The 72089-nt window shown below is 46.8% G+C and overlaps 1 protein-coding gene across 42 annotated transcripts; it reads right to left on the reverse strand.

The window, feature by feature from the left end:
• Positions 1–23706: 23706 nt before the first annotated feature.
• LOC123044777 (uncharacterized) lies at positions 23707–32910 on the reverse strand. Of its 42 annotated transcripts, XR_006420374.1 has the most exons (16): positions 32239–32907; positions 31827–32128; positions 31671–31718; positions 31291–31373; positions 30962–31038; positions 30254–30333; positions 30094–30146; positions 29926–30005; positions 29621–29775; positions 28371–28549; positions 26896–26955; positions 26523–26720; positions 26060–26145; positions 25878–25908; positions 25721–25785; positions 23707–24084 (listed from the first exon to the last, which is right to left on the reverse strand). XR_006420374.1 is itself a non-coding variant. In XM_044467662.1 (10 exons), exons 3-9 carry the CDS (start codon positions 31706–31708, stop codon positions 26927–26929), a joined length of 639 nt encoding a protein of 212 aa, XP_044323597.1. In that variant the 5' UTR covers positions 31709–31718; positions 31827–32128; positions 32239–32907; the 3' UTR covers positions 26398–26720; positions 26896–26926. The 42 variants fall into 42 exon arrangements, 2 of the variants coding, with proteins under 2 accessions (XP_044323597.1, XP_044323598.1); XR_006420373.1 differs by having other exon boundaries at positions 25878–26145; positions 32239–32908; XR_006420372.1 differs by having other exon boundaries at positions 25721–26145; positions 32239–32909.
• Positions 32911–72089: the final 39179 nt, after the last annotated feature.

Consider the following 72089-nt stretch of genomic DNA (forward strand, 5'->3'; position numbering starts at 1 on the left):
AAATTTTCTCCCGCTCATGAAACAAGGTCTGAGAGGGGCGACGGGCGCGCGCTAGAGGTCTGGACTCCGAACGGACAACGGAGAGAACCCGGGGAACCCGAACGGATGCAAGTTTTAACAAACATGCAGATGAAATGCAGATGATGACATGGCAAAATGCAACACGCAAGCAAATGAGATGGCAACAACGACGAATGACTGGAAGACACCTGGCGCATCGGATCCGGGGTGTTACAGACCCATCCCACTTAGCACTCTTCTTCTTTCTTCTGTTCATATAGACGTCGTGGACAGAGCGTGTGTGTCGATGCCGCCGATGTCCACGCGTCGGCCATCCAACCCTCCTTGACACCTACAAGGCCTTCCCCGCGCCCCTCTGTGTAACCCTAGCACCCACTCACTCCCTCTCCCTCACTCGTTCTTTCCGTCTATATCTCGCCCGACACCGCCGTCGTCGTGTGCTGCTCGATCCCACGGCCACCGTCGTCCCTGTGCCCCGCCAAGGTGTCCAGCAGCTCTAGCGTAGACGTCTTCGTCTTCATTGCCCCTGGATCAAAGCTGGGGAGCCTCCTCAATGTCCCCCGCGCCTTCTTCTTCATCCACGACCAACGCATGCCCCGCCCGATTCGGCTGCTCCTCTCCATGCCCAACCACGTTGGCCTGCTCATCTGGACCATAGTGAGCCCCTCTACCGATTCCCTCACTTTCCCCTTTCGATCTGTGTCGTTTACCGTTGCTCCCATACTCATCCGTGGTCGCCATGGCTACAGCTCTGTCCGGTCGCGTACGCGTCCAGCGCCCTGCCTTGCCTATGGCCACAGCATGGCCACGAGCGCCGGTCCCCGGCAGCGCCCAGGCGCTTCCCCGCAGCCGCCCGCAGTCCTGTCGCTACTGCCGCTGCTCACTACTTCTGCTGCTCATGCCACACTGCTCTTTGCCTGCTGCTCTGCTACTTCTCTTGCTGCTCTCTACTGCTACTACTCTATGCTGCCACCTACTGCTGCTTGCTGCTCATGCCCGTGCTACTTACGACTGCTGCTGCTCCTAGTGGTTTGCTGATGTTCCTTAGCCGCCGCTACTGCCACCATTGCTGCGCTGCTTCTGCCACTGCTAACTTCAACCGCTGCTCCTAAGTTGTTGTTGCTCCTGGCCTCCACCCGTGTGAGCCCTCTTGGCCATGGCTACCATGCGCCCATGCATGTGCGTGCCCAGCCATGGGCACCGTTGTATATCTGGCCAGCCTGTTTAGATTAGGATAAGGATTAGTTTAATGCTAATTAGCAGAATGGCCTAATGACAGTGGGACCCAACAGCTAAATAAACCTTTAATCTAACTCTAGCCAATGACGTGCGGGACCCGCCTACACTATTCACCATTTGACCAGTCAAATGTTGACTTGGTCAACTCAGGCAATGGCCACCTGTCGGCCTCACACAACCACTGGCTGGGTACACTTCTAGGTGTATGTAGCCTTTTAGCCATTAATTTTTCGAATTAATAATAATCTAGAAATTTTAGAAAATTGTTTAGAACTTTGAAAATTAATATAAATTAAACCGTAACTCGGATGAAAAAGTTTTATATATGATAGTTGCCTAAAAAAAATTCTAACGAATCTGAACACGCGGTCTGTTCATCTGTCACATGCCCCCATGCTGAACATGGAACCGCCCCCTCTCTTTCGTCTATCCAAAAAATACCAAATGTCGGGAAAACCTCTCCGGATGTTTTCCCTTTCTGTCTGCAACATGTAGCATGGTGATATGTCACCCCTAGCATGATGTATTGCTAAGTGTTTCATTGTGATGCTTTGTTTGCTTTATATTTATTGTTTCTTCCCCCTCTTCTGTCCGGTAGACCCCGAGACCGATGCCGCCCCTATGATCGACCACGTCACCGACGGCCATTCCTTTGCCACAGAGTTTCCAGGCAAGTAAACCCCCATTGATCATTCCGATATCGTCCATTCCCTTTGTCGTGGAAAGGTCACGACAGATGTCCTAGCAAAAGGACTTAGTCGTGGAGCCATTGCAACTAGGTAGCTTAAAGGGGTTAAACGAGACAAAGGACATGGGAGTTTATACTGGTTCGGCCCCTTGCGGTGAAGGTAAAGGCCTAATCCAGTTTGAGGTGGTATTGCTTATGTCTCGATTACCAGGGAGCGAATCCGCTTGACCTAGCTTTCGATCTGTTGTTTCTTGTCCTGAACCGCCGTCGGGTCGTCCTTACACAGGTTGACACCCAGCGGCTCACGGAGTCCCGGCCGGCTCATAGATAACCTGTCCGGCTTGGTGACTATGTTTATATGCCTTACAATACAAGTCTTTACATATATGGCGGTTTACCCCTACGGGCCTTAAGTCGCCTTTGGGCCTTGGGCCCTTAACTAAACCGCCATCTTCGATATCCTCGTGGGCTTCATATGATGAATCGCCATAGGTATAACCCGGCCCCTCCTGGGCAGGTCATAGCTAATAGTTATATCCCCAACACTAGGCCCCAGATTGATTTGAACTGGTTCATATCAATCTTCGATACTTAGAAAAAAATCTTCCCTTCTTCATTTGTGCGATAATTCATGACCCGCCATGACGTCATCTTCTGGATTTGTGACAACCCACCATGACGTCACCTACCATTTATTCATACAATATCCAACATAGCTCAACGGATCTTTATCTTAATACCCGCCCCGAGAATCAAGGCACCCGAGCAGATGGATAACCATGTTTTTTGGCCTCCTTGTTTTTTGCGCACACTTATTAGCCTTCTCCTTATAAATAGCCATGAACTGCCTCTTCTCATTTTCTCCTCTTTCCTTCGTCTTCCTCCTCTCATGACTCTCCTATCACTTGAGCTCCGCCACCGCCACGAAGCACACCGTCATCCTCGTCCTTGGCCGCTGCATCAACCAGAACGGACCAGAGAAACTCCGGCACTCCACCGTAGTCTGATCTGCACCTATAAGTGCTCCTCCTCCAACGCTCCAGGTCGCATTAGGGTTTCGACTGTTCTTCGTGTTCTTCATAGTTCTTCCACCGTAGCACCCTTTGATCTAAAGACGGCATAGAACTTGTGCGGTAGTAGTTTTGCCTTTGCCTTCAATGCCAGCGGACCCTTTTTCCTTGAAAAGAGATCTCATTAGAGCTTATGAACTTCCCTGTACTGGTTTTAGGTCTTGATTTATTTTCTTTTTTCTGAACTGCCGCTGATCCGAAATAATAATGGTAATATGTGAAACCTGTTTGTACGGTACTTAGCAAAAAACTGCATCTTGATAGATCCACCTAGTCATGACGGCTCATATCACCGGCTGTAGTTAATTTCAATGCTCAACAGATTTCCCTTTTGATAGACATCAAACTGCTCATGGCAGCTTATATAACCCGCTGTAACTAGCCATATACCATTAGGCCCCTTTTTAAGCCGCCATTCTGAATATGTGCTGTAATACTTTCCTTTCGGCTTTAAATTTGAACCGACAAATTTGTTCTTTTCCTTTCTAGATTTCTTTCTTCACAATGCCGCCCAAAACAACCACTTCCTGTAACTGGGTTCCTTCCATCGTCACGGAAAACACACTTCAAGACTTTGTGAAAACCGGTTATTTGCCGAAGAAATCTGTCATGTCTTATCATGCCCCCAAGCCAGAAGAAGAGAAACCTCAACCAAAGAAAGGCGAAGTCATTGTCTTCACTGGTCATATGAACCAGGGCTTCTGTGACGCCCCGAGACCGGTGCTCCAGTTACCTTCCATTTATCTTAGTTGTTCCCGTGTGTTTATTATGTTTGTTGCATTATCATAATTGTTTTGCATATTTCATTCCTTTATGTTTATGCCATGATCATGTTGAGTGCCTTGCCATATTTTCTCTTCTTGCATCATGATCATCATTGGTTATGTTGCATTGCCATGCCCATCTCGTTGTCACTGCATTATGTTGTTGCCATGTTCATCTTGTGCATTGCCCCTTATATATGTTGTGTGTTGCTCTAGTTGATGTGTGTGCATCACCCCTTGCCATCTCCCTCTCTCTCAATCTATAGCCATGCACCATCATCTCCTCCTTCCTTCTTCTTTCTTTCATTTTGGCAAGTGAACTTTTCCCCTCCTCCATAAATGTTCATTCTTTCCCTATTAATCTTAAACCATGCATACACCCTCTCTGCCAATTTTCAGCTCTTTTGAACTTGATTTGGTTGGAATCAAAATTGCCTCAAGTTTGAATTTAATTCAAACTTGTGATAATTTTCATTCTTTAAAAATTCCCAAACCAATTATTTCAAATAGTGCATAATTCCAGCATCTTAGGGATATTCTTATACCTCTCATACCCCTCTCCTATCTCCTTGGCATTGTCCTTATTATCTCTATTCATTTTAATATAGACATAGTAGTAATATTGGGGGAGAGAGATAGCCCACCTTCCACTTCTTACCTGTTCATTTCAGCCCAACTCCAGCCCGTTTTTTCCTTCAGGTCTCCCTTGTACAGCAGAGCATCGACGGTCGAGGGGAGCCCTCCATGCTCCATAAAAGCCCCAGCCAATCCTCTCCACCCTTGCCCTAACCCTCTTGTTTCCCTCACCGCCGCCGCTGCCAAGTCAAGCCACGCCCATCCACCACAGCTGTCGCTCGCGCCATGGCCGAGGGGAGCTCGGGCTCTTCTCCGGCTTGATCCTCGCCGTAGTCGTCTCCTTCTTCCACGGGGACGTCGTGGACGCCTCCATCTTCTTCCACAACCACGCACCCGACCACAAGGATTCTTCTTCCTCTATGTCAACCTCTTCTTCCCCTGCGTCCTCTGCATCGCCATGGGACGCCAAGATGCCGACGCCCTCTTCCTCTTCTTCTTCCTCGGGTGAGAGCATCTCCGCCTAAATTTGCTGTCGCCGATCTTCCCCGAGCCCGTTCGATGACCCCGAGCACCTCTACGTGAGCATCCGAAGCTTCCCAATCCCTCTTGCATGTTGATTCCTTCCTCTGCACATCGGCCTAGCCGTGGCAGGACCGTGACTGTCGTGCCTCACCCTGGTCGATCTCGACTCAGGCTGATGCTCTGTTCCGCTGCACCCGCACCTTGCCGCACCTGACGCCACTGCACACACCACCCGCAACGCGCGCGCCTGGCCGAGCGATTGCTCAAGGCCGTGGCCGAACGCCTCGGCCAGCAAGGCCAACCCTTGTTTGGTTCATCTTGTTTCGGTTTTTCGCTGATCTTTTCATCACCGAGCCGCCCTCATAGCACAACCACCCATCCAGCCTGCTACTCACCACACGCAAGCCCCACGCCCCCTCCGTGCAATGTCTTTGTTCTAGCCAACAACCATGGTCGTGATCTCTGAACTCTTGCACACGGCCGCCCCTTGCTGCACCTACAAATGCACTGCACGTACACCCTCGCTTCCACACACACTTGCGAGCATCGCCGCGCGGCCCCATGTTAGAGTAGCGAACGGAGGGGAAGGGGGAATCGATCTATATTGCTCTCCGAAGTAGTAGCTGATATAGTCGATTACAAGGAGCAGCACTCTCGAATGGAAGAACAGGGGATGCTAGGGTCCGGAAAGGGGAAAAGTGGAGCCGCTGCCTTCGTGATCCTCTGGATGATCGTCTCCTCCGGGTCGCTCGCTTCTTGTAGTGTACGAGTTGGGCCTTAGCGCGTCCAGTCTGACCTGCTGGTGCGTTGGTTGGGTCGCTTGTGGCATGTGGGCCGCGTGGCAGCGTGCTAGCTGGTGGAGTCGCTGCCCTGCGGGTCCTGCTTGTCAGGGTCGTTGACACCCCCCTCTCCTTGAGACGAGGCTTGACCCCAAGCCTCAGCGTGAGGGAAACAGGCCATCAGACTCTCTTTGTCTTCCCAGGTGGTGCCCAAGGTTGCAGAGTTGGACCACTGTATCTTTACTTGTTCGCGTACGCCATCTTTCTGCTTGCGCCACCTGGTTTGCAGGACTACCATGGGTACAACAAGATCGTCAGTACAATGCGGCAACTGAGGTTCGACTGACATACCAGTACCGAGTGCACGACGGAGGAGTGAGACGTGAAACACAGGATGCACCATGGCGTGAGGAGGAAGTTGAAGTTTGTAGGCCACGTCATTGATCTTGGCGATGATTGGGAAGGGCCCATAGAACTTGTACTGAAGCTTGTGGTTTGCCCTCGGAGCCACTGATGATTGGACGTATGGTTGGAGTTTGAGGAATACTTTGTCACCCACCTCGAAGATGTGAAATGAACGCTTCTTATCAGCTTGTTCCTTCATCACTTGCCTTGCTCGGTTAAGGTGCTGCTGCAGGAGATTCTGGACAGTGGCGCGTTCGTCTAACCATGATTGAAGGGCAGGCACTGAACAGGTGTTGTTAGCTGTGATGCCCCAGTGGCATGGCTCGTACCCAAACATGGCCTTGAAAGGGGTCATGCCAATGGCAGAGTGATGAGCATTGTTGTACCAGAACTGAGCAAGCGGTATCCAGAAACTCCATCTTCGTGGACACGCTTGTGTGAAGCAACAAAGAAACGTCTCGACACACTGATTGACTCGCTCCGTTTGACCATCGGTTTGTGGATGGTTCGCAGTGCTCAACTTGAGTTCTGTTCCTGCCCCTCTGAATAGGTCTTGCCAGAAATGACTTGTGAAGACTGGGTCTCGATCTGAAACTTGTTGGGGAATGTTGCAGAAAATAAAAAATTTCTACGCTTTCACCAAGATCAATCTATGAATTCATCTAGCAACGAGAGAAAGGAGTGCATCTACATACCCTTGTAGATCGCGAGCAGAAGCATTCAAGAGAACGGGGTTGAGGGAGTCGTACTCGTCGTGATCCAAATCACCGGAGATCCTAGCGCCAAACGGACGGCACCTCCGTGTTCAACACACGTACGGTCAGGTAGACGTCTCCTCCTTCTTGATCCAGCAAGGGGGAAGGAGAGGTTGACAGAGATCCAGCAGCACGACGGCGTGGTGGTGGATGCAGCAACGATCTCGGCAGGGCTTCGCCAAGCTTCTACGAGAGGGAGAGGTGTAACAAGGGGAGAGGGAGGCGCCAAGAGCATGGGTGCGGCTGCCCTCCCCCCCTCTTTATATAGTCCCCCTGGGGGGGCGCCGGCCCTAGGAGATGGAATCTCCAAGGGGGGGCGGCGGCCAAGGGGGTGGTTTGCCCCCCAAGGCAAGTGGAGGCGCCCCCACCCCTAGGGTTTCCAACCCTAGGCGCAGGGGGCGCCCAAGGGGGGCGCACCAGCCCACCAGGGGCTGGTTCCCCTCCCACTTCATCCCATGGGGCCCTCCGGGATAGGTGGCCCCACCTGGTGGACCCGGCACAATACCGGTGACCCCCGAAACTTTCCCGATGGCCGAAACTGCACTTCCCATATATAATTCTTCACATCCGGACCATTCCGGAACTCCTCGTGACGTCCGAGATCTCATCCGGGACTCCGAACAACTTTTGGGTTTACTGCATACTCATATCTCTACAACCCTAGCATCACCGAACCTTAAGTGTGTAGACCCTACGGGTTCGGGAGACATGCAGACATGACCGAGACGCCTCTCTGGTCAATAACCAACAGCGGGATCTGGATACCCATGTTGGCTCCCACATGCTCCTTGATGATCTCATCGGATGAACCACGATGTCGAGGATTCAATCAATCCCGTATACAATTCCCTTTGTCAATCGGTACGTTACTTGCCCGAGACTTGATCGTCGGTATCCCAATACCTCGTTCAATCTCGTTACCGGCAAGTCACTTTACTCGTACCGTAATGCATGATCCCGTGACCAAACACTTGGTCACATTGAGCTCATTATGATGATGCATTACCGAGTGGGCCCAGAGATACCTCTCCGTCATATGGAGTGACAAATCCCAGTCTCGATTCGTGCCAACCCAACAGACACTTTCGAAGATACCCGTAGTGCACCTTTATAGTCACCCAGTTACGTTGTGACGTTTGGCACACCCAAAGCACTCTTACAGTATCCGGGAGTTGCACAATCTCATGGTCTAAGGAAATGATACTTGACATTTGGAAAAGCTCTAGCTAAACGAACTACACAATCTTTGACCTATGCTTAGGATTGGGTCTTGTCCATCACATCATTCTCCTAATGATGTGATCCCGTTATCAATGACATCCAATGCCCATAGTCAGGAAACCATGACTATCTGTTGATCAACGAGCTAGTTAACTAGAGACTTACTAGGGACATGTTGTGGTCTATGTATTCACAGGTGTATTACGATTTCCGGATAACACAGTTATAGCATGAATAATAGACAATTATCATGAACAAAGAAATATAATAATAACCATTTTATTCTAGGGCATATTTCCAACAGTCTCCCACTTGCACTAGAGTCAATATTCTAGTTAGATTGTGATGAATCGAACACCCATAGCGTTCTAGTGTTGATCATGTTTTTCTCTAGGGAGAGGTTTAGTCAATGGATCTGCTACATTTAGGTCCGTATGTACTTTACAAATATCTATGTCTCCATCTTGAACATTTTTCACGTATGGAGTTGAAGCAACGCTTGATGTGCCTGGTCTTCTTGGGAAACCTGGGCTCCTTGGCAAGTGCAATAGCTCTAGTCTTGTCACAGAAGAGTGTGATCGGCCCCGACGCATTGGGTATGACTCCTAGGTCGGTGATGAACTCCTTCACCCAGATTGCTCGTTTTGACGTCCATTTGCCATATCTCATAATCATAGTATGCGGCAATTGCTAACATGATTCGGACGGACTTCAGCTTTGCTATGGGAGAGAATGTCTCATCGTAGTCAATCCCTTGAACTTGTCGATAACCCTTAGCGATAAGTCGAGCTTTATAGATGGTAACATTACCATCCGCGTTTGTCTTCTTCTTAAAGATCCATTTGTTTTCTATTGCCCGCCGATCATCGGGCAAGTCTGTCAAAGTCCATACTTCGTTTTCATACATGGATCCTATCTCGGGATTGCATGGCTTCAAGCCATTTGTTGGAATCTGGGCCCACCATCGCTTCTTCATAGTTCGAAGGTTCACCGTTGTCTAACCACATGATTTCCAGGATAGGGTTGCCATACCACTCTAGTGTGGAACGTGTCCTCGTGGACCTACGAAGTTCAGTAGTAACTTGATCCAAAGTACCTTGATCATCATCATTAACTTCCTCTTCAGTTGGTGCTGGCACCACAGGAACATCTTCCTGAGGTGCGTTACTCACCGGTTCAAGAGGTAGTACTTCATCAAGTCCCACCTTCCTCCCACTTACTTCTTTCGAGAGAAACTCTTTCTCCAGAAAGGACCCGTTCTTGGCAACAAAGATCTTGCCTTCGGATCTGAGGTAGAAGGTATACCCAATGGTTTCCTTAGGGTATCCTATGAAGACGCATTTTTCCGACTTGGGTTCGAGCTTTTCAGATTGAAGTTTCTTGACATAAGCATCGCATCCCCAAACTTTTAGAAACGACAGCTTAGGTTTCTTCCCAAACCATAATTCATACGGTGTCGTCTCAACGGATTTAGATGGTGCCCTATTTAAAGTGAATGTAGCTGTAAATCGGTAAATGATAGCGGTAAATCGGTAAGACACATCATAGATCGCACCATATCCAATAAAGTGCGATTACGATGTTCGAACACACCGTTACGCTGAGGTGTTCCAGGCGGCGTTAGTTGTAAAACGATTCCACATTTCCTTAAGTGCGTACCAAATTCGTGACTTAAATATTCTCCTCCACGATCTGATCGTAAGAACTTTATCTTTCGGTCACGTTGATTCTCTACCTCATTCTGAAATTCCTTGAACTTTTCAAAGGTCACAGACTTGTGTTTCATCAAGTAGACATACCCATATCTACTCAAGTCGTCAGTGAGAGTGAGAACTTAACAATATCCTCCGCGAGCCTCAACGCTCATTGGACCGCACACATCAGTATGTATGATTTCCAATAAGTTGGTTGCTCGCTCCATTGTTCCGGAGAACGGAGTCTTGGTCATTTTGCCCATGAGGCACGGTTCGCATGTGTAAAATTATTCATAATCGAGAGACTCTAAAAGTCCATCAGCATGGAGCTTCTTCATGCGCTTGACACTAATGTGACCAAGGCGGCAGTGCCACAAGTATGTGGGACTATCATTATCAACTTTACATCTTTTGGTATTCACACTATGAATATGTGTAACATCACGTTCGAGATTCATTAAGAATAAACCATTGACCATCTGGGCATGACCATAAAACATATCTCTCATATAAATAGAACAACCATTATTCTCGGATTTAAATGAGTAGCCATCTCGTATTAAATGAGATCCAGATACAATTTTCATGCTCAAAGCTGGCACTAAATAACAATTATTTAGGTTTAAAACTAATCCCGTAGGTAAATGTAGAGGTAGCGTGCCGACGGCGATCACATCGACCTTGGAACCATTCCCGACGCGCATCGTCACCTCGTCCTTTGACAGTCTCCGCTTATTCCGCAGCTCCTGCTTTGAGTTACAAATATGAGCAACCGCACCGGTATCAAATACCCAAGAGCTACTACGAGTACTGGTAAGGTACACATCAATTACATGTATATCACATATACCTTTGGTGTTGCTGGCCTTCTTGTTCGCTAAGTACTTGGGGCAGTTCCGCCTCCAGTGACCACTTCCCTTGCAATAAAAGCACTCAGTCTCAGGCTTGGGTCCATTCCTTGGCTTCTTCCCGGCAACTGGCTTACTGGGCGCGGCAACTCCCTTGCCGTCCTTCTTGAAGTTCTTCTTACCCTTGCCTTTCTTGAACTTAGTGGTTTTATTCACCATCAACACTTGATGTTCCTTTTTTATCTCTACCTCCGCTGATTTCAGCATTGAATATACCTCAGGAATGGTCTTTTCCATCCCCTGCATATTGAAGTTCATCACAAAGCTCTTGTACTTTGCTGGAAGCGACTGAAGGATTCTGTCAATGACCGCGTCATCCGGGAGATTAACTCCTAGCTGAGTCAAGCGTTTGTGCAACCCAGACATCTTGAGTATGTGCTCACTGACAGAACTATTTTCCTCCATCTTACAGCTGAAGAACTTGTCGGAGACTTCATATCTCTCGACCCGGGCATGAGCTTGGAAAACCATTTTCAGCTCTTCGAACATCTCATATGCTCCATGTTGCTCAAAACGCTTTTGGAGCCCCGGTTCTAAGCTGTAAAGCATGCCGCACTGAACGAGGGAGTAATCATCAGCACGAGACTGCCAAGCGTTCATAACGTCTTGGTTCTCTGGGATTGGTGCTTCACCTAGCGGTGCTTCTAGGACATAATCTTTCTTGGCAGCTATGAGGATGATCCTCAGGTTCCGGACCTAGTCAGTATAGTTGCTGTCATCATCTTTCAGCTTGGTTTTCTCTAGGAACGCGTTGAAGTTGAGGGTAACATGGGTCATTTGATCTACAAGACATATTGTAAAGATTTTAGACTAATTTCATGATAATTAAGTCCATTAATCAAATTATTCAATGAACTCCCACTCAGATTAGACATCCCTCTAGTCATCTAAGTGAAACATGATCCGAGTCAATTAGGCCGTGTCCGATCATCACGTGAGACAGGCTAGTCGACATCGATGAACATCTCCATGTTGATCGTATCTTCTATACGACTCATGCTCGACCTTTCGGTCCTCCGTGTTCTGAGGCCATGTCTGTACATGCTAGGCTCATCAAGTCAACCTAACTATGGCACCAGGCAGGCCGTGGATCTTGTACACTTGGTGCAGGTAGAGTTTGGCCACGGTTGCAACAGTGTACGGATGCGCGAGCGGCAGGAAGTATGCGAACTTACCCCGATCGAATCCGACTGGGCGCCGATCATGGAGTTCACCGCAGCGGACGTCTCTCAACACTCACCTTTCGGCGACATCTTGAGTTCGCTAAAATACCTCTCATTATCAGGAGAGACCTGGCCAGATTGTGGTCAGGACGGCTGGGATGCGGACAACGAAGAAATTCAAGGCCCACCCACCACCCACTTGGTAGCCGGTGTCGACGATTTAACTGACAGGCTAGACTACGACTCCGAGGACATCGACGGTATGGACGACGATGCCGGGGACGACCAAGAACCAGCGCCTAACGGGCGCAGGAAAGCCACCCCATCCCATAACGTATGCATGGTGGACACACCAAAAGGAAGCGACAATAAGGAAAAATGGGACGTGGCGAAGGACAACTCCCCCAACAGACAAACAAAGCGGCGACGCAAGCGCCGCCGAAGACCGACATCGACAAAAACGGTACCCATATGGACCTGGCCCTAGAGCAGGGCGAAGCAGTGGACGACACACACGTCAACAAGCAGCCAGGAGGACATGAACCGGACAAGCAACCCATCCCCGGCGAAGATGATCTCACATCACCAGAGCATATGAATCTCCATAACAGGCTCGTCGCCACTGCAAGAAGTTTGAAGAAGCAAAAGCGGAAGCTCAAAACAGTGGAAGACACACTCAGAATGAGATGGAGCAAAGTACTCAACACCGCAGATAAATATGGCACTAGTCACCAGACAAAGAGCTACCCGAAGCGCAAGCTGTTGCCCGAATTTGACAAGGAGGCCTTCGAGCCCCTGCAGTCATAAAAAAAAGGGGCCGCCTGGCCGGATAGATGACCAGATGACAGGCCAAGAGCAACACGGGGCGCCACACACAAGCCGGCACATGATCAGCATAAAGATCTTCAGAAAAAGGATAACCCGGCCAGGTCTATCTATGGGCCAAAAAAGAAGACTCCAGGAAGTAACACAACCAGCCGAGCATTTGAAGACAACGGCACACCCAAATACAGGGGCGCCGCACACCCACTATGTTTTACCGATGAGGTACTGGATCATGGATTTCCAGCGGAATTTAAACCCATAAACATAGAGGCATACGACGGAACAACAGACCCCGGAGTCTGGATTGAGGATTATATCCTACACATACACATGGCAAGAGGAGACGATCTCCATGCCATAAAATACCTTCCCCTCAAGCTCAAAGGGCCGGCACGGCATTGGCTTAAAAGCCTCCCAGAAAATACGATTGGGAGTTGGGAAGAGCTTGAGGATGCGTTTCGAGCAAATTTTCAAGGGACTTATGTCCGGCCTCCGGATGCAGATGATTTAAGTCACATAACTCAACAGCCCGGAGAATCAGCACGCAAATTCTGGAACAGGTTCCTCACTAAAAAGAACCAAATAGTCGACTGTCCGGACGCTGAAGCCTTAGCAGCCTTCAAACACAACGTCCGAGACGAATGGCTCGCCAGACACCTCGGCCAGGAAAAACCAAGAACAATGGCCGCACTAACAAGTCTCATGACCCGCTTTTGCGCAGGGGAAGACAGCTGGTTGGCTAGATGCAGCACCAGTGACCCGAGTACATCCGAAATCAGGGATGGAAATGGGAAATCACGACGCAAAAAAGATCAGCGCCGGAATAAGGAGAATGGCCCAAATAGTACAGCGGTCAACGCCGGATTCAAAAGCTCTCGACCGAACAACAAAAAACTGCCCTTAAAGGATAACAGTGACGAGCTATCCAACCTCAACAAGATCCTGGATAGACTGTGTCAAATACACGGTACCTCCGGGAAGCGTGCAAACCATACCCACAGAGATTGTTGGGTCTTCAAGCAGTCCGGCCGACTTAATGCCGAACACAAAGGGCTCGACACACCAAGCGAAAGTGACGAAACCCAAAAGCAGCGCTCCGGAAACCAAAAGACTTTCCCATTAGAAGTCAAAACAGTGAACTCACTTCACGTGATAACACGCAGCGCGGCCCCTGCTATACCAGGACACCGTCCGCAGACTGGGGATAGAACCCACCAAAATTCGCTATAGCAAGCACTTCCTTCAAAGGAGTGACGCCAGGCCTTTTCAGCCAATTTTACAGGCTCTGTACCACTAGAGGTCGTGTTCGTTCATCCGACAACCTCCGTCGCGAAAAGCTCACCCTCCATCGCCCCATTTAGCAGTAGATCTTAAGCACTACTGGGGCGTGCAGCTTTCGCCCGCTTTAATGCAATACCACATTACGCGTCTCTTACGCTTAAAAATGCCCCGTCCACGTGGCATATTCTTAAAACTCCAGGTGTCTCTCGACCACGAAGAATGTGCAGCTGCCTAGACAACCACACATTATTCCGACCTTGCAGGTCAAAGCCCCTAAAAACAGGTCATTTAGACCTCGGACATGGTTAGACGAGTCCGGCGTAACTTAACAAGGGGCTTCCCAGCCGCATACCCCTTCTTTTAGGGGGTCGCACGCATAAATGATGAAAGCTAATAAAGCTCAACTTTCTTCATCTTCCAAATTATACTTTATTTTGATACACTTTTTGCACGATATTTCTTAGAAACTAAGTCCTTCTCTTTTACAGATGAAGCACGTGCTACACCCGTCCAGGACACAGCACAACGGAGAAACAGGCGCAGACGTGCAGTAGGGACCCGTTGCAAGGATTCTTTTAAGATTAAGACCCTGCGTAAACCTTTCTCACTGTCTCTTGTTGATACACATCCCCCGGTTTCCTACCAGAGCCGAGGAGGAGGCTGGCGTTTTGGCATCAGTCGCGTCAGAAGTTCCCGCCTGTACCTGGACACTAGGGGCTTAGGGCTTTATTCTGCCCGATATCATAAAGACCGAACACCTCAGGGAGTGTTCGGCGTCTCGAGTTAGGCCTTATATGCATCAGCTCCGAATCATGTCTTTGGTCAAATGTTGGGTTTGCCCGGCTCCTGTGTTTTGCTGCCTTACGTTCCGTATCATCGGCTAACGCGGCACCAGGAGAACTACTGTGATTGTGCCCCGGTTCGGCCGGGAGAGCACCTCAGTACAAAAAGCCGAAAACTGACTGTCATGATATAGCGAGAGACTGGTCAACCACTCGATCGACCATTGGAATGTTTAGAATTCCTCCGCTTTGATGAAGGACCGCTTCCCGGTCAGGCACATACGCGCCCCAAGTTCGGAGAAGCGCGGTGCCATCAGGGGCTATATAGTAGCCCCACATTCGAGCTCCTATGGCTAAGTGAAAGTGATAAAGCATTATAGTCCGGTTGCCTAGTTTGCTATGCTATCACCTCCTTAAAAGGACCAAGACGTTGGATTAAGTGTGAAAAAGCATTTTTCTTTTTGCAAACACCCCCGCACCATGTGCGTGGGGGCTGAAGCCAAAGACTGCCATCTTTCAGATTATACATACATATACGGCTGCATAGGAGATAGTTCAATACTTGAACACACAAGTATAAAAAGTCATTGCATTATAAACATGATCTTAGAAATCATACATGTCATTCAAACATAATATCTTTCGAGCACTGCGACTCTATTATACGAGCGCCCTGCAGGACTTCCTCAATGTAATGCTCGGTGGGGAATCGGCTTTTGTCCGAACCCCGGGATGCAACAGCGGTGGCATCCATCTCCGCCCAGTATGTTTTACCACGGGCGAGAGCCATCCGCGCACCTTCTATGCATGTCGACCGCTTCATCGCCTTAATATGCGGCACTGCCCCAAGGAATTGCTGCAACAAGCCAAAATAACTCTTCGGCTTGGGCCTTTTCGGCCGCAGATGAGTTACCACATCCGTCATGGCCAGTCCGGACAATCTATTCAGCTCAGCCCACTCAACCAGCCGATCACTCAACGGAAGTGGACGCTCCGGACTATGGAATTGAGACCAGAAAAGCTCTTCCATTTCATGATCCTCCTGGCTTCGACAGTGCACGACTGCATCAGCCACACTCGCCGCCAAGTCCAGATAAGGATCCTCCGCACCGTACAATCGGCCTAGCTGAGCATACTTCAGATCCGTGAACTTCCTACGCAGCATAAAGGGCTTTCCAGCCACAATGTCTCCGACCTGATGCAGTTCCTCCTTCATAGCCCGCATCGCACTACGGGCATCCTTGGCCTCGGCATCGGCCTTCTTCAGGTCCTCTTGCTCCGCTCGGCGTTCTCCTTCAAGAACTTCCAGGCGGTCGGTAGCAACTCTTAATTTCATGGCCATTCCAGCCATCTCCTCCCTGCTTTGGCAGTGAGCAGCCTTCTCGGCTTCTAGCCCTTCTGCTGCCTTGAAGGCAGCCGCCTCGCTTTTTCTGGCTTACTCCTTGGCCCGAGCAAGTTCTGCTCGAAGGTCCTCCACAGCAGCAGCACCATCTGCATCTAAGCATACAATTTGTAAGGAATGGGCGTCAGCTCCCTTACTAACCAACCGCGGGGCAACCACATACCTTGTGACTCATCAAGTCGTCTATTGACCAGCGAGATGTCCGCATCTGCAGTGTCGAGTTGCTTCTTCAGCTCGGCAAATTCATCAGTCTGGCTGGCCACCGAACGTTCCGCCACCTGCATGGGAAAGGCGACAGTTAATAACCGAGATTACGATCCTAGGCACGCTGTCGTTATTCGACAGCATACCAAGTCTCGGGGGCTACTATCTATACAGGGCGCACTTCATGTGCAAAACTGTCAACAGGTATGTCATTTTTTGCGTACCTCAAATCCCGTCAGTAAACTTCCGACCGCCTCATACAACCCGGTTTCAGCGGACGAGATCCTCTCAATCACATCACCCATTAATGTGCGGTGATCTTCTGAGATGGACACCCTCTTAAGCAAATCCTGCAGCTCCACCGGCCGTACTCCAATGGGCGCCGAACTCTCCGGTCCCGCCGGATTCGAGGAGACCCTCCGCGACGACACCTCAGGGTCGTCCGCCCCGCACGACGGAGCGGCAGATGAAGGCGTTTCACTTTCCATCATCTCCGGACGAAGGTCTCCCAAAGATGAGTTGTGCTGAGATGGGCTGGGATCCGAACTACAAGGTAAAAACTTCGTTACCTTTAGACATTAAGCAGGGGTGTCTGATAATTATAAAATCCCCCTTTTCACTTACGGCTCGTTAGAGGGTTGATTCCTCCGAGGAGACAGTACGGCCGGGGCGCTTTCTGGTGCAGGACCTTCCGGTACAGATTTCTTTCCCCGTTTTGAGGCCTTGGCCTCCGGGTCTTCGGAAGTGTTCCTCTTCTCCCCCTGGAAGGAGGGACTCTCGGTTCCTCCCTTACTAAACGCCTCCTTGGCAGAGGTGACAGTTTCCCCGTGCCCCCCTTCGCCCTCATTCGAAGGTGCAACCTCCAACATTTTGATTAACACGGGATCCTGCGTGGTCTCAGGGAGGGGGGCCGGACACCATATCAGTTTTGCTTGCGCTATCCACTCCTGTCCAGGGATAGCTGGTTAAAAGGCAAGCTCACGATAAATAAATGGATGGTGTGTCCAGACACAGGGCTACTTACTTGAGTATCCGGGCGATTGCAGCTTAGGCCAACGTCCTCGGTCAATTTCGGATGCGTCTCTTGCGATCCGAAGAACAGTTTATACATCTCCATGGGAGTCAAACCCATGAAGTGTTGAAGAGCTCGCGGCCCCTCCGGATTAAATTCCCACAGGCGGAGGGGGCGACGTTTGCAGGGCAGTAGGCGCCGGATCAACATGACCTGCACCACTGCGACCAGATTGATCTCCCTTTCTTGGAGGCCTCGAATCCGGTCCTGCAGCAGGGGGACGTCTTTGGGCGGCCCCCATTCACGCCCCTTGTCGACCCATGACGTCAGCTGCTGTGGAGGGCCCGAGCGAAAGACGGGCGGCGGCTTCTGCCTGCTGCCCCGAGGAGCGGTGATATAAAACCACTCATGTTGCCACAAGCTGAGCTCCTCTTGGAAAGAGCCCTTGGGCTATGGAGCTTCGGCCCTCTTGCTTATAACCGCCCCGCCGCACTCTGCCTGACGCCCCTCAATCATCTTCGGCTCCACGTTGAAGGTTTTGAGCCATAAGCCGAAGTGAGGGGTAGTGCGGAGGAAGGCTTCACAGACGACAATGAATGATGAGATATGGAGGATGGACTCCGGAGCCAGGTCATGGAATTCTAGCCCCTAGTAAAACATGAGCCCCCTCATGAAGGGATCCGTTGGGAAGCCTAAACCCCGACGGAAGTGAGACGTGAACACGATGATCTCGCCAGGCTCGGGAGTTGGGATAACTTGCCCTCGGGCAGGCAGCCTATGCGAAATCTCGTAGGTTAAATACCTGGCATCTCTCAGCTTTAGCACGTCCTCCTCCGTGACGGAGGAGGGCATCCACCGGCCTCGTAGATCAGGACCGGACATTGTCGAGGATCGAAGGTACCTGAATTCGGAGCCCTGGGTGTTGGAACTCAGGGAGAAGGGCGGATTCGATAGAGGATTGAATAAAAAGAACGGGCCTTGGTCTCATTATAAAGAGGAAGAATAGCAAGAGCCATCCCCGTGACCGTTTGGAACCCGCCTTCGATGGAGGGGGCGTGGCAACGGGCGCGGTTGGGTTACCCACGTCCGTATTGATGGGAATCCCGGAATAAGGGGAACACGATCTCTGCTTCGACAGGCATGCCAAGGAAACCGCCTCGCTAAACGCGCTGAGGTGGAACAATAGAAACAATTCGAGTAAAGGCTTGGAAGTGGTGTGACGTTACGCCACAGAATACGTCAGCAGATTGATCTTGTGTATATTATTCTCTCTACGGTGGTATGTGGAATTTATTTTTGCAGAGCCGGACACTATCCTGGTGTTCACAATCTTCTATAAATTATTCGGAGGAGGAACCCGTCTTGCAATGCCGAAGACAATATGCGCGTCGGACTCGTCGTCATTGAAGCCTGGTTCAGGGGCTACTGAGGGAGTCCCGGACTAGGGGGTGTCCGGATAGCCGAACTACCATCATCGGCCGGACTCCAAGACTATGAAGATACAAGATTGAAGACTTCGTCCCGTGTCCGGATGGGACTTTCCTTGGCGTGGAAGGCAAGCTTGGCGATACGGATATGTAGATCTCCTACCATTGTAACCGACTCTGTGTAACCCTAGCCCTCTCCGGTGTCTATATAAACCGGATGGCTTTAGTCCATAGGACGAACAACAATCATACCATAGGCTAGCTTCTAGGGTTTAGCCTCCTTGATCTCGTGGTAGATCTACTATTGTAACCCACATCATCAATATTAATCAAGCAGGACGTAGGGTTTTACCTCCATCAAGAGGGCCCGAACCTGGGTAAAAACATCGTGTCCCTCGTCTCCTATTACCATCCGCCTAGACGCACAGTTCGGGACCCCCTACCCGAGATCCGGCGGTTTTGACACCGACAATGAGCAAGCAGTTGAAGTTGCTGGATTGTGGGAGGCCATCCACAAAATCCATGGAGATCATGTCCCATGGCTGCTTGGGTATCGGAAGTGGCGTGAGCAGGCCTGGAGAAGCAGCGCGGTCCGGCTTGGCTTGCTGACACACTTGACAGCATCGTACATATTGCAGGATCTAGGTTTTCATCTTTGGCTAGGAGAACAGCCGCCGTATGGGCCTGTAGGTTACGGGGAAACCCGAGTGGCCTCCCATTGCACTGTCATGGAATGCGGCGATGATCTTCTGCTGCATGTGTGTGCTCCCTCCCAACCATATCCTCTCACGAAAACGAATGATACCTTGTTGCAGGGAGAATCGTTTCTTTGGATCTTCCCGGACAGCAAGTTGTTCCAGCAGTCGAGTGGCTTGAGGATTGTTGTTGTAGCTGCTGATCACGTCCTCTAACCATGCTGGGAGGCAAGAAGTAACTGCAGTCAATGTTTCAGCTGGGTTGGTTCTTGACAGGGCATCGACACCCACATTTTCTATGCCTTTTTTGTAGCGAATGCGGTAGCGCAACCCAAGAAGCTTTGTGAATGCCTTCTGCTGCCAAGGAGCTGTTAGCCTTTGCTCTTCAAAGTGAACGAGGCTCTTCTGATCAGTCAGGACGTCGAACTCTGCGTGTTGCAAGTAGGGGTGCCATTGATCCATTGCTACAATTATAGCCAAATACTCCTTCTCGTATGTTGACAGTCCCTGGTGCCGTGGGTTGAGTGCCTTGCTCATAAATGCGATGGGATGCCCTTGTTGCTGTACGATGGCCCCGATGCCGCGGTCACTGGCGTCTGTTTTAACTGTGAACGGTTCCTGAAAGTTTGGCAACGCGAGTATAGGAGCTGATATCAGTTGTTGTTTGAGCACCTGGAATGTCGTGTCTGTGGTTGATGTCCAGATGAATGGGGTCCCCTTCTTGAGAAAGTTGAACAGAGGCCTTGCGATTACCCCGAAGTTTCTGACGAAACGATGGTAGTATCCCGCGAGCCCCAAGAAGCTGCGCACTCCTTTGGCATCAGTGGGGGTCGTCTAGTTGGTCACTGAGGTAATCTTGGATGGATCGGTGGAGACCCCGTGTGCGCTGATCGTGTGGCCCAGGTACGAAATCTGTTGCTGCCGGAAAGCGCACTTGCTGCGTTTTACTTTCCAACTGTCCCGGCGAAGCAGCGTGAGCACCTATCGCAAGTGATCGATGTGCTCTTGCAACGTTTTGCTGAAGACGAGGATGTCGTTGAAGAAAGACAGCACACATAAACGGTTGAGCGGCTTGAGGGTCATTGTGATGGCTCCAATGAATGTAGCTGGTCCACCCGCGAGTCCAAAGAAACCACTTTAAATTCAAAGTGGCCCTGATGAGTTTGGAATGCGGTCTTGTATTCCTCTCCTGGAGCCAACCAGATCTGATGATGTCCGGCTCGAAGATCGAGCTTCGAGAACCATGCTGCACCATGGAGCTCGTCAAGGAGTTCTTCGATGATGGGGACAGGGTACTTGGCGATCACTGTCAGTGCATTGAGATGCCTGTAATCGACGCACAAGCGCCATGTCCCGTCCTTCTTCTTGACCAGTATGACTAGAGACGAGAAAGGGTTGGTACTTCTCTGAATGATCCGAGAACGCAGCAATTCTTCCACTTGAGCTTCGATTTCAGACTTCAGTTCTGGCTTGTGACGGTATGGCCTAATGTTCACTGGTTGTGCCCCTGGAATGAGAGGAATGCGGTGGTCACAGTCGCGCCGAGGTGGCAGCCCTGTTGGCTCGGCGAACACGTCAGGGAAGTCGTTGAGAACTTGCTGGATGCAATCTGGAGTTGGTGCTGGCGGTTTTGCTGTCGGTTCAACCATGCACAGGTGGATGATATGCGAGATGGCTCCTTTGCTGCACAACCCTTGTAACTGAATATTATTGATGGTTTCACACACTGTTGATGTCGCGTCGTGCCCGATGAGGCGGAGCGGTCCTGCTGGGGTGGGAATTTCAATGAAGCGTGCTCACCAATCCACTGTCATGGGGTTGTGCTCCTCGAGCCAGTCCATCCCCAAGATGGCGTCGTAGGTGCCCAAGGTGAGCACCTTCATGTCGGTGAAGAATTCTTGTCCTTGGGAGTACCATGCGCAACCAGGCACAAACGAAGAGCACACCAGTTCGCCGCCGTCGGCGACTCGGACACGCCCAGGCTGGGGTAGCGGCTGAACCCCGGAAAGGGATTCGGCGAATTTGGCATCGATGAAGGAATTGGAGCTGCCGGAATCTACGAGCAACAGCACCTCTCGGCCTTGGATCCAAGCGTGCAATTGGAATGCCTTGGCAGAGACACCTCCTGTCACGGCAGTTAGTGAGATCGCCATGACTGCGTCGCTGCTGGTGCTTGTCGTCGGAAGTTGTGTGTCGATGACGTTGTCGATGCCGATCAATTCGAGTAATTCATCCATGACATGCAGTTGCACTGAAGTGGGGCATACGTGATGCTGCCCCCATCTTTCGCCGCACTTGAAACAGAGGCCGCGAGCTCGTCTGTAGTCGCACAACGCCTTGACTTTGGACGTATCAGCCCGTGTTGCGCCTGTGCCGTGATGATCAGTGGCCACCGTAGGCATGGGGTGGCGCGCCAGTGGTGGTGGCAGCGGAAGAGGTACTCCCACGCGAGATGGGACTTCTGGTGGGCGTGGCAGAGTACCGAACGCGCCATCAGCCACTTCCTCTTGAAGTAGAGCCAGGGCGCAGGCTGTATCCAGATCGGGTGGTCGCTGCACCAGCACCACCGCCCGTATGTCGTTCCTCAGTCCCTCAACAAAATGGGTAAGAAAGTAATAAGGGTGAATTGAATCAGAGTAAGAATTCAAATGATTGATAATCAACTCAAACTTCTCAATGTAATCTGCTACAGAATTTGTCTGACGAATAGTGTAAAACTGGCGTATGAGCATCTGGTGACGGTCACGCCCAAAACGAGTGCTCAGTAGTGTTGTGAACGAGTCCCAATCGAACTCGCTTAAACGCTTGTGGATCGATTGCAACCACACAGCTGCCAATCCGGTGAAATTGAGAGCCGCCATGGGTACCCAGAACGAGGGTACGATTCCAAACATGGCAAAGTACTGCTCACATAGAGTTTTCCACAAATTTGGGTTCTCACCCGTGAATTGGGGAAATGTGATGGATGGGTGTGTCTGGCCCAGACCCGCAAGCATCTGACTGGCATGGCCGAAAGGAGACGGTAGTACTGGAGTAGTGGAGTCGATGGGCGTACCGTTGGCCAGGAGAGGTGGCGACGTCGTGAGAGACGCCGTCGATGGCCCCCGTTTGATGTGGAATTCGCCGTGGCCATCGGGCCCTTGAGGTTGGATCGCTGCGTCGCCGCCCTCAGGCACCGGATCCGCGTCGGGTCGGACCGGAGGGGGTGCTTGCACGCGTTGTAGAGCCGTGACGGCGTCGCCCAGATCCGCCACCCGGCGCTCGAGATCGGGGCGCCAGGCGAGCAGGTCGTCGATCTTGGCCGCCATGGACTGCTGCGCCTTGGTGAGACCATCGATCGCGGACTCGATCTTGGTCTCGAAGCGGTTGAGGAAGGCCGAGACGCTCGGATCCATCGCGTCACGTGCTTGCCGCAAGCCCCTTGTCTCGATGAGGTGAGCCAGAATGGATCCGATGGTTGCGATTTGGTCTCTGATACCAAGTGTTAGAGTAGCGAACGGAGGGGAAGGGGGAATTGGTCTATATTGCTCTCCGAAGTAGTAGCTGATACAGTCGATTACAAGGAGCAGCGCTCTCGAATGGAAGAACAGGGGATGCTAGGGTTCGGAAAAGGGAAAAGTGGAGCCGCCGCCTTCGTGATCCTCTGGATGATCGTCTCCTCCGGGTCGCTCGCTTCTTGTAGTGTACAAGTTGGGCCTTAGCGCGTCCAGTCCGGCCCGCTGGTGCGTGGGTTGGGTCGCTTGAGGCGTGTGGGCCGCGTGGCAACGTGCTGGCTGGTGGAGTCGCTGCCCTGCGGGTCCTGCTTGTCAGGGTCGTTGACACCCCAAGGCACCTAGGCGAGCACCTGCTGCTCGTTGTTGAGCTCCATCGCGAGCACAGCCAAGGCCGGCCCTTATTTCTGTTGTTTCGCCAGGTTCGCTCGAGCTATAGTTCAGATAGTGCTCTTCTGTTAACTATACTAGATGACCCGTTGCGCCCATGGCGCAAAGGCCGAGTGTAAGCCATGTATTGGAAGAGTGTACATTAAGATATGTAAACATAAAATGAAACATATAGAAATAAGTCGCAAAGAGCGGGAGCGAACCAGGGTTTCAAACCATGAAAGTTAGAACATTTAGAGACCGATGCCTACTTATATTTCCTTATGAATACTACCATACTATTGAATTAGGAGTGATAACAGGGTGTATTCTTCTATAGCTCTTTCCCCCCACTCCCTCCTATTTATAAAGCATAAGTAAACATCAGACTGGACAATCCCAGATTGAGCATATCACAAGCATACTTATCTTCATTAGACGTGGAAGTGCCATTTTTAGTACATGGCCAGCAAGACAGAGTATTAAGGACTAATATGATGAGCACTCATTAGGCATTGCTATTTAAAATGATAAGCCATACTATCTTGATGGTACATAGCAAAAAATCTCTAGCATTTCCCGCCGGTTATACTACTTCTTGCTCTGGGAGAGATCACACCAAGGAAACACGATTCAGTTGAGCACAGACACGTAAAGATTCATGACCAAGAACAGAGTTAAATTTATCTTGCATAAAAATTCTCTCAATTGTCAGAAAGGGGAGACTTTGATAAAAGCTTCTTCTATCTGTCTGTAGTCCTGATGTTTCCGCTTGTCAGAGCATCATGCATCTACAAATACAAGGAAAAAGAATATAATTTACATTACAAGGAAAGAAATAGGAAAACTATGTTCTCTAATCCTGATCATGTATGTATTGAACAATTAAGAATGCAATTCAAGTGCGTTTGCTAAATCGTAGATGACAAAGTAAAAACTTGATGCAGTACATGTGTTTTCTGATCCACCCACAAGAATCTGGGCCCTTCAACCAGGATCAGATGGCTCAGACATGTTTTTTCTATTTTTGTAACTGTGACCCTTCTTCTATTGTAGTCGCTCTCATTCGAGAGAAATAAAAAGGAACAAAGTCTGCCCCCCCCCAAAAAAAAAATCCTCAAACATCTAATAAATAAAAAGGAGCAAGTTGCCACACCAAGCAATTAGTGCGGATATGTTGTTAGGAGACACTTGGTACTGCTAGAACTTAAACAAGTGATCCACTAACGTAGTAGTACACTATTTTTAAGGAACACAGCATATAATTTGTTACTCCTTTGAACTATAAAAACACGATAAAAATTATGAAATGGATGGAGTATTATGAACTGTACATTTTATATATTTAATCATTTGTACTATCAGAATGAAACACACCAACTGCATCTAAAACCAACACTGATTTTGCTTCCAAATTTAAGATGTTTATATCTGGGAATAAACCCAAGGGAATAACCTTTGCAAAGTTAAGTAAAAGGTTTCATAAGAGATCTATTGATAAGCAGTAACATATGACCAATATGCATACCACTATTTAGTTTCAAGCACAAGAAGTTACAGGTACCTATCAATTTCATATAAGCATTTTATATTAGAAGTTTGGACGGTCTAAAATAATGTGCACCACTAATTAACACATGTAACCATTCTAACATAGCGCAATTATCCCTCAAAAAAACATAGCGCAGTTTAGTTACTTTCAGTAGCTTGAAAACTAAAAATGCATAATTTATTTTGGCGACTCCTTGTCGACCCACATGACAAACTTTAGTGTCCTACCATGGATGCTAATTTTCTGGTTTCGCAAATAGAACCCAAAATACGAAATCAGGAAGTGTGTATTTCCATTCAAATGCCTACAGGACTCCCTTTTAACTAAGCCTGAACAGTAGAAAGAGCACATAGCTCAGCCGAGCAAGGGAATCGAGTGGACCGGAAGGAGCAGCGACTGCGAGTGCCTCAGGTGGGCAGGTAGCCTAGGCCCTTTTATAGGAGAACTACCCATGCCCGTCGTCCAGTCGATCGTGTATGGACCACTAATAAAGATATGGATCTTTCTTTCATTTTATTAGGGAGGTGAATCAGGAGATGCAACATGTCCAGCCTTGATCTTCTTTCTTTTGGGCTTATAATCAAGTAGGGTGACATATATCTTTTCTTAGATGACACCCCAAACAGAACATTATATGTACATCTCACACTACAGAAAAAGGACCATACTGTACACTAACTACATATGACCAGATTAGAAAGTCCACCATGCCGCAGAAACATTTAGCACCCATTTAAATATGGATTTGGGTTCATAGCCACACAAAGGGCAGTAAATATTGTGAAGCTAGAAAAAGAATGCTCCTACTATAAAAAAAAATATGCCGACAACAACACCATCCAATTAGAGCTTGAAAAATGGGACAGAGAAGGCACCTATAAGGTGTTCATGGAGTTGTGTCTGAACCTCTATTTGCATACGTATAGCTTATGCCAAGTTCCTAAGAAAAGGAGAAGGGACCAAATGTGAAGCAGTCTAGTGTAATAATTCAGAGATATTACTGGTTTTAGAACGGATTACTTCCATTGCTACCTGATTGTACTTTTGTTAGAGGCCTTATTTTCTGCACACAGTATGCATCAAAATTCATCAGTTTAAAGAAGATACTCATGAGTAGAAAGATCATTGTTGTAACTTGGAACGACATGGATCTATGCGCCTGCAGAATCAGTCAACGCAGAGAAGAGCTCCCGGCATAGAGTGAGAAGACGAACCCGGCAAACATAGGATACGATTTGGTGGGTGCCGCAGGATAAAAGAGAAGGCCGAGGCAGATATTTGCTTGTTCATAAGAAGGCCGCTGGCCCAAAGTAGAAACGGGGATCACACATCCAAAAAAAGAGAGTATGAAATCAATCAAATCACCATAGCATTCAAGATTTTAAAAACATTAAAACTTTGAAACAACATTCATGATTTGAAAAATGGTATCGCACAGGGAAAATGTCTCTGAATTGGCTCAGAACCATCTATGCCTCCACTATCGACTTGGGAGTGTTGTTTTGTGGATTAGAAGCCATGCTTCGTTTGAAAGAAATTAGCAGCAACAAAATTACAATAATTATGCCTATATTTTTCATTCTGGACCAAAAGTCAGTCAATGGTTTACCACATCTCAACATAGTTGTCATTCCAATCAACGATTATTAAGAAAATACATAAGAGCTGATAATGCACCTCGTTGTGTAAATGGAAGAGATAAATGAGAATCCATGAGCTGAACATGAATTAGAAAATCAGCTGACACAATTCTCAGCGTCTGCCATTCTTCTCCGCGTGACTGGGCCGCTGCAACAGAAACATGTACGACCAGAAGTTATGTAGCTGACCAGGTTCTGAACGAAAGGCCATTCCTTCATATCTTTGCAATGCCCCCTGAAAATAGAGAATGAGAGTCAATATAGATCAAAGTATTGTCAATTCATTACTCACTAATCGGCAACATATGCTTGTCCAATTTGAGGCTCTAAAGCCAAAAAAAGGAGGGAGAATATCCTGAACACACATGAAAAGAGGAACACAAACAACAGGAAAAGCAGCCAAAGTATACCTTTAGCTTCAATCCAATGGTCTGATTGAGTTCACGGCCAAATCCTTCGTACATCCTCATCTGCAGCTATCTAAGGCAGTGAGTGGAGAACAAAGATTTAAATAGAGCACCAAAAAGGATGCAACCGTGAAACAACAGGCACAATACAATTAAACAAATCATTGTGGACCTGGAACAGGAGAGGAATGGTGGAGCACATGATAAGAGGCGCAAGTAGAAATTACTGTGAATGATGATAAAAGCATGGTAACAAAAGAAAAGTTGGAGGAGATGGGTATTATACCACCCGCACCATCCAAGAACAGCAGACCTTTTCAGACCTTGCATACAACGCCAGTGAAACCAAAAAGAAGATCAACTGCCCTTTACAAATGCTCTATAATCCAAAAACATTATCACAAGATGGACAAACTTGAAGTTGGTGGCATCGACGCCGGTGAAGCACAACAGGAAATAATGGCCATATCAACATGTCTAGTTAAAAGCACCAGACTCTATTATGCACACTATTTCTTAAAGCATCATATCCTTACAATTAATCTTCATATAGAGTTATTTTTTGTAGTCAGCCAGTTCTCAAATCTGCACCTCTCTTTTTGCATCTGTGTCTACTACCTCTTGATCGAGCACCAACCAAAATAGTAAAAAGGTAGACCGAGCACATTGCACACCAAGAAACACAATGGTCGGGTGGAACATATACATTCACCAAGTATATCCCCTCTTCTCAGACCAAGACGACACAATGAGGTATCATATGTTTGCTAATTAAACTGTAACCTTAAATGTGTGTGCATACGTGCATGGGCATGTCCATTTATTCCTAATAGGAAAATATGCCAAAACATCTGCCACTTTCTCTTTTAAGCTGGAAAGACTGATCACTTGGCTAATATGCATGCAGACACCTCTAATCTAAATGGAGGAACTGAACAATCAGTCACTATGATTTATTAACTACATACATATACATTCCAGTCAAGCGCCTTTCTAGAAAATGACATGCTTATCAGTCACTATGATTTTCTTAAATATGCGCCACCAAATATTGAAAAGTAGAATAATATCATCATCCTTTTAGTTCCCATCCATATGGAGGAGCATAAAGATAGCAAAAATGTTAGTATAGTATGCACACCTACTGTAACTCATCCTTTTAGGTGTTTAGTAGGACCTATTTCGTATGTGTCTCTCACTGTAGGTGGGCAATACATTCCCTTGGCCAGGTTAGGAATGTCCAAAATATTGATTCCAAAACAAAACATGAGTTACAGTTTAGTAGGACCAAGAAGGATTCAAGATTATAAAAGGAGCTGGGATACACATTCTTATTAAAGTTATTGGTTTATATCTGTGTAGCTTTCAGGGGCCTACCAATCAATCCATATGTACATCCCTATAATACTTTCAAGAAGGTACCACTCAATCCATTAGAGCATCTCCTTTTTGCATTAATAGAAGAGGAGCTAGCATACCTGCAGATGGGCTGGTGATGGTGAGGTCGCCAGCAAGTAGACCTAGCTGCAGAAGACACCGCCTCACCCACGCTGCTGATGGGAAACCACCCGGACACGTGCACTCTCGCCAGAGAGGCACCCTCAATCTCCGCTGATGGCTGCCTTCCTTGATAGCTGAGGGATCTGCCGGCGAGGTCCTGACAACCGTTCAAAAGGAGCAAAAAAGCAAGTGTTGATCTATTATTTCCCTCATAGAGCATTGTAAGCACAAGCAGATGTTCGCCAATTGTGTGTTTTAAAATACATTGTAATTGCAAGCAAGTAAAATAACAGGGGTGATGTATACTTGTACATACTTCTTCTGTGCTCTGAACAACAAAGCGAGAAAGGGGGAAAGGGTGTAAGCGCCTAGGCGCTAGGCCAGAACAGAACGCATTGAATCGTGTTGCTTGAATCGTGTTAGAACTAAATAAAACCAGGGTTTAGAAGTGAATTTCACGGATAATTATTCGTGTTGCTTGAATCATAATTAAATCGATAATATGATTTTTCATGTCGCATTATTATGCTAATTGGGATTGTAGTAGAAAAGGCAGGATAACAGTATACTCCACTCTTTTTCCAGTTGGGAAGAACAACCTCTCCTGTCCCATTCTCTGAATTTTCATATAGATAATCTTCAATTTTCTATTTTTTCTATCCATTTTATTTCAGTAGCTCTTTTAGTTCATATGATTGGCTTTGTTTCATCGATGGACCCTAAGGATAATGCATGAACTTGCTAAAATGTTCAGATTGACGCAGTTACTACATCTAATTCAGTAGTAGTGCTTCTGCATTAACATACGTACATATGGTATGGATGACTGATTACAAACCTGAGTCATAATCAACAGTGTTGTTAAGAAGTGGTGATTATAACTTAATGTGCAGTTCACATGTACAAATTCAAACTCTTATGTTTTAGCTAGGATATGTATGCTAGTTGGGCAATCTTAAAGGAGAGCTGGTAAATATCAAGAGGCATATGCATACAACCGTAGATGATAATTTTTCTGAGAATAACAGGGCTTTCAGGTTGTTGTAGTTTAACATGATTAATGCATATACTATCTTGCAGGCAGCAAGAAAATAAGAGATCAGCATGTATTTCCATGCATCAACAGATTATTCACATGTCGATTAAGAAGCACACGCAACAAGGATCGATAGGTTGACTAAAGAAGATTAGTTCGCGAAAACATACTGTGTCGTCGCTCAAGGTTTACCTGAAGGTGAGTGAGGTGGCCTGATCTGGTGAGAATCCACAAGAGGAGATGAAGTGCTGCCGCGATGCGTAGATGGGAGAGAGCAGATCTTGCGGGCGAGGGAGCACATACCCGAGACAGAGCCAGATCGTCGAGTGTTTTCCTTTTCTGAAGATCTAACAAAAACAATTGTAAGATTATTTTTTCCTGTAAAATTCCATGTGCCTTTGGAGTAGAGAAGCAACACTACTGAACACAATAATCATGTCTCTCGGAAGATATTTTTAGGAAAGTAATAAAATGTACTCTTTTAACCAGTTTCTCACCTAGTGTAGAAGAGGCTGCGGATAGGAAGCAAAACCAAAATTAATGTCACTTTCATAGTTGTACCTCACATCATGCATCACTATCAAGATCAACTATTAGATTTACCATAGACTGGCCACTAAGAGAGGCCAAATATGATCATGAATGAATGACAAAACTGTATCTACCTTCTATAAACAGCATTCATCTAAAGAACCTTAACTTCATAGCATCCACACTGCTAGAGAACACAAAAAAATATAAACTGTAAAACATTCACACTACAACTAAAACCATGATAGGTTGTGCATACAGAGGCATCAAAAAAGGAAATAGGGAAGAACTCACCCGATCAGGGCCAACAGAACAATGAGAACATCCAGCTTACATGCAACACCATCGGTGGTAGAACTGCTGCCGTCCCTAAACTGAAGGAAATATCAAAGAAATTAAACCATCATGTCCACAAGCAACGAGTGGATTTGTAATGAAACTAACAACATGAAGATGTCCCTTGATTTAGTAGTAATTAATAGGATATCGATATGAAGAAAACGATAATTAGACCATGCATTGATAATCCAACACAGATACGTACAAAAGAACAAGGAACTTTCGAAATATTTGGTCAAAAGTAATCCAGACATTAATTACTAATTATTAGATGTAGGCCAACTGAAAAAACACAACCATCTACAAATAGAAAACACGGGTTGGCATACAACAATCAGAAGCGGACCTTGCTCATTCTCGCTTGATAGGAAAACTTTAAATATTGATGCAGAATTTACTGAACCCTAAAAACAAACTACAACAAATAGCTGAAAACAATCAGAAGCGGACCTTGCTCATCCTTTTAATCACATACTCAACAACACAAAAGAAGCAAAATGAATAAGCTCGGTGTTATATTGCACCCTTTAAATTATCCGCTTCATTTCATTAGAATATACATGTGTAAGCGGTACTGCAACATAAAGAGAACTATCCTTGGCCCCATGCAAATATAAGTGAATACGGAATCTGTTTTGCAGCAGAAGAGAATTCAGTAATCACCTCAGCCCACCTTGGAAACAACAATTCCTTGAGGTGTTTTTCATGTCGTAGAATATGCATCGGCCAATGATGTGAGTCTACAATAAAATCGGGAAAATTCAACAACATAGTTGATAACGGAAGAAGCACTTTGAACAAAGTTCAGAGAACCAAAGAATGGTCAGGAATTTGTCACTAATATAAAGTAACAATGCAATTTCACATTCGTAAATAAAGCAGGCTGGGTCTAGAATGTGAAACTGTCGAGTTCCTTACAGAAACATTAAAAGACCTCATATGCGAGTTGCCACAATAAAAAAGTGAAATATGTCATTTATTATAGTGATTACCTCTTTTCTTGAGTAGTTCAGCGCACCTCTCCCAGGTTGAACCTCCCACTAAAATCATTCTTTGTCTTAGCCTTTCTACCTTCCTGGAAAACAGAAAAAGGACACGGTTACTCAAAATTAAAGATCCTATAGGGGGGTTATTGCAATAGGAATATCGATACTGAAAAAGATTGGATTGCTGTCACTAAAGTACGGGATGCCCGCACTCATCCCATGCCTCTACCGGGATGGTAAACAAAAATAAGTATAGGATTACTCGAGTAATTTCCTACTTTCTCCAGCGTCTACTGCATAAAAGATCGCAGTTTCTCATGTAAATCAGGGCAAGAGCCAAAGCTAATTTTTAAAGGTATTTTGGTATGAGTGAAGAAAATGTTCACCATAGTAGTATATTCATTCCAGCCTCCTGCTCCAGCATAACACACCTCCTTGTAATTAATCCAGCAAGGACGTCATTAGCACGAAATAGAAATGAATATGGAATAGCAAAGCAAGCAATAAGATGAACATGTCTATGGTGAGGTCTGAATCTATACCTATTTAGAGTGTTACTGCATGAAGCCTGCAAATCTCATTGGCCTTACATCCGAGAGATTGCTGAATGTCATGTGTATGCCTATTGCTTTCCTCAGACAATGTATAGCAGCAGATTCACAACTCGAGCTTGCCACTCTTTAAAGATAAGAATCACATCCTGCCTCAGAGCCTACTGTAACCAACACCAGATGGTGTCCATCGGCTGCTGGTATCTGTCTTCTTCAGGTGCAAGCAACAAGCCAGCGTGTGATGCCACACCCAATTCCTTCCCCTGCTGGCCTCGCTTGCCCATTCCTTCTCCCTGTTGGGCTGGCCGTCAGAGGTACACTTGCACATTATTGCATAGATGGGCAGAAAGAGAGAGTGATAGAGATCACGAGCGACGGGGGAGAAGGATGCAGAGAAGCTCACCTTAGCATCACCGACGGCGCTGCCACCTCGACCCGAGAGCACCTCCTCCGTCCATCGCCAGCAGTAACAATAGACCAACCGGATCCTTGCACCCTTGTTTCGGCCCGTCGCCTTGAAGCCTCGCGAGCCCCACCTCGACCCAAAGAGCAGCTCCTCCACCGCCACCTCGGGCCGTCACCTTGCAACCTCGCCCGCCCCCACTGCCGTCGCCAGGAGATGCCACCGCTGCCGCGTTCTCCTCCGGCCAGATGTGGAGAGGAAAGAGGATGCGCGAGGAGAGAGGGGCGGACAGGGGATTGGGGGGGGGGGGGGGGGGGGGGGTCTAGGATCCATGGCGCTGGATCGATTCGACCGTCGCCCTTCCCTTGCAGATCGCCGCCGCGCCCGCACGCCTCGGGTCCGGTGGGATCCGGGATGACGAGGGGGGATGGGATGCGTGAGGGGAAGGTCGCCGCCGCGCCACCATCTCCCCCCTCCTCCTCCGCCACCAGAGGGGGCCGCCGCCACCGTTGTCGAGGGAGTGGAGGGGATGAGGAGCTTGAGAAGGCGGCTGGGGGAAAAGATTAGGGTTGAAGACGAGGGCGACGGAGGAGAAAGCGGAGTAGCGGACCGGCGCGGGGCTCACCACAGCGCGGTGTTTTTTTCCCTCGCGTGGTACCGTGCGCTCGAGGCATTGGTTGTGCCTAGCACTTTTTGAGGTTTTATATGTTAGATGCGAATACAGTCCAGGTCCTACTACTTAGCCCGCCCGCTGGCACCAGAGATCAAATCCTCCCGCGCACAACCTTTTTACACCAATTTTTGCTTCAGCCAGATCAAGCTTTGTCTTGTTTCATATTCCGTAAGTCATTATTAAGCACAAACAAGTCAGTGGCCCATTGGCTAGCGCAGCCACTCCCAATACCAGACCTGGCCAAACGGCCGGCCTGGCACGGCACGGCCCGACCTGTGCTAATCGTGCCTGGCCCGGCACGGCCCGACATGGCACGTTTAATAGTCGGGTCGTGCCGTGCCGGCCCACGGGCGCTGCTCCTTGGCCCAGGCACGGCCTGATTAGTAAACGGGCCGGCCCGATGGCCCGTTTAGCACGCTGGACTGCACATTTTCAGCCTGCCGGGCTGGTTTTCAGGCTTATTGGGCTATATTTTAGGTATATATATAAAAAAAATTCTGAAAAATATATATATAAATTAAACGGGTCGTGCCGTGCCGGCCCGCGTGCCCAGGCTCCAGGCCCAGGCACGGCCCAAGGCGTGCCGCGTGCCGGGCACGGCCCATTTAGCCCGTGCCGTGCCTGGCCCATGGCGGGCCGTGCCGGCGTGCTCGCGGGCTAGCCTGTTTAGCCCGGCCCGTTTGGCCAGCTATACCCAATACCAGAGGTTCTGGGTTCGATCCCTGGTTCTCCCGATTCGTTTTTCCTATGTGTATTATTTTTTCTCCAACCGTGCACATAGGCCTCATTCGCTTCTGGGCCGCTGCATTGTGATGCTTCGGGCCCGTGCATATTTTTTTCCCACTTTGTGTATTTTAGCTTTTTCTAGTGTGTTCTAATTTACAGAAATGCCATTATTTTAAAATGCTCATAATTAAATATCCATGCATCCATTTGAAACATGTCATACATGCATCTTGCTCAGTTTTTCATGTTCTTTAACAATATGCAACTTTCACCCATGTTTAAGATGTTTAAAATTGTTGTTTGCATTTATTTGCATATTGCCATGCTAAAATGGTTTATTTCATAACTAAATAACCGTAGCTCGGAATTAAATGTTCTTTATATGTAAATGGGGCACAAAAATGCATAGTTTAACTTGGTGCACTTATTTTGCATGTTTAATAACTTTAAAATTGTGTATAGGGCAGAACAGTAGCAATTCGAAATAATGCACATGGGGATTTTCCGGAATTGTTGTTTGTTGTTTCCGGCCTCATTTAAAATTGCCTAAATAGGTAGTTTTTGTTATGCTTCACCTCTTGCCATGTTAACAACAATTAACCTTGTCATGCATCATACTTGGTTGTGCATCATGCCTTGTTCATGTGTTGTTTGTTTACCATATTGTTTGCTTCTTTCCGGTTGTGCTTCTTCTCAATAGTTCCTGTTTCATTGCGATCATGAGGATTCGTTCGTCTACGCTTTGTTCGACTTCGCCCGTTCGTCTTCTTCATGGACTCATTCTTCTTCCTAGCAGGATTTCAGGCAAGATGACCATCACCTTGGATCTCACTACTATCATTGCTATGCTAGTTGCTTCGTTCCATCGCTATGCTGCACTACCTATCACTTGCTTATCTAGCCTCCCAAATTGCCATGTCAGCCTCTAACCTTTTCACCCTTCCTAGCAAACCATTGTTTGGCTATGATACCGCTTTGCTCAGCCCCTCTTATAACGTTGTTAGATGCAGGTGAAGCTGAAGATTGCTCCATGTTGGATCATGTTTATGTTGGGATATCACAATATCTCTTATTTAATTAATGCATCTATATACTTGGTAAAGGGTGGAAGGCTCGGTCTTATGCCTGGTGTTTTGTTCCACTCTTGCCGCCCTAGTTTCCGTCATACCGGTGTTATGTTCCTTGATTTTGCGTCCCTAACATGGTGTGGGTTTATGGGCCCCTTTTGACAGTTCGATTTGAATAAAACTCTTCCGGCAAGGCCCAAAATTGGTTTTAACATTTGCCATAATAATACTTGAACCTAATAATTAATTGGCATAGGGCGTCATGAACCCGAGGATTTTGTTCTACATAGCAGGGAGGGGTCAACGCTGATGGTGTTGGTCCCAAACGGGCAGACTGCGGGGCCACCACGGGGCAACCCAAGGATCTGGTCTTACTCGTTGGATTTCCCATCCGGACGTGTCCTGAGACTAGATACTCGCGGCTACTATCAAGGTGACGACACGCTAGGAGGCTTTGCTGGATTAGTTTTACTATTGTCGAAATGTCTTGTGCATCGGGATCCCGAGTCTGATCGGATGTCCCGCTATGGAGGATTGTCTCCGCGGATCGTGAGCTTATAATGGGCTAAGTTGGGAGACCCCTGCAGGGTTTAAACTTTCGAAAGACGTGCCCGCGGTTATGTGGCAGATGGGAATTTTTAATGTCCGGTTGTAGAGAACTTGGCACCAGATTCGAACTAAAATACACCAACCACGTGCGTAACCATGATGGTCTCTTTTTGAGTGAGTTCAAGAAGAGAACACAGTGGGGTTATGTTTTGAACGTAAGTAGTTCAGGATCACCTATTGATCATCACTAGTTTGCGAACGTTTGCGTAGCTTCTCATATTATTCTTGTACTCGTAAGTTAGCCACCATATCATGCTTAGTCGCTTGCTGCAGCCTCACCACTTATCCATTTCCATACCCATTAAGCTTTGCTAGTTTTGATACCCATGGTAATGGGATTGCTGAGTCCTCTTGGCTCACAGATTACTACAACAACAGTTGCAGGTACAGGTAATGCGATGATCATGTCGTGAGAGTGGTGCTTGCTTGCTTTGAGGTCTTCTTATGCTTCGTCGTTCAGGGGATAGGTTCCTGGTCGGCAGCCTGGGCTAGCAGGGTGGATGTCGTTTGAGTATCTGTTTGTGTTTCATCCGTAGTCGGATGTTGCTCTGGTGTATGATGTTATTGTATTCATGTGTCATTGTACGCCTTTTGTATGTATCCCCAACTATTATGTAATGGTACGATGTACTGATATCCACCTTGCAAAAGCGTCTCCAATATGCGCTTCTATCCTTGGTGGGACCTTCGAGTTCCTTTAGGATAGGGTCGCATATTGGGCGTGACAGCTTCTCACCGCCCGGCTCTAAGTTCTTCAGGGACGTTCTGCACTTTTTCAACCTTCATCCTCAAGACATCGGACCCAATTCCCTATCAAATATATGCAACTTCCAAGTGTTCTGTGAGGTGTACCTTCAAGAAGAGCCTAGTGTAGAACTTTTTAGAGAGTACTTTTACTTGAACCGCCAGAACGAGTACTCCAACGGACCCAGTTTGGAACTTGGTGGGATCTCAATCCAATGACGGAGGGATGCTATTTTCCCTTATGTGCACCTGCCGAGTCATCCAAAGGACTAGAAGCAGACATGGTTCTACTGCAAGGATACTTCTCCGGCTGATGAGAATGGACTGCCCGGCTTTCGCGCCCTGTGCCTTGAATCAAATCATCCTTTCCTTGACAAGCTGACAGCCGCTGAACGCAAAAGACTTGCCCCTACTATTGCCAAGGTTAAAGCTCTGTTGGGGAACAACTTAACTAGCATTGACTTAGTTCAATGCTGGGTCGCATGGCGGATCACCCCCTTGAGTCGCCGCTCTGGCCTAATGTGCACCTACACCGGTAGCACAAAGGATCCACTGCGCCACAGCTCCGAGGAGTTAACTGATGACACCATCAATGAGATGACAAAATCTCTTCTGAATGAGAGCCTAGCAGACTGCGGCAAGGTGGGCCTAAGCCCTTTCTGCGTAGCTAACCCGGCTCCAGGAGTAAGCCGCCAAACTTAGTTATTTAGCCTTCATCTTTAATGCTTCGTTTAATTCAACCTTTGATGATTTTCATAGGCTGATGACGATTTTTGGAAGAAAGAGTATGACCACGAAGCTGCCAAGAGAGCCAGGAAGGCCAAGAAAGCCGCCAAAAGAACCACCAAGAAGAAGGGAAAGAAGCCCAATGATTTTGAGCTGCTTGAGCTGGACGACACCTCTGAGTCGGAGGTAGCCCTTGACTCTCTTAGCTCCTTTTTTAGCCATCTTATTGACATTGACTATCATCAGGATGACACGGGGACCAGTCAAGCTCTTGAAGAAGAGGTAACTATCATTTCATCCGACTCCGAGCCTTTGCCAAGACAGAAAATCTGAAGAGTAACCCGGAAAGTAAGATTTTCACACCCCTTAGCTCATCTGGATCCTCACTTTCTTTTGAAGCAACAGCAGCATGAGAGCCGGCGACAGACTCGGATAAGCAGGGATGAAGAATTATCCTCCGGCTTACCAAACACTCCAAGGAAGCGTCGAAATGAGGTCACCCCCAACTTAAACTCTTTTTATCCTTTGGCGGGTTTCATCCGCCAACCACTCAATTCTTCCGACTCAAATTATCAGGAAACATCTCGTTCTTCCTCCGGTGACTCAACTCAATCGCATCTACCGTCTTTCAAGACTGCTCCCGGGTAATAATAATTACTTACTTTCCCATTACGCTCCTTGATACTAATATTAACCTCTCATGACTTATGAAGTGGAAAAGCCAAGCCCAGCAAAAAGAAAGGGTGAATAAGCCGGCCGAAGACCCGAAAGTCAGTGAACCGGAAGAACAAACTGCAGCCCCTGAGGCCTCTATTCCTCAACCATCTGAACCGGTTCTTGATATTCCACCAGTGATTGCTGATCCGCCTATCGATCAAGCCAATGATGACTCTTAGAATCCTGAAGCCTCAAGCCCTGTTAAGACGGCAGACACACAAAATGATGATGTAGTGATCACCAAGACCGGCTTTAAAGAGCCGGGAAGACCTACTGCCCTGGCCAAGCACTCTGCCAAGGAAGAACACTTTGAGTAGCGCAAAGTACAATTTGATGTCGCCAATTATTCTCAACTGAGCATTGGTGAAATATACTCTGGCTTCTCAGTCAAGTACACAACAGTCATGAGCTTGAAGTTGACATGGTGAAGCAGATGCTCCAAAAATTTGAGGTATGAGCTCCTCCATTCTTTAAGTTATGCATATCCTGCCAGCCCCCAAGTCTACTATTTATGATGAATTTTGAATATGTTGTAGACTTGATTACCATGAACATAAATAACAACTGTTAAAAGAATTCATTCAAAATCCAGCTTAAAGCTTCCGGTTTAAAATAGATATGTCTTGATTCGCACTGAACCCGTAGCCCCCAAGGGTCGGCTTAATTAGCATGAATGAGTCGGTCCTTTAAACTCTTGTGTAGAAGACAATATTTACTTGTGTAGTTCTCATGAGCCGGCTATGACTGTGTTCAGCACAACTGAGTCACCGTACAGTAGTAAGAAAACAAGCAATATGCATTAGCCCCCAAGTGCCAAGCATTCTTGCTCGCAAAATGCTTGGGACTTATTCATATAAACCTATGCATGAGTAGTCTTTTTTCAGAAAACAAGCAATATGCATTAGCCCCCAAGTGCCAAGTGTTGTTGCTTGCAAAAGGCTTGGGACTTCATGTTTTTAACTGACTTATGATTTTGACCCGGTGTATGTATAGACGACCACTGCTCAACTTCAGTCAGAGATGTCTGACTTGAAGACTCATCTGGAGCTACAAGAACCTGAGACCCAGAAGGCGAACTCAAAGTTTGAATTCAGTGTGTCTGAAGCAGAAGAATTGAAAGCCGACTATGAAGTTGAAAACAGCACCTGGGCTGAGGAGAAGATTGCCTTAACACAACGGGCTGAAAAGGCGGAGGCGGCTCTCCAGGAAGCGACCACTGAACTTACCGGCTTAAAACGCCAGGTGTCTCAGATGGTGTCTGCTATCTTTGGTAAGTCACCTTATGACTGTCAAATTTGAATACCTTCCTTGATGATATGAATCGCTTTTTAATCCATCCATAACTATTATGCAGGCCCCAGAAGCACCAATCTCAACCAAGATATGCTTGTGAAGTTGAAGGCGGTTTACACACTAGTGGAGCAGCTTTACACTGGTGCTCAGCATGCATTGGCCACAATTTCTCCAGCTAATGAAGCCCCCAATCTCTTGGTTGATGTGTTAAGGAAGCTTTTCATTCTGCCTGGGAGGTTTAGTGAAATGAAGCGATCATCTGCAAGAGCCAGAGCTGTGACTGCTTTAAGCCGGGGCCAAATTATGGTTACCGGAGCTAGACCCGACCGATATCTCTATCGGGTATCCAAGCTTTAAGGAGGACGACACCGCTTTTGACAAGAAAGACTTTGCTACTTGCGTGAAGGATATACGTCCCCTGGCCAGTCTGATTGCCAAGACAGACCTCACCAAGTATCAACCGGCTTATGACTTGGAAAATCAGAAGATGCCAACGCCATCTTACAAAGTGAAGGCCCTTATCCCCCAATCCTTAAGCACACTTTTGCTCCTGAAGTTGATCCGTCCAAGCTTATTGATGATGAAGCCGAGTTCCAAGCTTTGAGTGGCATTGACTGGTCATCACCAACCTTCCAGGAAATAGAACAGGACGAAGAAGTGGAGAGGGATGACCCGGAAGCATTAGGCCATCAAGAAGATTGATCCGCTGGGCGGCTCATATTTGTGATCTTCTGAAAAAAAACAGTTAATCATTTTGACTATTTGGATTCATGTAATAGGGTAACAATGACTTTGCTTTGTTGTGCCATCGTGCACGTTTATGTTGTGCTTAGCGTTGTTAAGCCGCCACTTGGTAATTATCCTTTTAGACTTGTCCTGATGTTAACTGGTGCAGATGAAAATTTTGAATTATCCTACACACAACTAGACCACAAGAATCCTTGGCGGTTTACCGCAGGACAGGTCATAATACCTTACATATAACTAGTGATGTTTAAAACAGTTTATAGATAAGGTTGATTTAATCAGAATTTAGACATAATAACAATATCGTACCTATGGTATTGAATCGTACTGCCGGTTTACGAGACTTGTGCAGTTAGGGTGTGCACCCAAAGCTTGTAAGATCCAATACTTACGAGTGCTTGATAGTATTACGTATGGGCGACTTGTCGCCTCTTAGTAAGCCGGGTTACAGAATCCACGGTAAGCTTCAAATATGAGCTGTGAGAGTGAAGGCTGTACAACCCAAATCACTTTAAATCGAAAAGCAAGATAGTATCAAGAAGAACTATTTTTTTCAAAAGATCAAGCCAAATGACAAAAACGAGGCTATGGTTCGAATACGACCAGGAAGCCGGACCAAAAGGGTTAATAGCTATGATTCGAATACGATCAGGAAGCCCCCGAATGGTTTTTGGCATTGCGCTGATCAAAGGGGTACCCACAACTATGCTTCGAATACGATCAGGAAGCCCCCCAGTGATCAAAGTATTTAACAGCTATGATTCGAATACGATCAATCAGTCGGACCAAGAGGGCTAACGACTATGATTCGAATATGATCCAGCCCCCAAGTGATCTAAGTGTTTAACGGCTATGGTTCGAATATGACTAGGAAGCCGCACCAAAGGGTTAACAACCATGATTCAAATACAATCAAGCCCCCAAGTGATCAAAGTGTTTAACGGCTATGATTCAAATACGATCAATAAGCCAGACCAAAAGGGGTTAATAGCTGTGATTCGAATATGACCAGGCCCCCTAATGATCAAAATGTTTAACAACTATGGTTTGAATACGACCAGGAAGCCGGCCAAAAGGGGTTAATAGCTATGATTCGAATACGATCAAGCCCCCATTTGGTCTTTGAAATTATAATGATGAAGACACATGATTTGTTGAAGATGAAACAACAGAGACCCTGCTTTATTATAATCATCATAATATATACATCATCAAAAATATGTACATCATAAGAGCCGGTGGCTCAAGTGTAGTAAGGCCGAAGATCCGCAATATTCCATGGCCGGCGGGTCTCCTCCTCCGACTTACGTGAGTCATTGTGCTCTTGAATATCGATAAGGTAGTATGACCCATTGTTCAAATTCTTGCTGACTACAAAGGGCCCTTCCCAAGGTGGGAATAACTTGTGCATATTCGTTTGATCCTGGATGAGCCGGAGAACCAAATCACCCTCCTGAAAGGTTCTGGATTTAACCCAGCGGCTGTGGTAACGACGCAGATCTTGTTGGTAAATCGTCGAGCGAGCTGCCGCAAGGTCACACTCCTCATCTAACAGGTCAAGTGCATCCTGTCGTGCCTGTTCATTATCAGCCTCAACATAAGCCGCCACGCAGGCGAGTCATGATGGATGTCACTAGGAAGAACCGCCTCTGCTCCGTAAACCATGAAGAAAGGCGTATAACCCGTAGATCTGTTGGGGGTAGTATTGATACTCCATAGCACGGAAGGTAACTCTTCCACCCAACAACCCGGCGTCCTCTGCAACGGAACCATAAGCCGGGGCTTGATGCCTCTCAAAATTTCTTGATTGGCTCTTTCAGCTTGACCATTGGATTGAGGGTGAGCTACTGACGAAACGTCAAGTTGAATATGCTCACGTTGACAAAATTCTTTCATAGCACCCTTGGACAGATTAGTGCCATTATCAATTATAATACTGTGGGGAAAACCAAAGCGAAAGATCACCTTTTTGATGAATTGAACCGCCGTTGCCGCGTCACACTTACTGACCGGCTCTGCTTCAACCCACTTTGTGAATTTGTCAACCGCCACCAAAAGGTGGGTCTTTTTATCTTTGGACCTTTTAAAAGGCCCCACCATATCAAGCCCACAGACTGCAAATGGCCAAGTAATTGGAATCATCCTCAATTCTTGAGCCGACACATGAGCTCGTCGTGAAAATTTCTGATAACCATCACATTTACTGACCAAATCCTCTGCATCAGCATGAGCCGCCAACCAATAGAATCCATGATGAAAAGCTTTGGCCACAAGGGACTTTGAACCCGCATGATGACCACAATCTCCTTCATGAATCTCACGAAGAATCTCGCGGCCTTCCTCAGGAGAGATGCAACGCTGAAACGCCCTAGTGACACTGCGATGGTGTAACTCGCCATTGGCAATTGTCATTGACTTAGACGCCGGGTTATCTGCCTGGCCAAAGTTTCATCCTCAGGTAGCTCACCCCGGGTCATATAAGCCAAATATGGTACTGTCCAATCTGGGATAGCGTGAAGAGTCGCCACCAACTGTGCCTCCGGGTCAAGAACAGCCAAATCTTCCTCTGTAGACAACTTGACATAGGGGTTATGCAGAATATCCAAGAAAGTGTTAGGTGGCATCGGCTTACGTTGAGACCCCAAACGGCTTAAGGCATCAACTGCCTCATTTTTCCTGCGATCGATGTGTTCCACTTGATAACCCTTGAAGTGACCGGCAATAGCATCAACTTCGCGGCGATAAGCCGCCATGAGTGGATCCTTAGAATCCCATGTGCCTAAGACTTGTTGAGCCACCAAGTTTGAGTCGTTGAAACATCTCACCCGGCTTAAGTTCATCTCCTTAGCCATCCAAACACCATGGAGAAGGCTTCGTACTCAGCTGCATTGTTAGTATAGGGAAACATCAACCTTAGGACATAACAAAACTTGTCACCTCGAGGGGAAGCTAAGACAACTCCAGCCCCCGAGCCCTCCAATTGCCTGGACCCATCAAAGTGAATAGTCCAATATGTGTTATCCAACTTCTCTTCAGGCATCTGCAGCTCTGTCCAGTCGTTGATGAAATCCACCAGTGCTTGAGACTTGATAGCAGTGCGAGTCACATACTTCAAACCATGAGGCCCAGCTCAATGGCCCACTTGGCTACCCGCCCTGTGGCTTCTCTGTTTTGAATAATATCCCCTAAGGGAGTAGAACTGACCACGGTGATGAGATGACCCAAAAAATATTGCTTAAGCTTCTGACTGGCCATGAACACCCCATAAACGAGCTTTTGCCAATGTGGATACCTCTGCTTGGACTCAATAAGCACCTCACTGATGTAGCAAACCGGTCGTTGAACCGGATATTCCTTGCTAGCCTCCTTTCGTTCCACCACAGTGGCTACACTGACGACACGGGTGTTAGCAGCCACATATAACATCAATGGCTCCTTATCAATGGGAGCAACAAGGACTGGCGGCTCATCTAGCTGCCTCTTCAAGTCTTCAAACGCGTCGTTAGCAGCATCACTCCAGACGAAGTTATCTATTTTCTTCATCATCTGATATAGCGGTATGGCCTTCTCACCCAACCAGCTTATGAACCGGCTTAAGGCAGCAATACGACCCACCAGACACTGAACATCATTGATACATGCTGGCTTTGCCAGGGAGGTGATGTCTTTGATCTTCTCCGAGTTAGCCTTGATGCCTCTGTTAGAAACCAGAAAACCCAAAAGCTTGCCTGCTGGCACACCAAAAACGCACTTGGCCAGGTTAAGCATCATCTTGTAGACCCAGAGATTATCGAAGGTTTCTTTCAAATAATCTATCAAAGTTTCCTTCTCTCTAGACTTCACCACAATATCATCCACATAAGCATGGATGTTGCGCCCAATCTGACTGTGAAGACAATTCTGCACACATCGCTGGTAAGTCGCCTGGGCACTCTTGAGCCTGAAAGGCATAGACACATAGCAGAAGGCTCCAAAGGGAGTGATGAGAGCTGTCTTCTCCTGGTCCTTAACTGCCATCTTTATCTGATGATAACCAGAATAAACATCTAAAAAACTCAAACACTCACAACCCGTTGTAGCATCAATGATTTGATCAATACGAGGGAGAGCGAAAGGATCAGCCAGACAAGCCTTGTTTAAACCCGTGTAGTCCACACACATATGCCAAGTGCCGTTCTTCTTAAGCACCAGCACCGGGTTAGCCAACCACTCAGGATGAAAGACTTTAACAATGAACCCAGCCGCCAAGAGCCGGGCCACTTCTTCACCAATGGCTTTACGCCTCTCCTCATTGAAGCGACGAAGGAATTGCTTGACCGACTTAAATTTTGGATCAATATTGAGAGTGTGCTCAGCGAGTTCCCTCGGGACACCCAACATGTCAGAAGGTTTCCATGCAAAGATGTCCCGGTTCTCACGGATGAACTCGATGAGTGCGCTTTCCTATTTTGGATCCAAATTCGCACTGATACTAAACTGCTTGGATGAGTCGCCAGGGACAAAATCAACCAGCTTGGTGTCATCGGCCGACTTAAATTTCAGCACCGGATCATGCTTTGTAGTTGGCCTTTTCAAAGACATCATATCTGCTGGATCAACATTGTCTTTGTAAAATTTCAATTCTTCTATTGCACAAACAGACTCAGCATAAGCAGCATCACCTTCTTCACACTCCAGGGCTATCTTCCGACTCCCATGTACTGTGATAGTCCCTTTGTAACCTGGCATCTTGAGCTGTAGATAAACATAACACGTCCGTGCCATGAACTTGGCATAAGCCGGCCATCCAAACAGAGCGTGGTACGGGCTTGTGATTTTGACCACTTCAAAGGTTAACTTCTCAGCCCTGGAATCATGCTCATCACCGAAGGCTACCTCCATCTCGATCTTTCCTACAGGATATGCCGACTTACCAGGCACCACTCCATGGAAAATAGTATTAGATGGCTTAAGATTCTTATCGGTCAACCCCATGCGACGAAAGGTTTCATAATAAAGAATATTGATGCAACTTCCCCCGTCCATGAGTACCTTAGTGAACTTGTATCCACTAACTTGAGGCACCACCACCAAGGCTAAGTGACCCGGATTATCAACCCGGGGCGGGTGATCCGCTCGACTCCACATTATGGGCTGCTCATACCATCGCAAGTAATGGGGAATTGCTGGCTCAACGGAGTTCACAACCCGCTTATGGAGCTTCTGGTCCTGCTTACATAAACTTGTGGTGAAAACGTGATACTGCCCACTATTCAACTGCTTTAGATTACTTTGAAATCTGGATTGCTGCAGCTAACCCCCCTGGCCGGATTGCTGATTGTAACCACCCTGATTACCTTGATTATAAACACCCTGATTACCTTGATTATAACCACCCTGATTACCTTGGTGGCCTTGGAAGCCAGAATTAGAACCGCCGTCTCCATAACCCGGGCCATGAGAACGAGCACCACTGGGACCTGCGCTGCCGCCTGGTAAATGAGTCAGAATTTTTGAAAGCCATCATAATTGAACAATCTTTCCTAAGGTGAGTAGCTGGTTTCTCCTGCATGCCATGCTTTGGACAGGGCTCATTCAGCAACTGCTCAAGAGTAGGACATGATCCACCAGTCCGAGGAGGTGGTCTTCTCTTACGACTGATTATTGCCCTGTGCATTGGTGTTAGCCACAAACTCTGAGTTACCATCAGTCTTGCGTTTACCATTGCCCCCTTGATTTGCCGGGTTATGCTGCTGACCCTTGGCGTTGCCATTCTTCTTTCCCTATCCCGGCTTATCATCATCAGACTCGAGGTCCTTGGTACTATCAGAGTCGGCATATTTGATTAGAGCCGCCATCAGCTGTCCCATATCATTACAATCACGCTTGAGCCGCCCCAGCTTCTGCTTAAGAGGCAAAAAATGACAATTTTTCTCCAACATTAAGACTACAGAACCGACATTCATGTTATCGGATGAGTGTATGAGAGCTTTGACCCGGTGCACCCAATGGGTTGTTGATTCACCCTCCTCTTGGGCGCAAGTGGCCAAGTCCACAATCGACATGGGCTGTTTGCACGTGTCTTTAAAGTTCTAAATAAACTGGGCCTTTAGCTCAGCCCATGACCCGATGGAATTAGTCGGTAACCCTTTTAACCAAGTATGGGTTGTTCCATCCAGCATCATGGTGAAAAATTTAGCGCACGCGGCGTTGCTGACCTCCAACAGTTCCATGGCCATCTCATAACTCTCGATCCACGCCTCAGGGGGTAAGTCGGCCGTGTAATTAGGCACCTTACGAGGTCCTTTGAAATCCTTGGGCAAGCGCTCATTACGCAGAGCCGACACCAAACAGGGTACACCTGTAGATCTGGAGGTCACGCCTGCCTCGACCGAAGTCGTTGGATAAACCAGAAGGGGCTGTTGAGCTGCCCGCTGAGCCGCCTGCTCAGCTTCTTGACGCACTCTGTTCTAATTAACCAAGTCAGGGGCTCCATCACACGCCGGGTCATGCCCATGTGGCCAGTCACGGCGCAGGGCGTTGCTTGAAACGGCTGGTGAGTCTATGTGCCTGCTATAACTCTGGCTTGGGTGAGGGGTCGAATGAATCCTATCTCGACTATAAGAATATGCCTCCTGCTGCACCAATGCTATCTGAAGGAGCTCTCTAGCCTTTCGCGTTTCAACCGCTGCTGGAGAGTCACCATCCACCGGGAGAGCCACCAATCGTGCCGCCGCAACAATCATGTTCTCCAAAGGATTGGAATAATGGCCCGGTGGTGTTGGGACATGTTGAGGCGGAGCGCTATTTAGACGAGGGGGTTCTGTCACGCGGGGTTGAACCGGCGTTCCAACCCCAGGTGCTCCAGCCCGGTTTATCTCTGGCGGATTACTGGACCTTGCTCCTGGCGTGCGAAAGAGGTCTCTCGCCTCGTAAACCGGAGGTAGACGAGACTGGTGCCTCCTCCTCATGATCTCATTTGAAGCGTTTTGATCCATCATAAGCTGGAAAGCCTCTGACTAAATCTGTTGGGCCTGAGCATCTAGAGCAGCTCGTTCTGCGGCTATCCTGACATCCTCTGCCGCCAGGTCTTCCTTGGCTAGTGCTACCTCATCACGTAACTTTGCAACCTCCGCATCATGCTGAGCTTGATTTGCCGGGTTAACCATGGCTATCGACAGATCTGTCAATTTATCCATTAAAGCCATCAAAACCTAAGCCGGCGGGCGCACAGGGCCTCCTGCCCTGGCTACCGTCACCGCCACTGACCCAGAAGTCATCGCTGCTGCGGTTGAAGAATTTTGCTCAGGCTGCGTCCCAGCCATGAAAATCCCAACTCTGTTTGGCGGCTCATAGGGGTCCGGAATACTGTTGCCATCGGAATAGACCCCATGCCCACCATCTTGCAGTTGATACAACAAAGTAGTCTCGCCCATGGACGACTCACCATCAGAGTAGATGGCCGTATCACCGCCAGGCATAGATCCTTCATCAAATTCCGCTTCATGGATGCATCCCACAAAGGCGTGTTTCATGGCGGGCTGAGTTCGGGCGGGTCTCACACGCTGAGCCTTCTCGATGATGTCGGTGCAGATGTCTGGCTCAGGGCCCGACCTGCCGATCTTGCCAATGAAGACGTGGATTCCGCCAAAGGGGACCCGGTACCCGTACTCAATTGAGCCGGCGTCAGGGCCCCAGCCTGCATCATTGATGTAGAGCTTACCGCGATGACTCTTGGTCATCCAGCCCACAACGTATCCCTTGAGCCCTTTGAAGCTGCCTTTCAAGAACTCGAAAACACCGTGCGCTGGCCTCACGGTGGGCGCCAACTGTAGTGGAAAGGTCACGACAGATGTCCTAGCAAAAGGACTTAGTCATGGAGCCATCGCAACTAGGTAGCTTAAAGGGGTTAAACGGGACAAAGGACACGAGAGTTTATACTAGTTCGGCCCCTTGCGGTGAAGGTAAAGGCCTAATCCAGTTTGAGGTGGTATTGCTTATGTCTCAATTACCAGGGAGCGAATCCGCTTGACCTAGCTTTCGATCTGTTGTTTCTTGTCCTGAACCGCCGCCGGGTCATCCCTTTATATACACAGGTTGACGCCCAGCAGCTCACGGAGTCCCGGCCGGCTCATAGATAACGTGTCCAGCTCGGTGACTATCTTTACATGCCTTACAATACAAGTATTTACATATATGGCGGTTTACCCCTACGGGCCTTAAGTCACCTTTGGGCCTTGGGCCCTTAACTAAACTGCCATCTTCAATATCCTCATGGGCTTCATATGATGAATCGCCATAGGTATAACCCGGCCCGTCCTGGGTGGGTCATACCTAATAGTTATATCCCCAACACCCTTCTCTCTTATGCTTGCATTAGAAGTGCTACTGCTTTTTGTATGATCCTACTCTGATGCATAGCCTTTTTTGTTACCTTCTTTCGTACCTTACCTGCTTATTCTAAACTGCTTAGTATAGGTTGGTTAGAGATCCATCAGTGACCCCCACCTTGTCCAAGATTCCCCACTTTATGTTCGATGACTTGATCAACGTGATCGATGCCCAGGCCTCCGACGCTGCACATCACCCCCCTTAGTTGTACGACTCTGCAGAGTTATTATCGAGTGCCGAGAGTGATACCTCGTCAGCACTTTTGATGTTAACCCTGTAGTGTAGCTATTCAGCCATGGTCATCGAGGGTGATTCCTCCTTCACCACCCCCGATAGCGACTCTATCGTGCAACCCCTCAAGAGTGGATCATCGAGGGTGATTCCTCCAAGTCCACCTTCACGGTTACATCGAGTGGGAATCCATTGAGGGTGATTCCTCAGGTTCCCCCCATGCTGTTTCAGACACACGGTTACTTTGACTTACCACAGAACCATGATGACATCGGGTCGGCCTCGAGGGGTACCCGCGAATGATGTGAAGTCAGGTTGATCTGGAGGATGCCTGCAAGTTTTCCACATGGCACAGACGGGCATTCTTAGCCCTTGCCGCAAGTCCGTGACACGGGGCGATGAGACCACATATCGTGGATCATTGATCATTACCACACGCTACCTAGACACTAACGATTTGGATATATGATCCGAGTAGGCCTCTAGCCTTTTTTGCACTGACCACCACGCGGGAATAAGTATGGGCACTCTACATCGTATGATTCTCCCAAAAGCTCATCAAACACCACAGTTGAGTGGCACGCGCCCGGGTGGTCCGCGTAAGCACCTGCCTATTATAAGGAGGTAGCCAGGACTGATCCCGGCCGTCCTTGCAACATGCAGGATTGCAAAGGACGATTGGCCCATGACCCCTTCGTATTTAGGATGTAGACCGACGTGTGACCTATCTGATGAGCCTAGGTAGGACTACGGCGTGTTGATCGACCGAGGCCGGTCATGACCTGATGGTGTGTCCGGCCGAAGTTGATCGAGCGTGTTGGGTAAGTTTGTGCACCCTTGCAGGGAAGATTGATCTATTCGAATAGCCGTGCCCACGGTAACGGACACTCAGAGTTGTATCCCGATTGATACAACTAGAACTAGATACTGAATGCTGAGGCATGTTATGGATATGTGGCTCCGGGATTGCTTTCTCGCAGGGAGTCGAGAAGGGATCTCTAGGCGCTAATGTTACAACATACTTGTGAAATATAATATGCTATTCTGTACTCTTCTAAATGTTGCAAGATGATGGCTTCAAGAAGATGCTAGTCTTCGATAGGCTAGGCTTTCCCCTCTATTTTGGCATTCTACAGTTTAGTCCACAGATACTACCCATTTCATTGATACCGATGCATATGTAGTGTAGATCCTTGCTTGCGAGTACTTTGGATGAGTACTCAGGGTTGCTTTGCTCCCCTTTTACTACCTCTTTTCATTCTTCTCGGATGCTGCAACCAGATGGTGGAGCCCAGGATCCAGACGCCACCACCGACGACTACTACTACCCCGAGGGTGCCTACTACTACGTGACGGACGCTGACGACGAGGAGTAGTTAGGAGGCTCCCATGCAGGAGGCCTTGCCTTATCGATCGTTGATACTTTTGTGCTAGCCTTCTTAAGGCAAACTTGTTTAACTTGTGTCTGTACTTAGATATTGTTGCTTCCGCTGACTCGTTTGTATTCGAGCCCTCGAGGCCCCCGGCTTGTAATATAAAGCTTGTATTATTTTAATTTGTGTCTAGAGTTGTGTTGTGATATCTTCCCGTGAGTCCCTGATCTTGATCGTACACATTTGCGTGTATGATTAGTGTACGATTGAATCGGGGGCGTCACAGGATGTTGCATGAAGGAACGGTCGTTCATGAAATTGCTTGGTTACCACTTTCTTTTCTTGTTCTATTTTGGTAGGTAGCCACCATATCGGGCAGTGGGATACAAACTAATAAAAGGGAAAGGTGGATGAAAAAGCAACCTCAAAGCCATCAATAGCCCACGAATAACCTGCTCCGAGGCGGGAGCTCATAGTCGAAGGAAGTGGGGGAAAACGGTCCCAATAACCAACACTCAGAAGCAGACCCCTTGGAACCTCTATCCCGGTTACCGACTGAGGGAGTCCTGGATTAGGGGGTATCCGGACAGCCGGACTATATGCATCGTCCGGACTATTGGAGCGTGAAGGTACAAGACTCAAGACTCCGTCCCGTGTCCGGATGGGACTCTCCTTTGCGTGGAAGACAAGCTTGGTGATCCGGATATTGTATTTCCTTCCTTGTAACCGACTCCGTGTAAACCCTAGCCCTCTCCGGTGTCTATATAAATCGAGAGGTTGGTCCTTAGAAGGTCGATCACAATTACAATCATAATCATCATAGGCTAGCTCCTAGGGTTTAGCCTCTACGATCTCGTGGTAGATCTACTCTTGTACTACTCATATCATCGATATTAATCAAGCAGGAAGTAGGGTTTTACCTCCATCGAGAGGGCCCGAACCTGGGTAAACATTGTGTCCCTTGCTTCCTGTTACCATCAGCCTAAGATGCACAGATCGGGACCCCCTACCCGAGATCCGCCGCTTTTGACACCGACATTGGTGCTTTCATTGAGAGTTCCTCTGTGTCGTCGCTGCAAGGCTCGATGGCTCGTTCAATCATCGTCAATGACACGGTCCAGGGTGAAACTTTTCTCCCCGGACAGATCTTTGTGTTCGGCGTCTTCGCACTGCAGGCCAATTCGCTTGGCCATCTGGAGCAGATCGACAGTTATGCCCGTGGCCACCAGATCAGGTTTGGAAACCTGAACTACACGATGGACATTCGCGGAGACTTGATCTTCGACGGATTCGGGACTGTGCCAGGAGCACCGGACAGTCACGATGAGCACGGCTTAGAGCTGCTGTCGGATAATGCTTGGGATATCACCCCTGCAGTAGCCCCGGACCTAAATCCGGAGCAGGCTGCATTGCCTAAGGACGGAGGGATGGACCCCGCCCCACAGGCCGCACACTCATCGGCGGTGGAGCCGAACACAGGTCTCACCTCTGTGGAAGCCTGTGACTCCGGACCCTCGGACTTGTATCCAGTTGTAGGTTCCAGTCCGCGTGCTCCCGAGCTCGCCGAGCCTGGTTGGGCTCCGGTAATGGAGTTTACCACTGCGGATATCTTCCAGCACCCGCCCTTTGGCAACATGCTGAACTCATTAAAGTCTCTTTCTTTGTCAGGAGGCTCTCGGCCGAGCTATGTCTGGCTCAAGTGGGAAGCAAACGACGAAGGAATTCGCTGCCCACCCACCACCCACTTTATTGCCACGGCCGATGATCTAACCGACGTGCTTGACTTCGACTCCGAAGACATCGACGGTATGGACGACGATGCAGGAGAAGTACAGGAACCACCACTCACAGGGCGGTGGACAGCCACCTCCTCATACAATATATATATGGTGGACACTCCGAAGGAAACCAATGGCGATGAGGTAACGGAGGATAACCCCTCAGGGAGAAAAACAAAGCATGGGCGTCGTCGGCATCGCTCCAAGCCCCGCCACAGCAATACCGACCCAGGAGACAAAAACAATCCGGATGGTGCCGAAGAGGAATACAACCCTGATCAGCCCGCCTTCGAGCAGGCCGAGCAGGAAGATGAGAAGGTCAGCCCAGACAAACAGGCGACCGACGGATATCCGGAGGAGGACAACTACATGACCCCTCCGAAGACAAGATCAGCCTCGGCGACAACGAGTTCGGCGAGCCTGAGGATCCCGTGGAGCAGGAGCGCTTCAAGCGTCGGCTTATGGCCACCACGAGGAGCTTGAAAAAGAAGCAGCAGCAACTCCAAGCCGATCAAGACCTGCTCACAGATAGATGGACTGAGGTCCTGGCAGCCGAGGAATACGGACTCGAGCGCCACACGGCTGACCGGCCACCCCGTGGCTGGGATAAAATGGCATACCAGCCCGAATACCAGCCCACACCCCCACGCCAACACACTACGGCCCGGGGCAACAGGCAAGACCTGCAAGATATACTGGAAAACAAAGCAGGACATCCAAGATCGATCTACGGATCACGGAAGCGTGCCCCAGCACGCGGCGATGACCATCGTGACGGGTACACCATAAACAAGTCCGACCGGGCTGAACACAACCACCCAGACCAATTCGAACTGCGTAGCCACATAGCCCGGCACAGAGGCGCCGCACACCCCCTCTGCTTCACGGATGAAGTGATGGATCATGAATTCCCAGAAGGGTTCAAACCCGTAAACATCGAATCATACGATGGCACAACAGACCCCGCAGTATGGATTGAAGATTTCCTTCTCCATATTCATATGGCCCGCGGAGACGACTTACACGCCATCAAGTATCTTCCCCTTAAGAGCAAAGGACCCGCCCGACACTGGCTAAACAGCCTGCCCGCAAATTCCATTGGCAGTTGGGAAAACCTGGAAGACGTGTTCCTCAACAACTTCCACGGCACATACGTGCGACCACCGGATGCCGATCATTTGAGCCACATTACTCAACAGCCCGGAGAGTCAGCCAGGAAATTCTGGACTCGGTTCTTAACTAAAAAGAACCAAATAGTCAACTGTCCGGACGCCGAAGCCCTGGCAGCTTTTAAGCATAATATCCATGACGAGTGGCTCGCCCGACACCTCGGCCAGGAAAAACCCTAGTCCATGGCAGCCCTCACGACACTAATGACCCGCTTTTGCGCGGGCGAGGATAGCTGGTTGGCTCGCAGCAGCACTACGCCACATTCTGGCACTTCGGACGTCCGTGACAATAATGGCAGGCCACGGCACAACAGACACAAGCGACGGAACAACGGTGACAACACCGAAGAGACGGCAGTCAACGCCGGATTCAGTGGATCCAAATCCGGTCAGCGGAAGAAGCCATTCAAAAGAAACAATCAGGGACCATCCAGTCTGGACCGCATACTGGGACGCTCGTGCCAAATTCATGGCACCCCAGACAAGCCAGCCAACCACACCAACAGAGACTGCTTGGTGTTCAAACAGGCTGGCAAAATAAATGCGGAAAACAAGGACAAGGGGTTGCACAATGACGATGATGAGGAGCCCCGGCGTCCGAACACGGGGGGACAGAAGAAATTATCCCCCAGGTGAAAACGGTCAACATGATCTATGCCACTCACATTCCCAAGCGGGAACAGAAGCGAGCACTACGGGACATCTATGCGATGGAGCCAGTCGCCCCCAAATTCAACCCATGGTCGGCTTGTCCGATCACTTTTGATCGCAGGGATCACCCTACTAGCATCCGTCATGGTGGCTCAACCGCATTGGTCCTAGACCCAATCATCGACGGATTCCACCTCACGCGAGTCCTTATGGACGGCAGCAGCAGCCTGAACCTGCTTTATCAGGACACAGTGCGCAAAATGGGTATCGACCCTTCAAGGATCAAGCCCACCAAAACCACCTTTAAAGGTGTAATTCCTGGAGTAGAGGCCCATTGTACGGGCTCTATAACATTGGAAGTGGTCTTCGGATCTCCGGATAACTTCCGAAGCGAAGAGTTAATCTGTGATATTGTCCCTTTCCGTAGTGGTTACCACGCACTGCTCGGACGAACCACATTCGCTAGATTCAATGCGGTACCACATTATGCATACCTCAAGCTCAAGATGCCAGGCCCGCGCGGGGTCATAACAGTCAACGGAAACATGGACCCCTCTCTCCGTACAGAAGAGCATACTGCAGCCCTCGCGGCAGAAGTGCAATGCGCCTCCTCCAACAAACCACCAATCCGGTGACGACAACCTCGAGGACCGTCAAGCGAGTCTGGAGCAACCCGCAACAGGATCACCAGGCACGCCAAGAGCGCGACTAGCAGTCCGGCCTCCGCTCAAACCCCATCAAAGCAGCAGTCGTGCCATGCGTACACAATTACGCACTCAAAATACCATGGGCATAGGCGGAGGCGCAGCAGTGACTCAGTCAACAGTGTGGTATCACCATAACATACTTTCATAACCCCCCAACCCCCCCTTTTTTATCTTTCAGGACACTGCCTTAGGGAAGCCTCTTCAGAAGAGCCAGATTGCCAGACTTATACAGGGGAGAAAACCAAGGAGGCAACAGGCTTTGCGCATAGAAGGAAATACCCAGGTGGAATCTATTCACGATCGTTATACCTGTTTTATATGTACGCGGCCTGCCCCTGGATAGGACATGTCAAATAGTCCAATTTATCTATGCTTAATGCATTCATTGTAAACATACGCTTACACGTATTATTCATCAATGGGAGATCATATATAGCGTCAGCTTATTATTCTTATTTGAGCATTTTTTCTAATAAATGTTTATTTGATATTGCATCCGTACACCTTCGTATGGTCAGTTTGCCAGGGGCTTCTTCTGGCGCCCCATAATACGGCAAGTAAAGTCCGAACACTTTCAACAGTGCGACACCCCGAACTTATAGCACTATATGCATCAACTCAGAATCATGTCTTCGGTCCATAGTTGGGTTAGCCCGGCTCCCTTGTTTTGGTACCTTACGTTCTGTTGTATCGGCTAAGGTAGCGCAGGGAGAACTACTGCGATTGTGTCCCGGTTCTTCCGGACGAGCACCTCAGTAAAGAAAGCCGAAAACTGACCGGCATGATGCGGCGAGAGCTGGTCGCTGTTCGAGAGGTCTTAAAATCCTTAAAGATTTTTCCGCTTTAGGCGAGGAATCGGCTTCGTCCGATTTAGGCGTATATAGCACCCCAATTCGGCCTTCCGAATTCTAGGGGCTTCGCCGAAATTTGAAATTGTAGACTTCTATGGCTAAGTGAAAGTTATAAAGCCGCATAGTCCGATTGTCTTGTTCGCTGCGCCGGATACCTCCTTAACGGACCAAACATTTGGATAAAGAGTATCCGGGTTTTTCTAGGAACACCCCGGTACTAGCTACGTGGGGGCGGAATCCGACGACTGGCCTACTTTCACAATTTTATAAAAAGCCGCACAGAAGGTAATATTTTAAATCAAACAACGCTGCATTGTGCAAGTAACTTAGTCTTAATATTACAACAACGACAGAGGTACATCTACTCAAGGATCGTGTCCTTGGTACATTCATCGGCCACGAGACGAGCGCCCTTCATAACGCCATCGTAAAACTTCTCGGGATAGCGATGCGCCTTGCCCTCCGGCGGCCCGTCCTTCACTAGCTTCTCCGCATCTAGCTTGCCCCAATGCACCTTCGCGCGGGCAAAGGCCCGGCGGGCACCCTCAATGCAAACGGATCACTTGATAACTTCAAGACGCGGACAGGCATTCACCATCCGCTTGATCCGGCCGAAGTAGCTAGTGGGCAGGGGCTCACCAGGCCACATCCGGACTATGAAATCTTTCATAGCCACTTCGGCCGCCCTGTGGAGTTCGACCAACTGCTTCAGTTGGTCACTTAGAGGCATTGGGTGTTTGGCCCCAGCATACTGGGACTAGAACAACTTCTCCATTGAGCTCCCCTCCTTGGCATGGTAGAACTCCGCGGCATCTGATACGCTGCATGGCAGATCTGCGAATGCCCCTGGAGAGCTCCGAATTCGGGTAAGTAAAAGGAACGCCTCCTCCACATGTTTGCTTTGCATAAAGAATATCTTACCCGCCGCTATCTTCCTGGCCGCGTGGATTTCCTGCTGTGCCTTGTCGGCTTCGGCCTTGGCATCTTTCATACTCGCAAGGGCCTTCGTAAGCTCAGCCTCTTTCATCTTAAGATCATGCTCCACGGACTCGAACTTCTTGCCGAGCTCCTGGAGCTCTTGCTGTACCTCGCTCACTCTAGCATCTTGCTTTTCGCGCTCCCTGCATTCCAAGGCCGCCTTGTCTTCAGCCTCGGACATCGCTTTCTTCAGAGACGCCACTTCGGTGGTGGCCCCTGTTACACAGTCACGACGCTTCGTCGTTTAGAATCACCAATTTAATCTATCCTTCATTACATGAGAGCGAGGAATCACTCACCTTTGTTCTCTTCGAGCTGACTCTTCGTGAGGTCGAGCTCTCCCTGTGCCTGCTCCAGGTCCCACTTTAGTCCGGCGACCTCGGCTGTGCGGACAGCAATGGCAAGCAGCACAGCCTGCTTATTTACATGTACACTTATTATTAGACTCCTGCGGATTATAATTGACCCTCCGTTTGGCTCTTCTTTCCAAACACCAAATAGTGTATCAGGGGCTACTACCTATCGGGTGGTAATTTCACACATTTTTATTACTTACCTCAAAGCCTGTCAGGAGGCTAGTGCAAGCTTCGGTTAATCCGCTCTTGGCGGACAAAACCTTCTGAATCACCGCACACATAAGAGTACGGTGCTCTTAATCTATGGAAGCACTGCGAAGCGCTTCCAGCAGATAATCTGATGCTTCGGGCGTAACGGAAGTGCTCAGCACGGACGGCTCGCCCTCCCTAATAAGGGGCTGCCCGCCTGAGTCCAGAACCGTTGGAGACTCCGGAACAGTGTTTGACTGAGAGCCCGGCCTACTACAGCTCTCATCGACACGATCCGCGGGGATCTTGAACCCCGCGTGTCCGACATCTGGAACTCCGCCCTGGGGCATCTCCAAAGTCACCTCCCTCGCTCTGGGAGCCTTCAGGACAACACCTCCGTGTCATCCGCGGGTTGAGGAGTAGTGGCCGTCGGGAGCAAGTTCATCACTGAATCGCTCAGGGACCCATCCGAAGACGATACCTCGGGATGAACCCTGGCCGGACTGCATATATGTTCGGCGTTATAAAGACTATGAAGTAAAATCATGATAGAGTGCGGATACTTACGATCGCGCTAGGGGCTTCCCCCTGGGCAGCCACCCCTCCTCGCTATGGGCGGCCATGGCGGAGTAGTCCGGAAGGGACACCTTTCCCTTCTTAGACGTCCCAGCCGCCTCCTCCAGGGCGGCTTTCCTCTTTTTCTCCTCCCCAGTGTGGGGAGGTAGGGTTTATTCTTGCTTCCCCCCGCCTCGGCGGGAGGAATCTGCCTCGTCGTTGTCGGACGACGAGGGAATGACGGCCTTGCACCGAGGGCCTTTCCCGGCCCCCTGATCGGCCTTCTCAGGCCCCTCATCCTCTCCAGGTGGGGTGGCCCCTTCTTCTTCTTCCTCCCCTTCGGGGGAGGAGTGTGCCTCCTCGTCTTCGGACGAGGCTTCTGATACGTCTCCAACGTATCTATAATTTTTGATTGCTCCATGCTACTTTATCTACTGTTTTAGGAAATATTGGGCTTTATTATCCACTTTTATATTATTTTTGGGACTAACCTATTAACCGGAGGCCCAGCCCAGATTTGCTGTTTTATGCCTATTTCAGTGTTTCGAGGAAAAGGAATATCAGACGGAGTCAAAACGGAACGAAATCAACTAGAGAAGTTAATTTTGGAAGGAAACCAACCTGATGGGCTTGGAGTGCACGCCAGGGGAGTCCCGGGCTGCCCATGAGGGTGGGGGCGGGCCCCCCTGGGCGCTGCCCCTACCTCGTGAGCACCTCGGAGGTCCACCGACGTACCCCCTGCACCCATATATACCTACGTACCCCAAAACTTCCAGAACAGAAGATAGATCGGGAGTTCCGCCACCGCAAGCCTCTGTAGCCACCAAAAACCAATCGGGACCCTGTTCCGACACCCTACCGGAGGGGGATCCCATCACCGGAGGCCATCTTCATCATCCCGGTTCTATCCATGACGAGGAGGGAGTAGTTCACCCTCGGGGCTGAGGGTATGTACCAGTAGCTATGTGTTTGATCTCTCTCTCTCTCTCTCTCTCTCTCTCGTGTTCTCTCTCGTGTTCCTCTATGGCACGATCTTGATGTATCCCGAGCTTTGCTATTGTAGTTGGATCTTATGATGTTTCTCCCCCTCTACTCTCTTGTGATGAATTGAGTTTCCCCTTTTGAAGTTATCTTATCAGATTGAGTCTTTATGAGAACACTTGATGTATGTCTTGCGTGGGATAACCGTGGTGACAATGGGTTATTCTATTGATCCACTTGATGTATGTTTTGGTGATCAAATTGCGGGTTTCGTGACACTTGGGAACCTATGCATAGGGGTTGGCACACGTTCTTGACTCTCCGGTACTAGCTTTGGGGCACTCTCTGAAGTACTTTTATGTTGGTTGGATGAATCTGAGATTGTGTGATGCATATCGTATAATCATGCCAACGGATACTTGAGGTGACAATGGAGTATCTAGGTGACATTAGGGTTTTGGTTGATTTGTGTCTTAAGGTGTTATTCTAGTACGAACTCTTTTATAGATCGATCCGAAAGAATAGCTATGTGGTGGTTTCGTACCCGACCATAATCTCTATGTTTGTTCTCTGCTATTAGTGTCTTTGGAGTGACTCTTTGTTGCATGTTGAGGGCTTGTCATATGTTCTATCTATGTTATTATTGTTGATAGAACTTGCACTAGTGAAAGTATGAACCCTAGTGCTTGTTTCCTATCATTGCAATACCGTTTACGCTCACTTTTACCGCTCGCTACCTTGCTGTTTTTATTATTTCAGATTACAAAAAGCTTTATCTACCATCTATTTTGCACTTGTATCTTCATCTCTTCGCCGAACTAGTGCACCTATACAATTTGCCATTGTATTGGGTGTGTTGGGGACACAAGAGACTCTTTGTTATTTGGTTGCAGGGTTGTTTGAGAGAGACCATCTTCATCCTACGCCTCCTACGGATTGATAAACCTTAGGTCATCCACTTGAGGGAAATTTGCTACCGTCCTACAAACCTGTGCACTTGCAGGCCCAACAACGTCTACAAGAAGAAGGTTGTGTAGTAGACATCAAGCTCTTTTCTGGCGCCGTTGCCGGGGAGGTTAGCGCTTGAAGGTATATCTTTAGATCTTGCAATCGAATCTTTTTGTTTCTTGTTTTAGCACTAGTTTAGTTTATAAAAGAAAACTACAAAAAAATGGAGTTGAGTTTGTCTCATACGCTTCACCTTTTTAATATCTTTCGTGAGTATGATGGAAAGGATAATTGTGCTCAAGTGCTAGAAGAAGAAATCTCTAAAATGTTTGGCACTAAATCTTTGAATGATGAGCATGATTGCAATGTTGTTAGTACGAATTCTTTGAATATCCATGATGCTAATGATGATTGCACTAGTTATGATGAAAATGTCTCCTATAAACATGTCAATTTTTGTGGAGTGCATTGGGTTTGTAAGTACACACCAAATAGGGAAGATAGATATTGTAAGAAGCATAAGTACTTAGAAACCAAATTGTTGCAAGAAGAGCTAGATGCGTGTGCTGAAAATTTAAACTTTCTTAGCCATACTTGTGAACTTTGCAATGAACGTGATCATTTTAGTACCCAATGCAAATTGTTTCATGATCGTATCATGTCCAAAAATTGTGATGACTTGATTTCCCTTGCACATCATAATGAACTTAGTTTGCTCTTGGGTTATGAAGAAATTAAACGTATAACTAAGATATTCCAGAATTTGCCCTTGATAGAATTCTTCATTTTGATCTAGAGAAGATTTATATGTATTATGCGGTGAATTGTATTGAAAAATCCTTATATTGCCAATTACATAAGGAAAATAAAGCAAATGGAATATGATGAGAATACTAATGAAAGGGAAGAGGCTTCCCAATCTCCTCCTATTATTTCTTATGATGAATCAGGTAACGAGGAGGAGCTTTCTATTCAACCAATCTCATCAATAAGGAGCTCAAAGAGGAAGGTTGAACCTACACATAATGTGAAGAAGAGAAAGAAAAGAAGGAGCAACAAAGGTAAAAAGGTATCCCTCCCAAAAGATGTTGCTCCCACTACTACTTGTGATGATGATAATTGCTATACTATTGGTGCTATCCATATTTTTAATGATGAGAGTGATCATGCTTATGATATGAAAGGGCCCAAGCTTGGGGAAGCTATGCTTAGTGAAGATGATATTTTTAGCATCCCAAGTTTTGATATGCAAAGTTGTTGTGATGATAGCATGCCTCCTACGTATGATGATTATATTGATGAAAGTGGGTTCGGAAGAGTGTCAACTTTAGGAATTAGTGATCCCACTATTTTGGAGGATGTTGGATTTTATTGTGATGAATATGAAAGTGGATTTGGAAGAGTGTCAACTTTATTTAGTGATTCCACTATCTTGGGAGAGGTTTCAATCGATTATGATTAGAACGAAGTTGCTACTTATGATGATTATTGTGATGAAACTTATGCTATAAAAAGTAGTGATGATTATATTTAAAAATCTTGTCATGATTATGATTACCCTTTTTCTGAACATTACTCTTTTAATGTGGAAACAATTTATAGTGTTCAAGTCTCTTATGATACTCCTACTATTCCGAATGAGAAGAATTTTGCTTATGTGGAGAGTATTAAAAATTCTATGCTTGTAGATCATGAAAAGAATTCTTTAGGTGCTGGTTATATTGTTGAATTCATTCATGATGCTACTGAAAATTATTATGAGAGAGGAACATATGCTTGTAGGAATTGCAATAATACAAAGTTTCCTGTCTATGTGCTTAAAATCTTGAAGCTATGCTTGTGTTACCTTCCTATGCTAGTTGACTATTGTTCTCCTAAGTTGTTCGCTCACAAAATCCCTATGCATAGGAAGTGGGTTAGACTTAAATGTTCTAGTCATGTGCTTCATGATGCTCCCGTTATGTTTCAATTCTTATCTTTTATGTGAGCATCATTGTCATCATCACGCCTAGCTAGAAAGGCATTAAAGAAAAGCTCTTGTTGGGAGACAACCCAATATTTATCCTTACTGTTTTTGTGTGTCCACATGATTATTCTACTGTAGTAATCATGTTTTATAGCTTTTTTTTTTCAATAAAGTGCCAAGTAGAACCTTTGGGAAGACTTGGGTGAAGTTTATGTGATCTTGCTGTGAAAAACAGAAACTTTAGCGCTCACGAGATTAGCTGCCATTTTTTACTGGAGAGTGCTTTTAGGTTGATTCTTTTCGCAGATGATTAATAGACAAATTGCTCAGGTCCAGAAATTTATTTCGTAATTTTTGGGGTTCCATAAGTATACGTTTTATACAGATTACTACAGACTGTTCTGTTTTTGACAGATTCTGTTTTCTATGTGTTGTTTGCTTATTTTGATGAGTCTATGTGTAGTATCGGAGGGTATGAACCATAGATAAGTTTAAATACAGTAGATATTACACCAATATGAATTTAGAATGAGTTCATTACAGTACCTAAGTGGTAGTTTTATTTTCTTATACTAACGGAGCTTACGAGTTTTGTTTTGAGTTTTGTGTGATTGAAGTTTTCAAGTTTTGAGTAAGGATTCGATGGACTATGGAATAAGGAGTGGCAAGAACCTAAGATTGGGGATGCCCAAAGCACCCCAAGGTAATATTCAAAGACAACCAAGCAACTAAGCTTGGGGATGCCCCGGATGGCATCCCCTCTTTCGTCTTCGTTCATCGGTAACTTTACTTGGAGCTATATTTTTATTCACCACATGATATGTGTTTTGCTTGGAGCATCATTTTATTTTGTTAGTTTTTGCTTGTTGTTAGTTAGAGTAATGTTTTGCATCTTTAGTTTCAATAAAAAAGTCAATGATAGCTTTTGCCATGCTTATTTTGCTAGTATACATGTTGCTGTTTGAAAACAGAAAGTTTACCGCTGTTGCAAAAATTCCCTAGAAAAGTCAGAGCATGGTATAATGTTGAATATTTTTGCATATGGAGCTCTGATAAATTTACTACAGTGGTAATTTTAGTTTATAATTTTTGGAGTCAGGTAAGTATTGATACTCTTGCATTCTTTACAGACTGTACTGTTTTGGCAGATTATTGTTATGTTTGCGTTGTTTGCATATGTTTGCTTGTTTAATGATTCTATTTGATGATAGGAGTATTAAATATACAGAGGCATTTAGTATTCAATGTTGAATAATAATTTTAGTGATTTTTTACAGTAGAGAATGATAAGATTTTGCATTGGTTTATACTAACCTATCTCACGAGTTCTTGTTGAGTTTGTTGTGAATGAAGCTTTTGATAAAAAGAAGAGAAACCATGATATGATAGGAATTAAGGAGACACAAAGTTTCAAGCTTGGGGATGCCCAAGGCACCCCAAGATAATATTTCAAGAACTCTCAAGCATCTAAGCTTGGGGACGCCCCGGTAGGCATCCCACCTTTCTTCTTCAACAACTATCGGTTAGTATCGGTTGAGCCTAAGTTTTTGCTTCTTCACATGAGTTGTGCTATCCTTGCATTGTAGTTTTCTTTAGCTTTGCTTGCTGTTTGAATAAAGTATCAAGATCTGAATTCTTTAATGAGAGAGAACCTTCATTTAGTTGCATAATTATTTAGCTACTCATTGATCTTCACTTATATCTTTCGGAGTAGTTTTTGTTATTGCTCTAGTACTTCACTTAGATCTTTTAGAGCACGGCGGTGGTTATATTTTGAAGAAATAGATGAACTCTCATGCTTAACTTAGATTATTTTGAGAGTCATTAATAGCATGGTAATTTGCTTAATGTTAATATACTTGGTATTCAAGATATGTGAAACTTTCTTATGAGTGTGTTGAATACTAAGATAAGTTTAATACTTGATAATTGTTTTGAGATATGGAGGTGATAATATCAAAGTCGTGCTAGTTGGATGATTATGAATTTAAAGAATGCTTGTGTTGAAGTTAGCAAGTCCCGTAGCATGCACGTATGGTTAAAGTTGTGTAACAAATTTGAAACATGAAGTGTACCTGGCTTGTGCATCCTTATGAGTGGCGGTCGGGAACGAGCGATGGTCTTTTCCTACCAATCTATCCCCCTAGGAGCATGCGCGTAGTACTTGGTTTTTGATGACTTCTCAATTTGTGCAATAAGTATATGAGTTCTTTTGACTAATGTTGAGTCCATGGATTATATGCACTTTTACCTTTCCGCCATTGCTAGCCTCTTCGGTACCGTGCACTGCCCTTTCTCACCTCGAGAGTTGGTGCAAACTTCGTCGTTGCATCCAAACCCCGTGATATGATACGCTCTATCACACATAAACCTCCCTATATCTTCCTCAAAACAGCCACCATACCTACCTATTATGGCATTTCCATAGCCATTCCGAGATATATTGCCATGCAACTTTCCACCGTTCCGTTCATCATCATCATGACATACATTACTTTTTTCATATTGCCATTGCATGATCATGTAGTTGACATCATATTTGTGGCAAAGCCACCATGCATTATTTTTCATACATGTCACTCTTGATTCATTGCACCATCCCGGTACACCGCCGGAGGCATTCATATAGAGTCATATCTTGTTCTAAGTTTCGAGTTGTAATCCTTATGTTGTAATCAATGGAAGTGTGATGATCATCATTATTAGAGCATTGCCAAAAAAAGAGAAAGGCCAAAAAAAAATAAAGGCCCAAAAAAAAGAAAAAGAAAAGGGCAATGCTACCATCTCTTTTTCCACACTTGTGCTTCAAAGTAGCAGCTTGTTCTTCATGTAGTGAGTCTCATATATTGTGCTTCAAAGTAGCACCTTGTTCTTCATGTAGTGAGTCTCATATATTGTGCTTCAAAGTAGCACCTTGTTCCTCATGTAGTGAGTCTCATATATTGTGCTTCAAAGTAGCACCATGCTTTTCATGTAGAGAGTCTCATGTGTTATCACTTTCATATACTAGTGGGAAGTTTTCATTATAGAACTTGGCTTGTATATTCCTACGATGGGCTTCCTCAAATGCCCTAGGTCTTCATGAGCAAGCAAGTTGGATGCAGACCCACTAGTTTTCTTTTGTTGAGCATTCATAGCTCTAGTGCATCCGTTGCATGGCAATCCCCACTCCTCATGTTGACATCAATTGATGGGCATCTCCATAGCCCGTTGATTAGCCTCGTCAACGTGAGACTTTCTCCTTTTTTGTCTTCTCCACATAATCCCCATCATCATATTCTATTCCACCCCATAGTGCTATATCCATGGCTCACGCTCATGTATTGCGTGAAGGTTGAAAAAGTTTGAGATTATTTAAGTATGAAACAATTGCTTGGCTTGTCATCGGGGGTATAGAAGTTGGGAACATCTTTGTGTGGCGAAAATGAAGCATAGCCTAACTATATGATTTTGTAGGGATAAACTTTCTTTTGACATGCTATTTTGAGTAGACATGATTGCTTTGATTAGTATGCTTGAAGTATTATTATTTGTGTGTCAATATGAACTTTTGTCTTGAATCTTTCAGATCTGAATATTCATATCACAATTAAGAAGATTTACATTGAAATTATGCCAAAGTATCACTCCGCATCAAAAAATCTTTTTTATCATTTACCTACTCGAGGACGAGCAGGAATTAAGCTTGGGGATGCTTGATACGTCTCCAACGTATCTATAATTTTTGATTGCTTCATGCTACTTTATCTACTATTTTAGGCAATATTGGGCTTTATTATCCACTTTTATATTATTTTTGGGACTAACCTATTAACCGAAGGCCCAACCCAGATTTGCTGTTTAATGCCTATTTCAGTGTTTCGAGGAAAAGGAATATCAGACGGAGTCAAAACGGAACGAAATCAACTGGAGAAGTTAATTTTGGAAGGAAACCAACTTGATGGGCCTGGAGTGCACGCCAGGGGAGTACCGGGCTGCCCACGAGGGTGGGGGGCGCGCCCCCCTGGGCGCGCCCCCTACCTTGTGAGCACCCCGGAGGTCCACCGACGTACCCCCTGCACCCATATATACCTACGTACCCTAAAACTTCTAGAACAAAAGATAGATCGGGAGTTCCGTCGCCGCAAGCCTCTGTAGCCACCAAAAACCAATTGGGACCCTGTTCCGGCACCCTGCCGGAGGGGGATCCCATCACCGGAGGCCATCTTCATCATCCCGGCGCTATCCATGACGAGGAGGGAGTAGTTCACCCTCGGGGCTAAGGGTATGCACCAGTAGCTATGTGTTTGATCTCTCTCTCTCTCGTGTTCCTCTATGGCACGATCTTGATGTATCCCGAGCTTTGCTATTGTAGTTGGATCTTATGATGTTTCTCCCACTCTACTCTCTTGTGATGAATTGAGTTTCCCCTTTTGAAGTTATCTTATCGGACTGAGTCTTTATGAGAACACTTGATGTATGTCTTGCATGGGATAACCGTGGTGACAATGGGTTATTCTATTGATCCACTCGCTGTATGTTTTGGTGATCAACTTGCGGGTTTCGTGACACTTGGGAACCTATGCATAGGGGTTGGCACACGTTCTTGACTCTCCGGTAGTAGCTTTGGGGCACTCTTTGAAGTACTTTTATGTTGGTTGGATGAATCTGAGATTGTGTGATGCATATCGTGTAATCATGCCCACGGACACTTGAGGTGACAATGGAGTATCTAGGTGACATTAGGGTTTTGGTTGATTTGTGTCTTAAGGTGTTATTCTAGTACGAACTCTTTTATAGATCGATCCGAAAGAATAGCTTTGTGGTGGTTTTGTACCCGACCATAATCTCTACGTTTGTTCTCCGCTATTAGTGTCTTTGGAGTGACTCTTTGTTGCATGGTGAGGGCTTGTCATATGTTCTATCTATGTTATTATTGTTGAGAGAACTTGCACTAGTGAAAGTATGAACCCTAGTCCTTGTTTCCTATCATTGTAATACCGTTTACGCTCACTTTTACCACTCGCTACCTTGCTGTTTTTATTATTGCAGATTACAAAAAGCTTTATCTACCATCTATTTTGCACTTGTATCTTCATCTCTTCGCCGAACTAGTGCACCTATACAATTTGCCATTGTATTGGGTGTGTTGGGGACACAAGAGACTCTTTGTTATTTGGTTGCAGGGTTGTTTGAGAGAGACCATCTTCATCCTACGCCTCCTACGGATTGATAAACCTTAGGTCATCCACTTGAGGGAAAATTGCTACTGTCCTACAAACCTGTGCACTTGCAGGCCCAACAACGTCTACAAGAAGAAGGTTGTGTAGTAGACATCAAGCTCTTTTCTGGCGGACTAGGAGGCCGCGCGGCGTGAAGTCCGCGGTCCTCAGATGTGGGAGGAGGTACTTCAGAGGCCTTGAACAGCGCCTTCCATGCGTCTTTATGCATCATGCCGTAGAGCCTTCGAAGCATCTGGTGTTTGGTTGGGACGAACTCCCACAGATTAAAAGCCCACCTTTGGCATGGGAAAATCCGGCGAACGAGCATGACCTGGATCACGTTGACAAGCTTAAAGTTCTTGTCCTTCATGCTCTTGATGCAGTTTTGGAGCCCGACCAGCTCTGTAGGTTCACCCCAGGCCAGGCCCTTCTTTTTCAAGGAGGTGAGCTGCATGGGGGTTCCGGATCGGAACTCGGGGGCCGCTGCCCAGTTGGCACCACACGGCTCGGTGATGTAGAACCATCCCGACTGCCACCCTTTCATGGTATCCGCAAAGGAGCTATCAAGCTAGGTGACGTTGGGCATCTTGCCCACCATGGCCCCTCCGCACTCCGCTTGCTGGCCGCTCACGATCTTCGCCTTCACGCAGAAGATTTGCAGCCACAGGCCAAAGTGAGGCCTGATGCGGAGGAAGGCTTCGCATATGACGATAAACACCGAGATGTTGAGGATGAAGTTTGGGGCTTGATCATGGAAATCTAGCCCGTAATAGAACATGAGCCCGCGAACGAAGGGATGAAGTGGAAAACCCAGTCCACGGACGAAGTGGGCGAGGAACACGACCCTCTCATGGGGTTCCGGGGTTGGAATAACCTACCCTTTGTCTGGTAGCCGGTGCGCGATGTCTGCGGCCAAGTATCCGGCCGCCCGAAGATTTGTGATATGCTTCTCCTTCACGGTGTAAGCCACCCACTTGCCTCCTGCTCCGGACATGATTGGCTGTGCGGAGAAGGCTTGGACTAGGGCGTTGGAGCTCGAGGAGGCAAGGACGAGCAAGGAAGGAAGGAGGCGTGGGTGAAAATGGGGAGCCCTTATCCCTTTATAAAGGCGACGAAAGCGGTGCGCCTCCTCACTCGCCCGTTGAGAATCTCTTACTTCCCAAGCGCCATGATTGATGGCGTAGTGGGATTACCCATACCCGTATTGATGAGAATCCCGTGATAAGGGGACACGATCTCTGCTGCGACAAGACGTGTCAAGGAAACCGCCTCGCAATATGCGATGTGGCTGGTTGAGGGAAAACGGTTTGAATAATGACCCGACCGTAATGACATATCACGTCGTCTAAAAAGTTATCAGCTGAAATATCATTCTCTCTACAATGGTATGTGAGGATCATTTTGCAGATCCAGACATGGTTTATGTGTTCGATGATCACCTTGGAGTATTCGGAGAAGGAACCCGCCTTGCAATGCCGAAGACAAGACTGCACGCCGGACTCATCGTCATTGAAGCCTGGTTCAGGGGCTACTAAGGGAGTCCTGGATTAGGGGGTATTCGGACAGCCGGACTATATGCATTGTCCAGACTATTGGAGTGTGAAGATACAAGACTCAAGACTCCGTCCCGTGTCCGGATGGGACTCTCCTTTGCGTGGAAGGCAAGCTTGGCGATCCGGATATTGTATTTCCTTCCTTGTAACCGACTCCGTGTAAACCCTAGCCCTCTCCGATGTCTATATAAACCGGAGAGGTTGGTCCTTAGAAGGCCGATCATAATTACAATCATAATCATCATAGGCTAGCTCCTAGGGTTTAGCCTCTACGATCTCGTGGTAGATCTACTCTTGTACTACTCATATCATCGATATTAATCAAGCAGGAAGTATGGTTTTACCTCCATCGAGAGGGCCTGAACCTGGGTAAACATTGTGTCCCTTGCTTCCTGTTACCATCAGCCTAAGACGCACAGATCGGGACCCCCTACCCGAGATCCGCCGGTTTTGACACTGACACCGACCTCCCGGTCAACACCCAACCCTTTGCGCAATCTCAAATGTTAATCAATGTGCCCCGAAAGAAGCAAGAACAATAATGCATGCCCTAATATTTGCCCCTCAAGGCAAGTCGCAACCCCCCTCAAACTTCCTGCCTATAACTCAAAATTGGGGACTCGGCTAAAAAGATTCTCCCATTAAATTTTTTCAACTCTAGCACCACCTCTAAAATACCCCCCAATACCACTCATATGTATTCTAAAAATATATTTTAACTATTGTATATTCATCTTTATAAACCATGTACCTCTATTTGTATATACTCTCGATCCATCAAAAGAGAGGAAAATATTAGTAGCACTGAACAAGCTACATTAGCATCTCTCTCCATCGAATCTACTTTTCCAAACACATTTTCTCTTGTTTTGGACTCTAATTTGCACGATTTGAATGAAACAAACTCGGACAAACATCATTTTCAGCAGAACTACCACGTGATTGTTTCTGTGCAAAAATAGAAGTTCTCGTAATCGGACAAAGCTTTGCGGAGATTTTTCATTGGATAAATAAAAAATACTAGGGCAAAGATCTACTAGAGGGGACCCACCTACTATCCACAAGGCAACAGGGCATGCCTACCCCCCAAGGCGCATTGTGATGTCTTGTGGGGCCCACGAGGCTCCGTCTGACCTAATTCCATGCCTATAAATTTCATCTTCCCCAGAAAAAATAGGAGAAGTTTTATCGCGTTTTACTGTACAGAGCCGCCGCCACCTCCCGTTCTTCATCGGGAGGGCTGTTCTGGAGTCCGTTCGGGGCTACGAAGAGTAGGATTTGTCATCATCGTCATCATCAACCCTTCTTCATCAACAATTCCATGATGCTCACTACCGGGAGTGAGTAAGGCTTGCTGGACGGTGATGGAATTGGATGAGATTTGTCATGTAATCGAGTCAATTTGTTAGAGCTTGATCCCTAGTATCCACTATGTTCTGAGATTGATGTTGATATGTCTTTGCTATGCTTCATGCTTGTCACTAGGGCCCAAGTGCCATGATTTCAGATCTGAACCTGTTTTGCTTTCATGAATATAAGTGAGTTTTGGATCCTATCTTGCAAGTTGTATGCACCTATTATGTGTTATGATTCATAGATCCCAAGGTGACAACAATTGGGATCCACTCTGGTGATGACCGTAGTATGAGGAGTTCATGTTTTCATTCAGTGTTAATGATTTGTTCAGGTTCTCTATTAAAAGGAGGCCTTAATATCCCTTAGATTTCCTTATGCACCCCGTTGCCATGGGAGGGTAGAACAAAAGATGTCGTATAAGTTTGGGTTCTTTCTAGTGATTACCGTAGTTTGAGGAGTTCATGTATTCACTATGTGTTAATGCTTTGTTCTGGTTTTTTATTAAAAGGAGACCTTAATATCATTTAGTTTCCTTATGGACCCCGCTGCCACGGGAGGGTAGGACAAAAGATGTCATGCAAGTTCTTATCACAAGCATGTATGACTATATATGGAATACATGCCTACATTACATTGTTGAATTGGAGCTAGTTTGGTGTCGCCCTAGGTTATAACCGTTACATGATGAATGCCATCCAACATAATTATCCATCACTGATCCAATGCCTACGAGCTTTTCACATATTGATACTAAGTTACTACTTTGCTGCTACTGTTACAATTGCTACAAAACTATTACTGCTACTATTACCATTGCTATTGCTATCAAACTATCATACTACTGTGCTACTGATCACTCTGCTACAGATATTTAGTTTTCCAGGTGTGGTTGAATTGACAACTCAACTGCTAATACTTGCAAATATTCTTTGGCTCCTCTTGTGTCGAATCAATAAATTTGGGTTGAATACTCTACCCTCAAAAACTGTTGTGATCCCCTATACTTGTGGGTTATCAAAACCATTTTCTGGCGCCGTTTGCCGAGGAGCATAACTCTATTTGATGAGTCACATGGGATTTATATCTATTGATCACTATGAAGAATCTGAAGGATGATAGAACCAAGATGGTTCCCTCTAGGACGAGGGGAGGTAAAGAACTGTTAATTAGCTCTACACTTGATTCGCCTTCTGTTTTAAGTAAGCTTGCGACACCACCACCTTCTATTGATTCTGATATGTTGCAAGTAATTGATGATGCTACTTCTGCTATGAATGATGCAATTGATGATGCTAGTACTTTGCTTGATGAAACTATGCCACTAGGTGAATTTCTTAATGAACAACTTGCTAAAGCTAAAGAATTTGAGAATGTTGAAACTTATGAAATTATTGGAACTGAAAATTATGAAACAACTATTAGACCTAGCTCTCATAGAATTGAAATGCTTGAGATACACGAGGGTTATGTTGTGGGTGAGGAGAGAACGAGAGAACTTCTTGCTTGTAATGATAGAGACGGTCTTAAGAAACTACTATGTAAGTTGAAAGAAAAATCTCAGAATGCTAGAATGAAATATGATCATAAGTTTGCTACTTCACCTATCTTTGTTACTAATAAGGATTATGAATTCTCTGTCGATCCTGAGTTAACTACTTTGATTGAATCCGACCCTTTCCATGGTCATGAAGTTGAAACCGTTGTGTCACACCTTACTAAATTGAATGATATAGCCACCCTATTTTCTCATGAGGAAAAAATCGCTACTAATATATACTTAAGTTGTTTCCTTTCTCGTTAAAGGTTGATGCTAAGATTTGGTTTAATACTCTTGACCCTGGTTGTGTGCGTAGTCCCCAGGATATGATATATTACTTCTCTGAAAAAATATTTTCCTACTTGCAAGAAACAAGCTGCCTTACAGGAAATATTTAACTTTGTGCAAATTAAAGAAGAGAATCTCCCTCAAGCTTGCGGGAGGCTTCTCCAATTACTTAACACTTTGCCTGGTCATCCTCTTAAGAAAAATGAAATACTTGACATCTTTTATAATGGACTAACCTATGCTTCTAGGGACTACATAGATAGTTGTGCTTGTTGTGTTTTTAGAGAATGAACTATCGAACAAGCCGAAGAACTATTGAATAATATATTAAGGAATGATAATGATTGGACACTTCCTGAACCACCAACCAAACCAACTCCGAAGAAGAGGGGTGTTATATTTCTCAGTCCCAAAGATATGCAAGAGGCAAACAAATCTATGAAGGAAAATGGTATTAGAGCTAGAGATGTTAAGAATTTACCACCTATTGAGGAAATACATGGACTTGACACCCCTCCACAGGTAGCAGAGGTAAATTCTCTCATGAGATTTGATAAAGGTGATATTCCTTACAATAAATCTGCTAGTCAATGCTTGGATGAATTTGACAATTACATTGTTAAGCAAGAAACTTTTAATGTGTATGTTATGAAGCAATTGAAACATAATGCCTACATGATTGATTGCTTGAGTGACTTGATGTTTAGAATTGCTAATGATGTTAAAGGTGTAGGTAAACATGCATCTATGTCCCAAACCCAGTTAGAACAAGTTGCTAAATCTCAAAATGATTTGCTCAATGAGATGAATAATAATATGAATGATCATGTTGTTAGAGTAATGACTAGAGGAGGTGGAATGACTCAGGATCCACTTTATATTGAAGGTCACCCTAAAAGAATTGAACAAGACTCTCAAAGAATTAACATTGATGCACCTAGTCCGTCTAAAAATAAAAATAAAAAGAAAAATGATAGGACTGTGCATACTTCTAGTGAACCCGAGGTAGAAAAACCTTCTGGGGATAGTAATGAGGTTTCTATTTCTGATGCCGAGACACAATCTGGTAATGAACATTCACCCAGAGATAACAATAATGATAATGATGATGTTCATGTAGATGCTCAACCAGACAATGTTAAAGAACCTGATAATGATGTTGAAATAGAACTTGTTGTTGATCTTGATAACCCACCTCCCAAAAATAAACGTTATGATAAAAGAGATTTCATTGCTAGAAAACATGGTAAAGAGAGAGAACCATGGGTTCAGAAACCCATGCCCTTTCCTCCTAAGCCACATAAGAAGAAGGATGAAGAAGAATTTGAATGCTTTGCTAAAATGCTTAGGCTAGTCATTTTGCGTACTCGTTTGACTGATATTTTGAAGATGGCCCCATATGCTAAATATATGAAAGATAATGTCACTAATAAAAGAAAGATACCTGAAGTTGAAATCTCCACCATGCTTGCAAATTATTCTGTTAAGGATGGAGTACCTAAGAAACTAGG

This window comes from Triticum aestivum, chromosome 2B, assembly GCF_018294505.1.
Source record: "Triticum aestivum cultivar Chinese Spring chromosome 2B, IWGSC CS RefSeq v2.1, whole genome shotgun sequence".
NCBI lineage: Eukaryota > Viridiplantae > Streptophyta > Magnoliopsida > Poales > Poaceae > Triticum > Triticum aestivum.

Coding starts and splice junctions, on each gene's coding strand:
- LOC123044777 (XM_044467662.1), bottom strand. CDS start 31,708: ATGCTGGAGCAGGAGGCTGGAATGAATATACTACTATG. Junction 29,768..30,253: donor GTTCTGTTGGCCCTGATCGG/GTGAGTTCTTCC, acceptor TTAGATCTTCAG/AAAAGGAAAACACTCGACGA. Junction 26,962..28,370: donor CATCACCAGCCCATCTGCAG/GTATGCTAGCTC, acceptor TGCCTTAGATAG/CTGCAGATGAGGATGTACGA.